The sequence below is a fragment of the Acinonyx jubatus genome, chromosome A1 (assembly GCF_027475565.1).
Source record: "Acinonyx jubatus isolate Ajub_Pintada_27869175 chromosome A1, VMU_Ajub_asm_v1.0, whole genome shotgun sequence".
NCBI classification, from domain to species: Eukaryota; Metazoa; Chordata; class Mammalia; order Carnivora; family Felidae; genus Acinonyx; species Acinonyx jubatus.
The window spans coordinates 214333877-214405965 of record NC_069380.1 but is presented as its reverse complement, the minus strand read 5'-3'; positions in this window follow the sequence as shown (position 1 = coordinate 214405965).

Below are 72089 nucleotides of genomic sequence, written 5' to 3'. Positions count from 1 at the left end.
TCTTTTTAATTTTTCTCATTGGTTTTGTCTGTTCACTTTTGCACTATGTACAAAAGCAATGTCGAGGCTCTATATGACTTTATCTTTTTCTAGAAAACAGTTTCCACATTTTCTGGTGACAAACATTTTCTCCTTGATCAAACTTTATTCAGGCTCCTCTGACCTCTCTACTTGACTAGTCTCAGCCTCGGGCTTCTATCTCCGTTCACCTAGAGTCCACGTTTAGCAAGAATCTCATCAAGTCAGTTTAACCAGAATCCTCCCTTACCTAGTTGTTTCTCTTACTAATTCTCCATCCAATGATTTCTTCTCATTCTGCCATTTGGTGATAAATTTCCATTTTTTTCCTTAGTGTACTCAGAGCTTCATTTCTCTTTCATACTATAAAAACCAATTGTTGTCTCTTTGAATAAAAATTGCCTTGTTATTCTTCAGCAAGTGCCTGAATAATTTTTTCTTAGCCTTGCCAGCAACTAGAGGAAAGCAGAACAAGGCATTTCTCTTTGGTCTAGTCATGGTTTGGGATGTCTTAGAGATGGATTTCGATCTTCGTGGAGGTGGTTCTAAGTCTAGTTTGTGTGTAGTTCACGGGTATATCCTTTTAGGCATCTCAACCGCAAGCCTAGAACACATACCATGGCCCTTATTCATTGCTGATTCTTGAATTTGCAATTTTTGTTTCCTGTACAATAAGACTGTTCAAGATCTGCTTTGGTCTTTGACTTCTCTTTCTATTTTCTGCTTGGCTTATTTGCCTTTTGTCCTATACACCATAAGATTTAGAAAATGCTTTGAATGGAAAATTAAGCAAAAGTCTCTGACACACATTTCTGATAATACTTTTCTTTCAGACTGGCTCATTCTACTGGCAGTCTTTAGAAAACTGAAGTCCAATTCCTCTCTTCCCTCACCCACAAGACCGCAGAGAGCTTTGAGCTGAGACTTCTTTCTCAGCTTCTAGGTCTCACACACCTATGAGTCAGTTAATGCAATGGGGAATAAAGTGATCACGTAAACTTTCTTCTCTTCTCCCTCAAATCAGATCCTAAAATCCTGCCTCCTTGATTGCTCTTCCATGACTTTAAGCAGCTGTTTCATGCATTTTATGCTGTTTATATAATCAGTTTGGAAGGTTGTTCTGACATAAGCTCATCTGTCATAACTATAAGTAGAAGTTAAAGAATTTTTTTAGACTAATGACCATTAAAGTTTATTCAGATCTTTATGCAGTCATCTCCTTTCATCCATAAAATTTTAGCTCAAATATCATGTCCTCAAACAAACTATTCCCTGACATTACTATCAAAAATTGCCACTTTGTCCAAGTCTTTATTATATTGTGTATTCTTATTTTATAGCTGGCATCTTACTACTATATTAAATAAGTAAATGTGTGTTTGTGTGTGTGTGTGTGTGCACGCCTATGTTGCAAAGTTTATTTCATTTCACACTGAGTATCTTGAAACAGAGTGGAACTGTTTGACTATCTCAGTATTCTCGGTGTATATAATATGCATAGAAAAAGCAGTAACTATTTGTGAATTAATGAAAGTATGAGTTAATTAAAGGATATATATATATATATATAGTTATTGTTTTATTTTCAGTATATATATGATATATTTATTACACTTATCCAAATAAAAAAATTCGTGAGTATACCAACTAAAGTTTATTTATTTATTTGAGAGAGAGAGAGAGAGAGAAAGAGCATGAGTAGGGAGGGGTAGAGAGAGAGGGAGAGAGGGAGAATCCCAAGCAGCCTCTGAGAAATCAGTGCACAAAATCTGATGTGGGGTTGGAACTCATGAGCTGAACTGTGAGATCATGACTTGAGCCAAAATCAAGAGTCAGATGCTCAACCGATGGAACCACCAAGATGCCCCAACCAACTAACAGTCTTAAACAACTGTTCCAACTCCAGAGTACAAGATGAATATTAAAGACAAATACAAAAGGGAAAATAATGGAGGAGATCTTGCCATACTAGATGGAAAATTAAAAAAAAAGACATACTAATTGAAATCTTGTGATTTTAAGACAGCTAGAATTATAAATTATGCAAATTTTTGGAAGACAAAAAGCATATTTAATATGAATGGAATTTTAACATATATCAAGGGTGATGTCTCAAATTTGCAGACTAAACAAATCAGATATGGAATAAACTTTGCTTAGAAAGTTGTCTACACATTCTGAAGAAGAATGTAGCTGGGTTTTCCTCTCATATGAAATAGCAATTGCCAGTTGAAAGCTTAACCAAAAAGCTTAAAAAGAGAAGCTTAACAAAACTATCACACATCAACTAAAAAGCCTTTGAATATTAGAAGAAATTTTAGCAGAAATGTTTACAATATAGAGAAAACATTGCTAAGAGAACATATTTTAAGTTAGATTGTTTAGAATAATTTTGTTTTATTATCATTTTTAAAAAATTTTTTGGAAGTTTTTTATTTATTTGTTTTGAGAGACAGAGAGAGTGAGCAGGGAAGGGGGGTAGAGAGAGAATCCTAAGCAGGCCTGCACTGTCATGAACAGTGGCTCGAACTCATAAATTGTGAGAATATGACCTGAGCTAGAGATTGAATCATTTGCCAATGGCAGTTAATCAACTATGCATATGTAATTGAAGCCTCCATAAAACTTAAAAGGGTGGGATTTAGAGAGCTTCTGGGCTGGTGAACACAATCTGGGAGACAGTGACATGTCTGAAGAAGGCATGAAAGTTCCACGTTCTTTCCCCATACCTTGCCCTATACATCTCTTTCCTCTGTATGTTTCCGGATTATATATTATTTTCTAATGAACCAGTGATCTAATAAGAAAATATTCCTCTGAGTTCTATACGCTGCTCTAGCAAATTAAACCCAAGACAGGGGTTGTAAGAACCTTGCTTCTATAGCCAGCTGGGTCAGAAGTACAAGGAATAACCTGGGCTTGTGACTGATATATGAAGTGGGTGGGGACAGTCTTGTGGGACTAAACCTTTAACATGTGGATTCCGATGCAGTCTCTGGGTAAATAGTGTCAGAACTGGGTTGATTCTCAGATACTCTGCTGGTGTCCCCAGAAATGTTTGTTGTGTGCAGAAGCCCCTCGGACCTCTGTCCCACCTAACACACTTTGGAATTCATTCCAGGAACCCAAAAGAGTATGATAATGTAAATATTAAAGATACAAACAAAAACACACACAATGAGATAAAAGGAAGTCATAAAACAGTAAAAGTAATTTTCTTTAGGGAGAAACTGAATTGATTAGATTTTCATGTTTTGTTTTTCATCATATTTCTGTAGTTTATTGAAGAACTATTAGGGATTTGTGAATATAGAGTTTTGATTATAATGTTACCTAGCCACTAAAGGATATTGAAATACAAATTCTTAACTATGGTGGAAAAAAGGTGTTAGGGCTAAGATGTGTGAGGGGGAAAGAATAATGGAGGTAGTAAGAGGATTAGTTTTCTTTTATAATTATATTATTTTTAAGCACTTGTGCATTATTTCTTATAATATTAAAAATAACACTTGCAACAGAAATGTTAATGTACCTAATGCTACCGAACCGTGCACATAACATAATTAAAATGGCAATATTTTATGTTATGCATGTATTCCCACAACAAAAGAGAAATTGGTAAAATAAGAAATACAGAAGAAATTAGCAAAATGAAAGATGACTTAGATAAAAACAAAAGTACTGAGAAGAAACCTAATGAAGAAATTAGCCCATCAGGTTTATAAATGTCAAAGTGGAGGGTGTTATAATTTGCAATGTCTATATCTGTTGTTCAATCCTCTTTCTCATTTCTGGGAGAAAGATTTCAAAGTTTCAAATTTTAAAATTTTTAAATTTCAAAAAATTTCAAAAAAATTTCAAAAATTTCAAAATTTCAAAAAAATTTCAAAAAAACTGGGAGATATTAAAAGAAAAAAAAACTTCACACTCATTACCCATTAGAATGTCTGCTATAGGAAAACAAAACAAAACAAGAATAGAAAATAAGTGTAGACAAGGATAAGGAGAAATAAGAATCCTGCTGAACTGGTGGGAATGTAAAATGGTGCAGCTGCTAAGGAAAACAGTATGGCTGTTCCTCCTCAGATTAAAAGTAGAATCACCATATAATCCGGCAAGTCTGCTTCTGAGTATATACTCCCCCAAATGGAAGCAAGATCTTGAAAAGCTATTTGTACACTTATGTTCCTAATAGCATTATTCACAATAGCCAAAAGCAACTCAAGTATTCCTCCATAGAGGAATGGATAAACAAATTGTAGTGCGTATATACAATGGCATATTATGAAACCTTACAAAGGAAGGAAATTCCAATTCATGCTACAACAAGGATGAAACTTGAAGATACTATGTCAAGTGAAATAAAAGTTGCAAAAGAACAAAGGCTATATGATTCATCTTATATGAGATACTTAGAGTAGTCATATTTATAGAAACAGAAAATAGAAAGGAGGTTGCTAACTCCTTAAAGGAGAGGGAGAATGAGGAGCTATTGTTTAATGTGTATGATTTTCAGTTTTGCAAGATGAAGAGTTCCGAGATGGATGCTAGTAATATTTGCACGATAATGTGAATGTACTTAATACCACTGAACTGTACACTTAAAAATGGTTAAATGGTAAATGTGATGTGCATTTTGCCACAATTTAAAACAAATAAAATCAATCAGTTAAAAGAATAACATGGATAGTATAATTCTGTTTCCGGATCATTTCCACTCATCCACCCATCCATCCATCCGTGTACATGCATCAAGAGAAATCTAGAAAAATGTCATCAAATTTTATGAGTTGTATATAAAAGGTATGATTTTAGATACTATTTTCACATTTGTTTTTGTTTAGTTGGGCTTTTCTTCTTTATGCTTTGCCTTATTGTTTGAAAACTTCCTTATAAGCATATGTAATTTTAAAAAAACTATAGAAACATTAGAAAAATAAAAAAAGTTATCCCAATAGGTGACATAGAAAATAGACTAACCACCAGACATTAAAATAAAAGAATGCTCAAGAAAACAATAACAATAACGTGTGTTTAAATGTTACTTTTTTTCTTAATCTGATCACCACTTCCAAACCCAGAATGGGCTTGTCTTGTCTCCCAAGATAACTAAAGATAAAATATGCCAACTTCCCGAAGCCTTGGCTGTAGGAACAATATGTTCAATGTAGTTTCAATATATGTACTTGAATATACTATATTTCATTAAACACTTTATATACATTCATTGTAAAATATCTTGTGTTATTATTTTTCCTGTCCATTATTATGATCCAGGATGGGTGTTTCTAACCAATATCTAACCATCCTCCAGCAGAGAAATAAATAAAAGTCACTGATGAAATTTCAAGTACTTCCATGCCTCTTGTATAAAATAAAGTGCTCTCTCTTCTTCATCAGCCAGACTCATTATGATAGTGCTCTTTCGTATTTGTCAAAACGTTTAAAATTTTTTTTAATGTTTGTTTTTGAGAGAGATAGAGATAGAGAGAGAGAGAGAGAGAGAGAGAGAGAGAGAGACAGAGCACAAGCGTGGGAGAGGCAGAGAGAGAGGGAGACACAAATCCAAAGCAGGCTCCAGGCTCAGAGCTGTCAGCGCAGAGCCCAATGTAGGGGCTGGAACCCACGAACCATGAGATCATGACCTCCGAAGTTGGATGCTCAACCGACTGAGCCATCCAGGCACCCCAAAGCATATTTTGATTCATGTCAAAAAGTCCATTTAATTCTAGTCAATATTGCTTTTAAAGAACACTTCAGGCAGCATGCTTATTTATTTACTTTTTTAATCCCCAGGCCACAATTTACTTCTTACCACCTTCCATTCTCCTGTTCCAATCTTGAAGGCCATGGCCAAGATAAGAAAATAAAGCCTCTACATCTACTATGAAAAGAAATTCTTCCATCTTTATATGTATTCCTGTGATTATCTATTTTTCACCAGACTAATATTTAATTTAGGATCTGCTTAATAGTTATCTTCTGTTTACTATTTTGTCCTTAATTTTGGTTCTCCAGATAGATTTCAAACTAATTGAGAGCAAAGGGTGTGATGTATTCATTTTTTCACAATAAATAGCACCGTTTTTGATACATAATAGACATTTATTACTTGATTCATCTAAAAATACTTCTTTTTAAAGGCAAATAATTATCTCTAATTTACCTTTGGTGGAAATTACTTCCATTTACCTCAGGTGCCAAATTGAAATAAGCTTTTACCATTAAAATATCTGTTGTACTTTAGGTCTTAAAAGTATTCCTTAAAAGGAAAGAAAAACTCATCTCTACTTCCAGACAGTATTTTGACTTTAAATGATGAACATTAAAGGCTATGAAATCAAATAGGAGAGTTGATAGGTTTATTAAGGGTAGGAGAGCAAAGGAGAACTTTATGAACACTACTCAACAAATATTCATTGTGAATCTGCTTTGTGCTAAGGGATCTATTAGGTGCTAGAGACACTAGAAGGAACAAATTTGACATGGCCACTGGCTCACCTATATAGAGCTTACTATAAAGTGGAGAGGTCTACAGGCAATGGTGATGAGGAGTGATTAGTGCTATCTTACAGTAAGCACAAGATATTATGGAAAAAGATAGTGCTTCCCAGAGGAAGTATGGTCTAAGTGGAGAGTTTTAAGTGTCCAAGTAAAGAAAAACTGTGAAGAGTGAAAGACTACTTCTGAGGACTGGAATAAAGTATATGACTGCAGGATAAATTGGGTGTTTAGAAAGTGAGGAGATGGCAAGAGATCAGGCTGTCCTGTCAAAAATACATGTAGAACATATGTGCCACTTCCGTAGTCTATGACACATGATCTCTTCCCTGTCTGGTCTACTGCAAAAGCTTCCTAACTGGCCTCCTGACTTCTCTTCTTTCTCTGACACAGCAGAAGTTAAGAGATTTTTAAAAATATATAAACTATCTGCTAATAGTTACCTTCTTAAAGGCACTCAGTACTTTATAGTTTTATCAATATGAAAGGCAATTTGAACCTTGTCTTCCTTGCAAACTTCTTCTCTTTTCACTACTCTACTTATGGTATTTCAGCCACAGCAATCTCTCATTTCTCAGAGTCAAGCATCTTTCCTATGCAAGAGACTTAATTTACTTGTATCCTAAATCCTCCCTCTATCCTCTGTCCTCATATTTTGCTGGGAACTTTAATTCTCAGCTTCAATATTTTGCTCTCAACCAGGTCTGACATGGCAGCTCAGTGTAACTCACCTTATTTATTTTGTTGATCACCATAGGATCAGCACATAGGAATGAGACTGGCATATAGTAGGGGCTCAGTAAATATTTGTTCAAATAAATGAGTAGAGGAAACCTAAATAATGGCTCAATAAAAAATGGCAAGTTGTAAGCTTATCTGGCTGCTGTATGTAAGTGTATTGGAGAACATTAATTTGAAAACAGAAAAAAGTAAGTGGGAGATAGAGCAATCTCATTCAGCAAGGAAGGGATAATGGTGATAAAGTCTAGGAACAGAATGGCGGAGATATACATAGTTTGAAAGGTATTAGAGGCATATAATTAGTGGCACTTTTTAAATGATTTGATGTGGTTAATAAGTAAGGTATAAACAAAAGAGTCACAGAAGAATCTAATTTTCTGCCTTAAAAAACAAGGTGATGGATATTTGGGCTCTTTCCATAACTTGGCTATTATCGATAGTGCTGCTATAAACATTGGGGTGCATGTGTCCCTTCGAATCAGCACTCCTGTATCGTTTGGATAAATTCGTAGTAGTACAATTGCTGGGTCATAGGGTAGTTCTATTTTTAATTTTTTTGAGGAACCTCCACATTGGTTTCCAGAATGGCTGCACCAGTTTGCATTCCCACCAACAGTACAATAGGGTTCCCCTTTCTCCACATCCTCACCAACATCTGTTGTTTCCTGAGTTAATTTCAGCCATTCTGACTGGTGTCAGGTGCTATCTCATTGGCTATCTCATTGTAGTTTTGATTTGTATTTCCCTGATGATGAGCGATACTGAGCATTGAGCATCTTTTCATCAAGAATATGTGCCATATATATATGTATATATACATATATATATGACCTTATGTACTTCTCAAAGAAATGAAAGACACTTGCCATATATATATATATATATATATATATACATGTATATATATATGTGAATATGTATGTATATATATATACACACATGTATATATATGTGTATATGTATGTATATATATATATGGCAAGTGTCTTTCATTTCTCTGAGAAGTATATATACATGTATATATATACATGTATATATATATATATATATATATATATATATATATATATATGGCAAATGTCTTTCATTTCTCTGAGAAGTACAAGTTAATGTCATCATTTCAGTGTAGGTCTAAGTTGGGTTTGTTAAGAGATAACAGAAGACTACAGTTTTGAGATGGCTACATGACACTACACTAGTTGAGTGGAATTATTAAATTGATGAATTTTATTTGCAATGTTTTTAACAAAATTCTACTTTAAATGCCCATCAACTTCAACATGTTTTAAATGCTTCTGTTGTGTAAATTTGCATGACTAGAATAACTAAACATTGTAGAATAAAAGAGATAATAATATCATGCACATATCTTATTCTTTACTCATATCCATTTGAAAAATCTGATGGGATTGTCTGAAAAATTTCTTAATTAAAAGGTTGCTGTAGTAGGCCATATTCAGATGGTCACCTTTTGTATTGGGATGAGGCTAACGTACACTTATAAACACTTACAGGTAACAATGATTCCCCCGGCATCTCCCCTATACAACTAATTGCTTAATATAAAGACACATGTTAAAATTACTGACCTAAGTAGTTCTAGATTATGTTAATATCACATTTATAATTTCCCACCTGTTTTAATAAAGAATTTAATATGTTTAATTTTGAAACATAAGAAAAGACTTTGAAAACATTTTCAACTTTATATATATAATGTTGCCTAGAGATAGCTTATTCCCTGCTATGTCAAGACGACAGAGATCTATTATTGTTAGAGAGCTATTCTTATCCTGAATGGATAAATGAGCAATTACTGTATTCAAAGAGAAAGTGGCTTCATTATAGAATACAAAAAATAAGCAAATAAATCCCAAATTCTTACATCTCAGCTTTTCATTGTCAGTGCAAGAAAGCCTAATGGGAAAAAAAAATACATCAAAATATGTTGTATTGCTTTTGCTATTATGGTTCTATATCAACCTCTAGAGAAAGTATTATTATTAATCGTAGTTATTGCTCTTGAAATTATATTGCCTTTCCAATAAAATATAATCCAGAAGGCTTAAATTTTATAAAACTAGCCTGGAAACACATGTTATAATAGTAAAGGTACTTCTGATTTTCTATCCCAAAACCATATAAGTAATTATAGGAGTTGCTGCCCATGTTAACTCCCCCTGTTGATTTTACTGAATGATATGTTTTTTTTTTCTTTCTTAACTTGCTGAATGGTTTTACCTTTTACCATTTGATAACAAGTTGTTAACTAGCCCTTGATTTTAACAGAACAGGGCCAATTTCTTGAAATGCTATTAAGAGTGGGAACCTCTATACATGATAATGGCTAATAGCATATATTTTCATGACTAATAGTATATATTCTCATTATTACATGCAAATGCAAATATGCACTCTAGATTTTCTCAGTTTTTCAGTTATGCCCAAATTACATTGAAAATCACATAAAACACTTTATTCAACAATTATGTGAATTAGTGAAATGCAGCTTAAATAAATATATATTAGCTTGAAGAAACAAGATTTTTGTGAAGCTCATGAATTTTCCAATTTTGACTAACTTGCTTACTGTGGTAACCAGTTAATTCCTTGGGATTGGAATTCTGTAACTTGTGCATTTAGATTAAAATGTGTGAAGTATCTGAAGTTATTTGATGATATAAGAAATATTTAAGACTCTCATATATTTATATACAAATAACAATTGTAAATAATACATGGCGAGGGGAACCTGGGTGGCTCAGTCTATTGACCATGGGACTTCGGCTCAGGTCATGATCTGATGGTTTGTGGGTTCGAGCCCCGCGTCAGGCTCTATACTGACAGCTCAGAGTCTGGAGCCTGCTTTGGGTTATGTGTCTCCCTCTTGCATTCTGTCTCTCAAAAATAAATTTTAAAAAGTTAAAAAAAAATACATGGTAATAGTCACTTACAAATGTTTGCATTTCCTATAAAGAAAAAACAATGGAGTAATTAAGAAAAAAAGGCCAAGGAGTTTCCATTTTAGCCCAAGATAAATTTCCTTCTTTCTTGCAAGTAAATTTGAGCATATATTTTCATGTTCTAAGTCATTCTTAACTCCACTGTATTCTGTACAGAGACCGTCATGTTCTTAAATCGGGAAATATATTATTGTTTTTCAGATTAACCTAAATCAACTAGTCAAATTAGCCCAGTAAAATCCTATCAATGTCTTCTGTGGAGGCGGGTAGACTTCTTTTCTTTGTTTGTTGCTGTTTGCTTACCTCATGGCATTATCTTTCCCTGTATCTGGGCTTGAAGCCTATTTCTTCTCTCCCATTATGTGCTCTACAATAGAAAGGCAGAAGAAGAGATTCTCATCATCTTTGCCCGGAAAGAATCTTCTACTAATTACAGCTGAAGATATAAAGGTTTCCTTAGAAATGAAGATATAATGACATTTCATGGTGTAAAGAGTGCATTTCCTTCCTCACAATAGCAGCTAATAAAGCATCTTCTGTTTAACCCAAGAGAACCAAGAAGTTGGAATAGTGGTTAGGAAGAAATATGGAATGTATGTGTGTGGAAGAGGTGATTTAAATTGTGAGAAAATTGCTCTTTTTTAATTTATAATTTTGTTTTACTGGTCTTTTGCATTTTCCCCAATATTTATAATATTTCAGGGATGTGGAACAAGGTTTATATTTAAAAATGATAAATTTAACACTTGCAAAAATTAGGCCAAAAGAAATAAGCTAAAGTTTCAAAGTGATTCATTCATTTAAGTGTAGGGGGAGGAGGGCATGGGTGGGTCAGTCAGTTAAGTGTCCAACTCTGGTTTTCTGGTCAAGTCATGATCTCGAGGTTCATGAGTTCAAGCCCTGCATCAGGTTCCATGTTGGCAGTATGGAGCCGGCTTGGGACTCTCTCTCTCTCTCTCTCTCTCTCTCTCTCTCTCTGTACCTCCCCTCATTTCTGTCAGTTTCTCTCAGTCTCAAAGTATATAAATAAACTTTTTATAAAACATTTATTTTATCCATTTTGAGAGAGAGAGACAGAAAGAGAGAGAGCAGGGTGGGGGAGGTAGAGGGACAGAGGAAGAGAGAGAATCCCAAGCAGGCCTCACACTGTGGAGGGCTGGACATGGGGCTTGAACCCACGATCTACAAGATCATGACCTGAGCAGAAATCCAAGAGTCGAATGCTTAACTGAGTGAGCCACCTAGGTGCCCTAAGTAAATAGATAAACTTAAAAAAATAAAAAAGTGTCTTAAAAAAAAAAAAAGAGAGTAGGGGACAGGGATGGGTAGCTTTTGTATTCTTTCATACTTGCATAGCCTAAAAAGGATGGTAAATTGCACATTGACAGTTGTAAATATTAGTAGAACTATTGCACTTTCTGTGGCAAGTATATATTTTATATAATTGGTAAAAAATTATTTAGTTTACTAGATTTCAAGCCCTTTTATCAATATTTTGTATATAATCAATTTACATGTTTCAGGATTGACAGGCTAGAATACAATTTTTAACTAATTTTTTAAAAGATGTATATCAAGCATCTACTATTTCTAGGCTGTTTACTATGCACTGAATTTAAAGTTGTGAATGTATCTTTATTTTTAACTATCTACATCTGTATCATTGATACCTATCTATGTACCCTCCTGACCTCACAGAGCTCTCAGTCTAGCAGAAGGAAGAAAGGGGAAAAATTCATACTGAGATATTCCAAATGCTACAGCTACGTAAGGGAACAACTGGGATTGAATGTGAAGGAATATTTAGGCATTTCGTATAATTTCATTTGAAGTTATAAACTGGAAAACTGGCTTAAAATTATTTGAAATTTGAACAAATTCTCAAAATTTAAAAACTGATATTAGAGGGAAAGTCTGTATTCTCAGCCTACTTTGCAAAGCTGGAAGATGTGACAATATTGAGCAAATATCCATGTAGCACTGGTCCACGGGGCCAAAGGTCACCCCTCATAGACAAGAGACACAACAGCCTGGATTTATAAATCTATTACCCCATATTTGAATATTGACACTAAGGTTGATAGTTGACATTTTCCAGCCAGTTAAAATATACTCTATACATTAAAAAGCAAAAACTACACAAAACGAGAAAAGAACAAAATACTGGGTTTTCTCTTTCTTTCTTTCTTCTTTCTTTCTTTCTTTCCTTCTTTCTTTCTTTCCTTCTTTCTTTCTTTCTCCTTTCTTTCTTTCTTTCTTTCTTTCTTTCTTTCTTTCTTTTTTCCTTCTCCTTTCTTTCTTTCTTTCTTTCTTTCTTTCTTTCTTTCTTTCTTTCTTTTCATTTTATGTTTTTAATTCACACCCAAGTTAGTGAGCATATAGTGCAACAATGATTTCAGGAGTAGATTCCTTAATGCCCCCTACACATTTAGCCCATCCCCCCTCCCACAACCCCTCCAGCAACACTCTGTTTGTTCTCCATATTTAAGTCTTTTGTGTTTTGTCCTCCTCCCTGTTTTTATATTATTTTTGCTTCCCTTCCCTTATGTTCATCTGTTCTGTGTCTTAAAGTCCTCATATGAGTGAAGTCATATGATATTTGTCTTTGACTGACTAATTTCACTTAGCATAATACCCTCAAGTTCCATCCACATAGTTGCAAATGGCAAGATTTCATTCTTTTTCATTGCCAACTAATACTCCATTGTATGTATATACCACATCTTCTTTATCCATTCATCCATTGATGGACATTTGGGCTCTTTCCATACTTTAGCTATTATTGATAGTGCTGCTATAAACATGGGGGTGTATGTGTCCCTTCTACACAGCATACCTGAAATACTTGGTTTTCTGGAATACAAAAGGCCCTTGTAGGTATGTGCCTACAAGGTAAGTTCAGGGCAAGAGATTTAAAGCTTTCTGGAGTAAGTGACAGATAAGCTCAAACCTGAAGAATCAATAAAGGAATAACAAGGGAGAGTTTAGCTGTTAGGCATTTATTCTCTTGGGTAATAAATACCCACACATACCTAATATGTGTCAGGCATTGTGGTGTCTTGTTTTAGAAATATACCTAGTCCTTGTTCTGATAAGGTTCACGGTCCACCAAAGGAAAAATATGTGCCCAAACCCAGGATTTGACAAAGGATGAAACAGAATTTGAATAAGTTTATCCAAAAGGTAGAATCTGAGAGTAAGAATGTTGATACATTACTTTAGAGAGACACTGGATTTATATGGAAGGCCTTATGAATGTTGTTAAGAAAATCTGACTTTGTTTTAAAGACAAACGTAAATGAGAAGGCATTGCATCATTTCAGGGGACTAATGTAATTGTGTATGTATTGCTTTGATAAAGATATCTTTGCAGGTAGGAGAATTAATTGAAAGGTGGACCAATGGAAGCATGTGGTCCAGTTAGCTTACTTTATCAGTAAAATAAAAGACAGATGACAGCGGGATGAGGTAGTGATGGTGGCAGTTGTCAGGAGTGAATTGAATAAAGAGTAACATAATTCCTAAGGGAACATGAATGCAGAGGCATTCACCCCATCTTTCTCAGTGCCTAATATATTTCCTGGTACCTAGGAGGCATCAGCAATTGTCTCATAAATTATTTCATAATAAATTATCTTATCTGTTACAAATTGTGCCTGGAACACAATAAGCCTTCAATAAAGTCACCAATATGATAACAGGGAAAGATATTGAAATGGTAATGAACATAAGCTTTGGAATCACACTGTATCTGAATGCAGAATTCAGACCATGTTGCTCAATTCAAGGATCCACTTTTCATTTGCTATGTGACATGGAGTCACATTATTTAACTTTATTGTGCCTCAGTTTCCTCATGTGTAAGTGAAGATTATATTATTAGTTGGTGAAAGGATTATGCATACAAAGGACTTAGAGCAGTGTTTAGCAAACACAGAGAGATAAAAAAATCCCAGGTCTATCCTAATTAGTGGGACGGGCACTTGTGCCCCTCTGACCCTTTTTCTGCAATAATTCTTTCTTCCAAATGAGTGCAACCTTGCTTAGCAACTTCAGAGAAATTCTAGTTGCCAAAAAGTAGCTAAATGTGAAAATAGGAAGAACGATAGTAAAATCACAGTAGAATATGGAAGATGTAGTTTCCATGAACAAACAGATCTTGCAGTTCTAAGCCTATTAGCAATGACAACAACAAAAAAGATGGTTCCATACATCGGCTAAACTGTAGTTTCTCCTGAACCATAGTAATCATAGTATCAGAGAAATGTTACAAGGCTAGAAGGTAGGATTACTTTAAATAAAGCACAATTACAAAGGAGAAAAACTTGCAGAGAGGAGGAATAAGAAGACAGTGCTCACATGCTCAATGCCTGCCCTCTTAGATTTGAAGGACCATTCCACCAGCAAGCCAATTCATTTTGTTTGTAATTAATCATTGGTCTAAACAGATGTTGTCTGGGGTACCTGAGTGGCTCAGCTGGTTATTGGTTAAGCTTCTGACTCTTGATTTCTAGGTCATGATCTTACGGTTGTGCCATTGAGCCAAGTGTAGGGCTCTGCGAATGGTGCGAAGCCTGCTTAAGATTCTCTGTCTCCCCTTCCCTCTCCCCCTGCCCCTCCCCCATTGCATGCATGCTCTCTCTCTCTCTCAAAAAAAAAAAAAAAGGTAAACATGTTGCCTTTTGTAACAATGACTAAAATTTATCTAGACAAACTAAACAAGGGTGGTAAAGGAATGTCCAAATCAATGGAAAAGAAACATTCATCAAATATAAGTGATCAAAATTTCTTAGGGGAAATTTTTGGTGTTTTTGAATTTAAAATGGTCTTCTAGGAGTGCCTGGGTGGCTCAGTTGATTAAGTGTCTGACTTCAGCTCAGGTCATGATTTCACAGTTTGTGGGTTCGAGCCCCATGTCAGGCTATGTGCTGACAACTCAGAACCTGGAGTCTGCTTCGGATTCTGTGTCTCTCCCTCTCTCTGCCCCACCCCTGCTAGTGCTCTGTCTCTGTCTGCCTCTCAAAAATAAATAATAAGTAAATAGCAAATGACAAAAACAAAATGTTTAACTGCTTTTCTAAAGTGAGAACTTATCTTGGCCAATGCCTGCCCCTCCTTCCCTCAAGGCAGAACCTGAATCAAAGGCTCGCATGCAGTTAACTTATTTCCCAATGGTATTCTGGAGCAGGGATGAGAGATACAGAAGTGGGACAGGGAGAGAGCAAAAATAAAAAGATTAATTCAAGAATTAGGTACGGAGGATGACTTAAGAAGTTGGTCTCCAATTTGACAACTGAAGTTTAATCCTGCGTGACACGCTGTGGAGCCTTTGGAAGTGAATCATAGAACTTCGAGCAGTGGTGGGCCTATTAAAAGGGAACCCTTGCCCATAGTCCAGCATCCCTTATTGGTCAAGCGTGGCATTTATAGGGTTCACACGTACATGACTGTTGTGCCACATGGAAAGGCCTTAAGTCAGGAAGCAAGATGCACTAAGGCCAGATGCTGCGGGGTGACCTTTTGAAATAAGTGAAATCTGTTCTGAATCAATTTAACATTGGTTATTGGTGCTGAGAGGATTTAAGTGGTATCTAAAAGGAGTCTCATATAGTCTGAACAGGATAAAGTGTTCAACTATAAGAATAAGGAATATATCCTGTAAGTTTTCAGTGAAGGAAGAGATTTTCTTTAGTCAGTTCAGAATTTGTTGGCCTCAGATTTTTATATCATCTATCTATCTATCTATCTATCATCTATCTATCTAGAGAGCCTTATATAGAGCTCCATGCCCAACACAGAGCCTGATCCAGAGCTCAATCCGACAACCATGGAATCATGATCTGAGTGGAAATCAAGAGTCGTTGCTCAATAGACTGAGCCACCCAGACGCCCCTGGCCTCAGACTCTTAAACAATAATAAATACCACAATAACGCGAAGAGTTCCCATTCTCCTTTATTGTAAAATGTTTTTTCCCAATAATTTTATTCTGAGCAAATGAGTAAAACTTATGTTTGCTGTAGTTGTTGTTTTTGTTGCTGTTCTTGCAATGAAGATAGACATTCTTGCATATGAAAGTGTTAAGATATCATTAGGATCTCTATACATTTCTGGATAAAAAATAATTAAAGTGATTTTCTAGGCAAGGAGAGTAGAATATAAAAAGCAACTAAAACAATGTAGAAGAGAAGTTATAAAAGAACAGGAAGTCAACACCGTAGAGTGTGATAGGAAACCCTATAAAGTTTACCCACTCATTTTATCTACATGGAGAACTACACTCCCCTCCTTACTTTCTATCACAGTTCCCGCATCCATTTTTTTTCTTAAAGCTTACAATTTTAAAATATTTATGTGTATAATAAATAAATTATTCTTTGTCTCCCCTAAATTACAAGGACCATTAGCATCAAAAGTATGCATTTTGTGTACCATTGGATAGTCAAGACCATGTTCATTGTGTCAAATTATATGTACTCAGTATGTATTTATTGAATCAACTAATGTATTGATTACAGCTAATGGAAGGGGAAGGTGAAATTGTACTCCCAAAAAGCATAAATACATGCTCTATAAACTCAACGAGTCTTTAAAGTTGTTTGATTTGTTTTAGAAATTCAAACATGTTTTAAGTTTTACTGCCTACTATATCCATGTTGTACTAATTAATAAAAATAATGGTTTAATTTTCTTATCTGGAGTTATGTTCTTGCTCTAGAGAGATGGAAAATGTTTTTTAGTCAAGAATTCAGCCTGTCTAATACTGAATATTTCTATTTAGGGGAAAATATAAACATAATGTATACTTAATATTTTACTAGACAAATTCACACTTTTGAATAACAGGTTTTTAGCAAGACTTTTAAATGGCTTTTTATAATTAGATAAATAGAGTTGAGGATCCACCTTCCCCTTTCCTGGAGAGTTTAAGGTTTTCTCTCTTGTACTTGACTGTCACTAGGCTCTAATTTCTTGATTGACCATAAGACAGTTTAAAAAATACATTTTAGCTTTTACCAACATGTAAAAAACTGCCATTTTGAATTTTTCTAGTTAGGACATGAAATGTGAGAGTCATCTAGCTTCTGGCTGGTAAGCATTTTTTCCTTCCTTTCTGGGTATCATAGAGGAACAGACTCATGGCAATATCTAATTAAAATTCTGAATCTTAACATACTCCTACATACTACTACTCAAAGTGTGCAGCAATTAATACACACATACACACCTGAGAGGCTCAATATTTATTAACCAAATATTAAGTTAATAATTATAGTGTAACCTATGGCATAACTTCAGCCAAAGATGTACTTCCCACTCGTATGTAACATAGCAGCCTTTCAAACACACCCACATGTGCTCTTATAATGGACTTAAACAAGGTCTCTTTCCTGCCTCACAATAACGGTCTTCCATCTTCTTAAATGACTTTCCTTATTCCTGCTGTCTCCTTACTCCCTGAAAAACAGTACATTCTTCCTATTTTTTCTTCTTTCTCAAAGTCAACTGATCAGGAATAAGATTTGTTTTCCTTCAACTCATTTCATTTGGTGATTTTTTAGAGAATATTACGTATCTAATAATTATATCCTCAAGGTTATTATCTTCATTAAGAATATTGTTATTATGATAATCAACATGCACCCAACTATATCTTGTTGAGCAATACATTTTTTCTTGTAATTCAGTTATCCAAAATAATATCATTCAACAAAATTTATTTAACTTTTTTGTTTTATTGTAAAACAACATTTTATTGTAAGAAAAAAAAACAACACATAGATCAATGGAATGGAATAGAGAGCCCAGAAATAAACCCATGCCTCTAGAGTCAAGTAATTAATGGTAAAGAAGGCAGGAATATACAAGCTCCTTGACGTCGGTCTTGATGATAATTTCTTGGACTTGACACCAAATGCAAAGGCAACAAAAATAAAATAAATAAGTGAGACCACATCAAAATAAAAATTTTCAGTACAGCAAAGGAAATCATCAACAAAATGAAAGGCAACCTACTGAATGGGAGAAGATATTTGCAAATCATTTATCTGATAAGTAGTTAATACACAAACTATATTTAAAACCACAAAACGGAATAGCAAAACAAACAAATAAAGATAGAACTACCATATGACCTAGAAATTCTACTTGTGGGTATTAGCCCAAGAAAATGAAAACAGTAATTCAAAACGATATATATATACCTTCACATTCCTTGCAGCATTATTTATAATAAGCAAGATATGCAAACAAGTTAAGTTCCTATCAATGGATGAATTAATATAGATATGTATAGATATATATGTTTACTAATGTATATATTACACACACACACACAATGGAATACTATTCAACCATAAAAAGAACAGAATTTTGCCATTTAAGACAATGTGGATGGACCTTGAGGGCATGATGCTAAGTAAAGTAAGTCAGACCTGAAAGACAAATACTGTATGATCTCCCTTCTATATGAAATCTAAAACAAAACAAAGCAAACAAACAAAAAAGCAAGCTCATAGACGTAGAGAACAGATTGGTAGTAGTTGGAGGATAGTAAAATGGGTGAAAGGGGTCAAAAAGTATGAACTTCTCGTTTATAAAATAAATCAGTCATGGGGATATAATGTACGGTGTGGTAACTGTAGTTAATAATACTCTATCACATTTTTGGAAATTGCTGAGAGTAAATCTAAAAAAAGAAAGAACGAAAAGGAAAAGCCTGAGGGTGGGGGGAGCACTATCTTCCTTGATGATTATATTTTGAAGGGAGACCCTCCCCCAAGTCGTTAAAAAGGGCAGTTCTGGATTGCAAAACTGGCAAGAAGCTTTCAAAAAGATTTACATCTAAAAGGGGCAAAGAATGAATTTTCAACTTGTTTTTAAAAGTAAACGTTCTAAGAAAAACTAGGTCAGGGGTCTACAGTCTGAAAGAAGCTTATCTAATGTTAAATCAAGAAATTTTGTTTAGTAATTCAATTTATCATCTCACTCCTATATGGTAAGTTATAGCTTATGAGAAGATATTATCCTGAACTTTTTATTCTCTTATAATTTACGTATTCTGTATCTTTAGGTAATTTATGTAGAGGAAAAAAATGGTTCTCTTAAATCCAATTACAAACCAATTTTCACACAGACAAAATGCTGCACGTTTGAATAAAATGGTCTTAGATTACACCACTAGAAAGTGTGCCCATGATAGATTTTCATTTTCGTTATCTAAAAAAAGAAGCAAATATTCACATTTGACAATTTAAATATTGGACTTCTGTGACCGTGTACAGTGTTATTTCAAGACAGATACACATGGCGCCCCCAGGCCATTAAGTAATGATTATTAGCCTTAGGTAACCTACGTATAAGTAATTATATGGTGATTGGTCTTCATGCATCTTTATACTCAGATGTTTACAGAGCAGAGCTGAAATGCATATTGTTATGATTCCATAACGCATATTCTCTTTTTAACACATGACGGGGGTGCCTGAGTGGCTCAGTGGTTCAGTGTCTGCCTTCCGCTCAGGTCATGATCTCATGTTCACAAGTTTGAGCCCCGTGTCAGGCTCTGTGCTGACAACTCAGAGCCTGGAGACTGCTTTCGATTCTGTGTCTCCCTCTCTCTCTCTGCCCCTCCCTGCAGGCTCGCTTTCTTTCTCTCAAAAATAAATAAATATTTTAAAAATTAAAGAAAAAACCCACATGATGAATTTCCTGTGATAATTGTATAACACCATCAATTGAAATCTGTATGTGAAATCTATATGTAGTGCATATAAGTACTATAGTACAAATTTTGCTACTATGCAAAACAGTTAGCAGACACAATTTTTCAATATTACTTTCTAAAATGAGAAAAAAATGCAGATTTAATAATTTTAGAGCAATTATCAAAAATGCGCAATATATAAGTTTGAGAGGAAAATCTATACATACCCTGTGGGAAAATAAGTATGAAGCTCTGTAGTGGAGATTAAATTACGAGGTATTTAGAAATCAGGTGGAGGTGTTCAGTTCTACACCAGGTACAATGTTAAAGAAGCAAAAGCAATTTACTGAAGAAGAAAGTAATTTACTGAAAAATTACAAAGTGGTAATACCATTTTGAAAACACAAAAAAGCAGCTTTTAATTTGTTATTTAATTAATTTCTATACCGTAGGAGGTCCAGGGGAACCTAATTAATTATTACTCCTCCCTAATGAATTCTAATTAATTAGAAGTTCATTTAATCAATATATTCTTCAAGTGGGTATAAAAATACCATCATATTCCTTCCATAGCTGGACAGGAAAACCTTGTTTCCTATGTATGGAAGAAAATTGTATTGAAAAAAGAAATCTCTGTAATGAATTAAAATAGTCCTTATTCTCTATTCTGTTACACGTAAGGAGAGCTGGAGAGTAAGTCCCCGCATCGGGTGGGTACATGAAGGTGTTCATGGCCGAAGTGAGAAGGGAGGCACTGGAGAATTCCTGTCTCAGGTATCCTAAATATCAGGAAAGGAGAGGGGAAAAAGCATGGTTTGTATCTACCCCAGATATTCGCAGCAAACCCAGATATAACTAGGGCTGTACATTTTCAAAGTGTTATTTTATTAGATCTTCTCCTCAAATATCTGCCTCACAGAATTATTTCAAATGGGTCCTTGGAGGGTCCTGAGCTGGGAAATGTGGCCAAGGTAAAAAAAATCTGTTGTGGGAAATCTGGTAAGTATCAATTGAATTAGCAGAATTCACTCGAAGAAAAAAAAATCCTTGTGTTTTGAGAGGTCTTAGAATAAGGGGCTTAAATTTCATCAGTCATTTGCCTTTTTAATTTAAGAAAAAATACTGCAAACAGCAGACTGCTTATAAGGGACAGGAATATTTATTTCTTACACCAGCTCTATAAGCTAGTTTTCACTAGGGTCACCTTTTTCATGATTGAAAATCAAAAGTTTGAAAACGTTAAATACCTTGGCTAAAGTCTTTAGAGTAATTAAGATTGATGGAGCTTTTATTGTAACACAAACCAACTAAATTTACAAATCATGATTTCATCACTCCTGAGTTTGCAATCACATTTAAATACCTTGAGAGAATTCTTCTAATACATTATGGAAAATAATAAGGTTTTATACATATTCCATTTTGTGCTAAAAATCTAAAAGATATAGTATTAGACTTTCCCAAAGTATCAAACTTGGTACCAACAGAATATCCCCTAAGACCAAGTTGCTTAAATTATTAACATTTTGAGAATCATTTCATTAATATATGATACTTGAAATATAGTATCATTATGTTTTTTCACCTACTGCTAGGAGCTATAGAATTGCCTGTAAATTTGTTTCATACTACATTTAGTTTCTCCAAAGCAAGAAACACAAAATACAAGTTTCATTTAATATCCTAATTGTGCTTATCACATGACCACAACATAACACTAGTGAAGAGTGTATAGAATTAAGGTAAGCATACCTGAGTAAATGAATGAAATGAAGGACTTAATTATAAATAACTTAGGGAAAAAGACATTAATTTAAATATATTATGCATGTAAATAGATAGGCATATTTTAAAAATAACGTAAAATGTACTTTGCATGCAATTTCAAAATTACTTAAATAACACTTAACAAGAAATCATGCAAAAGTACTTAATATTTCCAAAGTGGCCATTTTGAAGAAAATTATACTTAAAAAGGTATACAAATATGATCAGTTCATTACACACTGAATCATAGGATTTTACATTCTCGTATTATTAATTTCATCATATGTTTTAGTTACTGTGTTCCAGAACTCACATAAATATTAGTTGTGTCCAAATTAACTCTGTATTACAAACACCTTTAAAAAGCTATTAATCCAATATTATTTTATCTATTTCTAGAGACAAAGAAAGAAAACTTCCAAATTAGTTTTATGAAAGGATAAAAATGTTCCCCAGGTTGTCAAAAACTCCAAAAAGATCCATATACCCATGATGATTTACGAATATAAATTCAGGAAAATTAAATAAAAACACACAGAATTTTATAGCATATTGAAAGAGTAAGAACATTAAACATCATGACTAAATGGAGCATCCACCACCTAACAGACCCAAGGGTTTCAAAAGCATTAACTGTTATAATATAATCGATATAATAATGTAAGAAGAATCATATGATAATCTTCATAAATTACAAAAATAAAAAAAATGCCCCTTTATGGCAAAAGTACTAAATGAAATAACAATTGATAGAATGATATGCTTTCAGCTAAAGATCTCTGTCTATTTAATGGGGAAACATAAAAACCTTTTCTATTGAAGTCAAAGATATAATGCCCTCTGTTTTATTGCTCTTTAAAACAATATGGCAAAAGTGTCAATGCAATTAGACAAGAGAAAAAAATAAACTATAGAATTTGAGAGAAAAGAATAAAAATAATAGATGATGTGATAGGCTGAACAAATCAAGAAAAAACTACCATGAATAATAGGAAAACGTCCTAAAGTAATGGTAATGAAATATACATCATAAAACCAATAGTTTACATATATGCAAACAAAATCCTACTAAAATATAGAATTACAGAGAAAACCCCCATGTACAATAAAAAACAATTTAAAAATATGATTAGAAAGAACTGTAAGTAAACCTAGAAAAAAATCAATTTAAAGTAAATGCTAGGGGCGCCTGGGTAGCTCAGTCGGTTAAGCGGCCCACTTAGGCTCAGGTCATGATCTCACCGTCAATGAGTTCGAGCCCCGCATCGGGCTCTGTGCTGACAGCTCAGAGCCTGGAGCCTGCTTCAGATTCTGTGTCTCCCTCTCTCTGACCCTCCCCCTTTCATGCTCTGTCTCTCTCTGTCTCAAAAATAAAGGTTAAAAAAAAATTAAAGTAAATGTTAACATCTATAAAATTCTTCAGAATCACACAAAAGTTAACTTGAAAAAAATAAGAAAAATACTGCATTTGGATAATCACAATAGGAATTGGTTAGGGGTAAGAATGAAAGAGAAAAAAATGAAATGTCCAAAAAAAGAGACACATGAGAGTAATATGATCTAAATATATGCACAGATCTCACTTAGATTTGTCTTCGAATTGTTTAAATTTTTTTTTTAAGTTTATTTATTTTTGACAGAGACAGAGTGCGAGCATGAGCTGGGGAGGGGCAGAGAGAGAGAGGGAGACACAGAATCCGAAGCAGGCTCCAGGCTCCGAGCTGTCAGCACAGAGCCCCACGCGGGGCTCCAACCTACCAACTGTGAGATCATGAGCTGGGCCGATGTCAGACACTTAAGCGACTGAGCGCTCCAGTCTTCAAATTGTTTTTAAAAAAAAGCAACTAAAAATGGATTTATAAACAATCTGTCATTTGAACAATGGCTGTGTAATTGCTTATACTGAAGTGTTTATTTTTTTGATGCAATAATTTTATTGAGGTTACATTTTGTTTTTAGATATATATGAATAAAATAAAATAGTTCTCTAACTTGAAAATGTTTTACATTAATTTGGGGGTGGGGAAGGAGAGTTGGGTAGGAATGTAGATGAAGCAAAATGGACATGCATTAGTAATTGTTGGTGAATTATAATACTCTTTCTACATTTTATTTGTTTAATTATTGTTCTCAAAAGAACTAAAAAAATTTAAAAAGTTTGACATATAAATCATACTGTCAACATACACTTAATAATTTACATTTACCCATTTTATACCCCAACAAGTAGCTAAGAAAATATAATGCATTACTTACATCCTTTGTCTTGAACATTTATAATCATTGCAACTACACTTATTATTTTCCTCTACCTTTACCCCCACCAAACCTAAGGCCCAAACTGTCTTTAAGTAAGTTTGAAAATCTGTAGAAATCTGGCAAGATATATATGGACATGATAGTTTATCAATGAAGAAACTGTGGTATAAAGCCCTGCAAGTTCCTACATTTATCAATTTGGGGGGACATTACATTAGAGTATATAGGGCTACCTGTATATAAAGACATTTAATATTCAAAACTTCAAAAGAATAGTGTATTCTTTGTGGCCCATCATATTTTTACTGTATTTTTTCAATTCTCTAGTAACTAGACCCTTGCTTTATTACTTAATAGTCAAACAGTAATGCATTTATTACTTAATATCTTCATTTTAATTCCTGCATGTGATCCATTTCACTGTGTTGTTCAATTAATCAGACTTCCACATCTCCCAGTTAATCGTTTTTTAATGGGTGCCTACAAACTGAGGGGTGCTGACCATGTATTGGGTGGGGGAATGGGCCAAATGGGGGATGGCCATTAAGGAGGACACTTGTTGGAATGAGCACTGGGTGTTATATGTAAGCAATGAATCCCTAAATTCTATTCTTGAAATCATTATTACACTATATGTTAACTAATTTGTATTTAAATAAAATTTAAAAAAATTAAAAATTAATCAAAATGTGTGCTATTTGACTTTTTTCTCAATTGCATATAATATTAATGTCCTAACTTCTCAATGTTAAGCCAAGTTAAGATTCCACATATCAATAAGCCAATGACTTTCTTTCCTGTTTGCATTTTTAGCATTTGTCTTTCCAACTCAATACTTTCTATGTGATTTGTTTTGGAACATACAGATATAGATCTCTGATTCAGACCAATTTTATGGTTAATAAAGCCTTATTAAAAATACAGGTACAATACTCTTGTTGGCATCGTAATAAATGTTGTTTCCACCCGCCATTTTATTTTGAGGAAAACAAAGGAAACATCATTTTAATCATAATGTTAATATAAATGTAAGCCACGTTTCTTGTGGGAGATATAAACGTAGCTGTTTTCATTTAATTAGATATGGCAAAAGACCTTTAGAATGAAGTATCTATATTTAGAAGGATAATTATCAGTTCATAAAATGACCTTGAGAAAGATGTGCCTGCCTCTAGACTACAAACAGATGGACTTTTATGGATTGAAAAGAGCAGTTTAATTGTGCCAATAAAATCTAATATGAAACAAAATGGGCTAGGTGAAATTCTTTACCATCACTAATTAGGCATATGCTAGAGATATTAAGATTACCATCAGACCAAGAAAATTTCACATATTTTCCCAAATTCTGATAATAATTCTAAGCTATTTTGCACTATTGCCTTCATTTAGAGTTAGTGTCATTATAATATTCATAATTTATTAATATCAAAATCAAAGACACATACTGAGCTCCAAGAGGCAGTATACAATGCTGGTTAATAGCATAAGACGTGAAGTTAGGGAGATTAGATGGATAGTTCTCAAAACGGGGCAAATCTTTCCTCCCGGCAGGACTTTTGACAATATTTACAGACACTTTTAGTTGTCACAAATGAGTGGGAGGGGTAGCTGCTACTAGCATGTAATGAGGAAAAGCCAGGAATTCTACAATGCACAGGACAGGCCCACACAAGGATTATCTGCCAACCCACATTTAACATGATATGTGAATAACAAACAAACAAACAAACAAACAAAAATTCTGTTACATAAATCCATTGAGAATTTTGTTGTCATTGTTGGTATTTCTGCAGCATAATTTAGCCCATGCTTGCAAAGTCAGAATATTGGTATCAGAAACAGGTCCTATGTTATTATTACAAATCATCTAAATATGTAGCAACAGTTTAGAAAGTGAGTTTCAGTGAATGGGTTGGAAAACCAAACATAGTATTCACAGTCATTGTAAACTTTTATTAAGATGATACAAAAAAGAGAGCACAGAAAAATTACTGGTCCATTTCCAGAAAAATGAAAGGGAATAAAAAAAGCTTCAGAAATTCAGGTAATGTTGCATAAGGCAATTGTTTTAGATTCGTTTTGTTAAGAGCAAGAAAACCGATGCTATGACTTCCTTGGTTTACTTACCTTCAAATATGATTGGCCAATATTGTCATCCACACTAATGCCTAAACCCAAGAAATGGAAGACATTCTTATACATAGGGAAGAAGTCAGCCATTCTGCAGTCCACGATTTCACAGTCTGTTGACTGGAACAAAATTGAATTCAGGGAGAACAAAAGGTTAGAGTGGATAGATAGGTAGGAAAAAAAAAAGAGTTTCCTATATATGGCATACAAAAAACTTAATGATGCCTACATTTTCACTTTGTCTCCCACAATTAACATCCCTCTCAAACCTATACTCTTTTGCACAACTTAGGACTCTCAAACATAATGTGTTTTTTAAAGGCTCTGTATTTTCTTATATTGCTGTTTTTCTGAACGCCTATATTCAGATGCTTGGTCTACCAGACCCGTGAGAGTTTATTCTCATCAACTCCACACACATACATTTGCCTCTCAGGGAGTCTTACTCAACCTCTCTTAATCTCTTTTCCAAGACTAGTAGAGTTTACCTGTTTATTTTTACATCACGATGATGTCTGGGAATGGCACCATCTATAACACTTTATCTGCACTTTTCTGGTAAATGTTTTAAATGCAAGTACCCCCCGCTTTCCATAAAGTTCCCATTACACCATTTTCACTTTTACAGAAGACCCACCTTGGTACTTGTGTTTGACACTGAAAGAAATCCAAAGAAGGTTTTTGCTTTTGTGAAAAAAAACTACTGTAGGTCTCCAACAAAAGTGATGTAGTGTAGCAATGAACTTCCGAACCTGGGGGATACTCTTCACTTTACTCCATTTCTGTTTAGGCAAATTTTCATAGAACACTCCACTTTTGGACAGTGGGGGCAAACCTGTGTAACTTTGCTTCACCAAATTTTAAAGTGCCCTTGAAGTCAGGTCCTGTGTTTCATACATTGTTATAACTTCTGTACCCAGCATTCAGTAGACACTAAATTAATACTTGTGAAATGGTTGAATAAAAATAAACTAAACAGATTTATTTATTAACTTTTTTGCAATGATGGATGTTCAGGTGAGTTTCAGATTTAACTTGTGACAGTTTGAAATAAAAACTTAAGCAGCATATGGCAATCAAATATATTTTTAAAAAAACATTTTACTTCCTTTGGATTTTTTCTTTTCTGCTGATAGTTTTCTTTGTTTATGAAAGCTCATTAGTGAAGTGCCTGATTTTCTCCACTAGTCAAGTATCTCTTAGATCTTCAAAACAACTTTAATATTTCAATAGTAAGAGAACATTATTATCTTCCTCATTATTCTGTTGATAGAATTCAATTACTCTCACTGTCTTTCTATAAATTGCTGCCTTTACAAAAAATTATTTGCTCTTTGCATTTTGTGTTTTCTAGTTGTTCTTCTAAGTATTATTGTGCTATAACAGTGTATTAGGCAGGATTCTCCGGAGAAACAGAATAGAATGTGTGCATGCATGTGTGTGTGTGTGCATGTGCATGTATGAAGAAAGAGGGAGAGATATATTATAAGGAATTGGCTCATATGTGTATGGAAGCCAGCAAGTCCTGAGATCTGCGGGGTGAGTTAGCAAGCTGAAGATCTAGGAAAGCTGGTGGTATAGTCCTTGGCCAAGTCTGAAGCCTGAGAACCAGGAAAACCAATAATGTATTTTAAGTCCAAAGTCCAGCAGACCTGAGATGCAGGAAAGTCAATATTTCAGTTCAGATTTGAAGTCAATAAAAAAAAGCTGCTGTTCTAGTTTGAAGGTTATTTGGCAGGAAAAAATGATCCCTTACTTAGGGAAAAGTCAGCTTTTTTGTTTTTTTCCTCCTATTCAGGCCTTCAACTGATTAGATGAGGCCATGCATATTATGGAGAGCAGTCCGCTTTAATATGCCAATTTTAATGTTAATCATGTCCAAAACACCTTCACAGACATACCTAGAGTAATATTTAACCAAATATCTGGCTACTCTGTGGTCCACTCAGTTGGATACATAAAATTAGCCAGCACAAACAATGTGCTTGTTATTACACTTACATGGTATAGGTAAGATTTCTGCCCAATATAAAATGGCTGTAATTATTTCAATTATAATATTTAGGTCACATTTAAAATCTAAAGGAAGACTCTCAAGATCACTTAAGAATTTAGTATGACATGGCTGAAATCAGTCGTGAAGAAGGTCAGAAAATAATTCAGCAAAGAATGTTAGTGGCTGAATAGAAATACAGCTCAACCATGAGCCAGTAGAGAAATCAGTAATGTCCTTATGGTCAGAGAAAAGGCAAGAAATGAAGTTCTTGGCCAGCCTGAAAATTATACAAAAAACCCCCCCAAAAACAAAAACAAAAAAAAAAACACAAAAAAATAGTGTTACTTGTCTTAATTTGAGCATGACTGGATGACATTGTTACATAGACTTAACCATCCGTGTTACATAGAATTACCCATACGATTGGCAAGTTATACCAGCTGAGGAGTCTATGGCTAGACTATAAATATCATATTTTTAAGTTTTATAAAGTAACATAGTTTTAAATATTCAATTTTAAACTTATTTTAGGTTTGTTGTTTCTTCAGTTTCCTGTTAGAGTCCCTATTGAATGAGTCTAAACTGGACCAGCTTACTTCTATGCCATATGTTTAGTGAGCTCCAAGTAACAACAGGACGATTGAAGGGACACATAATTCTGTGACGTTGAAAAATTTTAAAAGGCAATGCTTTTTTTTTTAATAAGTTAACCCCCAAATCCATTGATTTAATGCAAGAGGAGTTTCTTTCTTACTCATGTGAAGTTCAAAATGGGTTTTCCTGGTAAGTGGATGGCTTTGCAAATGGCTATTCGGGGATCCAGATCTCTTCTCCACTTGGTCCACCCTGCTTTAGAACTCTGAATCCTCTAAATTCAGCCAGCATGGTGGATAAAAAAAAGGTAGACAATCATGTATTGGAAATATTTGGGCCCAAGCCTAGAAGTGGCCTGTGTAGATTCTGATGACTTTCTATTTGCTGCAACCCAGTCGTGGACCACAGGTAACTGGCGGGACAGTGGGAGATAAAATCTGGCTCTGTCCTGAAGGTTTTTTTAAAAGTGGGTTGGAGAACAAATAGGCAGTCTCTGCCACACCCGAGGGATGAACCACTGCTGATTTTGAAGCCATACACTTAAAAACTGAAGTAAAAAGTACCAGAGGGTCTCCTCTGAAATCGGTGGGCATGGTATACTGAATTAACTAAAGATAATGCAGTAGAAAATTGAATCTTTAAATTAAAATGTCTCACTTGTAAAATGAAGATTATCATTCACCTTCTTCTATGAAGTACATATTTTATGTGGCAGCTGGGTGGCTCAGTTGGTTGAGTATCGAACTCTGGATCTTGGCTCAGGTCATGATCTCCCAGTTTGTGGATTCGAGCCCCTGTCGGGCTCTGCACTGTGTCAATGCAGACCCTGCTTAGGATTCTTCTTTCACTCTCTCTCTGCTTCTCCCCCACTCTCTCTCTGTCCACCTCTCTCAAAAATAGATAAGCTTTTAAAAATTTTAAAAATAAAGTATATATTTCTCTAGGATATATTCATTCAAATAAAGACATGTTTTACCAAAAAATTGCCAATACACACACATATATAGATAAACTACCATAAAAAACCCCAATATTCTCATAAAAACATATAATAAATAGTCATCACAATTACCTGATTGTATATGTCTAAATTTTGGAGATAGTATTTTTAACCCAAGTCAACAGAAAGCAAAAAGAAAAGCCATGAGTTAGATTCTGATTAAAAAAGAAAATCTTCCCAAAAACCCATGGAAATCAATAGGGATTTAAAAAACAATAATAAAAACATACACAAAACTTGTCAGAGGGGGGTCACTAAAATTGGGAAAAGGAAAATCAAACTACCCAAAATATTTGATGTTGTTATTAGAATTAGGAAAGATAATTATGAGAATAAACATTGGGTCTTAAGGGCAATTTTTAAGGGTAAATATTAATTCTAAAAATTAAAGAACAAAGACACAGGTAGAAAATTGCAGCAAAAAACTCTCAGCTTCTTCAACCAAACCTTTACCACAATGAGTTTTAAAATATGCATTTATGTGTGTGTGTGTGTGTGCGTGTGTGTGTGTTTTGTGCAAGTGTGTGTTTTATATATTGTGTATAGTAATACAAATATGTGACTTTAAGCCTAAGTAACTATTAGTAATGTCATTTACAGTCTGGACTATTGCCAAAATGAATAGCATAAGTGCTTAATAAGCTTATGAGACTATCATATATATTATCCAGCACAAAATATCATTGATTTAAAGAAATATCCATAATAAAAATATATTTGGTTTATGTAGATACAAGTATTAAAAATATATCATTTTAAAGTAAAATATGTGGATAATGAGAGAAAAGAAAATGGTTGTTTTTTTTAAAAAAACTTAATATAGTCTAAATTTTCTGAATCACTTTTTAAGTCAAAGTGATAGATAAGACATATTTTTTCCTCACAGTATTATCTCTGTCCAATGAAGAGTTCTGAGAATACAGCATTTCTTTAAAAACAAAAAAGGGGGTGTTTCCTGTTTAAGGATTTCCTTCCAAAAATCTTCAATAGTTTTCCAAGCTGCCGACATCCATTTGTACGTTTTGATACTGGTTCTTCTTAATCCATGTATCCTGCAGGTGAACATTTTCACACAACAACTAGGACTCATGTATGTGCTTTCACTGTTTCTTAGTTTGTTGACTAAATTGTTGGGAGTTCACAGTTGGGCAGCCACACCACCAAGAAAAACAGCCAACTTGGCAGACACTGGGCTGATAGCAGTTTCAAATGCCGTTGACTGTTAGACAATTTCAGTAATATTAAGGTGAAAAAATAAAGGCGTGCCCGGGTGGCTCAGTCAGTTAAGTGACCGACATTGGCTTACGTCATGATCTCAGGGTGAGTTTGAACCCCGCATCGGGCTCTGTGCTGACAGCTCAGAGCCTGGGGCCTGCTTCGGATTCTGTGTCTCCCTCTCTCTCTCTGCCCCTCCCCTGCTCATGCTCTGTCTCTCTCTATCTCAAAACTAAATAAAAACATTAAAAAATTTTTTTAAGTTAAAAAGTAAAGATTTAACATAGTAATATTAACTTCTTGAAAATGAAGATATACAGTCACATGGGTGATTAATTTCTTTCTGCCAATCAGTTTATAGTTTATTAGTACAGTTTAATGATAGAAGAGGAATTGATAGAAATATTGTATACAGAATCAGGAGGTAAGAGCTCTTTCCATCTTGCTGTGAAATAAGAAGCCCTTATTAAAAAGTATAAGTAAAATGATATACTTTATGTCAACTACACTGTTAGTTAAAAAGCATTACATTCCAGAAGGGTCATCATATGTGGTTATGTGAAATAATTTGTATATGAATGCATTCTTGTTCAATTATGGTCAAGTTTTTAAACTCAGGAAAACACATATTTGAGTGTTTAAGATACAAGAAGTGTCCAGGGTGTGCACCAGTAATGATGAATTAAACTTAACTACCAACTCTAAAGTATCTCATAAAATGGAGGCAACAAGAAATTAGCAAGTAAAATAAGGAATGACATAATTGGGAATAGATCACAGTACAGTGGATGTCCAGAAGATCTAGTACTGAATTTCGTCAAGATATTCAAATATTTTCACAGTTTGAATTTATAGGATCTTGTTCAAGAGGAAACACCATGGATAAGGCTGCCCCAGCCACATGAAATAGCATAAGTTTCACACAGAAGTGTGAAACTACATAGCACATTAAAAATAGAAGTAATTTGCCCCTGCTGAAATTGTTCACTGGATTTAGATAAATGTTTTATTAGCAAAATAGATAAATGATGTGACTAAAGCATAAGATGTGAAATTAAGGAAATATATAAAATCATACTGAATAGGTAGATTAAATGGGAAAACATGCTATATATCCATGTAAGCATGCTAAGTGTTTTAAGTTTTCTCATTGACACATGATATAAAAATAAACCTTTGTTGGTAATGTGAAAGATAGATTAAAGGTAAAAGTATTTCTTTAAGTTTATTTATTTATTTTGAAAGAGAGAGAGAGAGAGAGCACAAGTGGGGGAGGGACAGAGAAAGAGGGAGAGAGACAGAATCCCAAGCAAGCTCACACTGTCTGCACAGAGCCCAATGCAGGGCTGGAACTCACCAACCATGAGAACCTGAGCCGAAATCAAGAGTTGGATGCTTAACCAACTGAGCCAACCAGGAACTCCTAAAGGTAAAAGTATTGCAGCTTAACTGGTTAGCAGATTATAAAATGAGCCTAAACTCAAGATGATGAGATTTAATTAAGATGGTAAACTTGGCAATACATGTTAGAGAACAAAATGGAGAGGCATAGAGAAGGTAAAATTGACAATTAACTAGGAAAATTATTAAGAAAGAGAAAAAGGTGGATTAATATATTCAATTAATGAATAAATCTCATGATCAATGCTGAGATTATTTTTAAGAGCTCCATTTAGGACTTTCCTCTCTATAGATAGATGATGAGACATAAATTAATGGAGAGTAGATGATAAACACATAAGCAGAAATATAGAAAGAGATATCACATAGGTACGATATTTATCATACGTATGATAAAATAGAGATGACAGTGGAGTGTGTTACTGTAAATAACCAGTTTTTAGCAATTGGGGAAAATAAAACCCATTTCAAGCTTAAGTCAAACAATGTCCACAAGCCCTTTGACCAACCCTATACACATGTAACACACACCTAAGCAGATCTGTGTGTCACATTTCTCTGGGCTTACAGCAAAAGAATACTCGATAATGCCTTCCCATCAACATGCCTTAAATATTAGATACTATTAAAAGACCTATTTTATTTAACTGTGTTAAAGTTAAATATAATCAGTTAATGATTTTTAAAATCATTTTCACCTTAACACTATCATTCTCTAGGACATCACTTCAAGCTATCAAATCCAAACAGTCAATTTATCTGTTTATTGTTTCACACTTGAAGACCTAACAATTACTGCCCAAAGAACGGTTTGGCACATACTAAGTATTAGACATAGTAAAAATAACAATATTATATAATAATTGTTCACAAATAAATAACGATGCTAAGTATTATTCCCGAATTATTTACTACTACAGAATTAACAGAAACAGGAAGGGCAGACAAAAGGGTGCTACAGTACCAGAATATTTGAAGGTACATAGTAATGAATATACAAAATTTGCTAAAATTATAAAGTATAAAAACATTAAAAGGACAACGAAATGACATTTTTATTGCTGCACTATACTACATTACTACACTAAGAAAACTTCCTACTTACAACTATTACTATGATTGTGTTTGGTTTCCGAAATGCAAAAAAACCCACAAAAAAAACAAAAAAAGAAAACAAAATTAAATTCCAAATATGTCATGTAACAACTGCCTGCAAAAATTTTCTCTCTGAAGGTCTCCAGTATTTTTAAGTCTGTCAAATTATGTAATCAACTAATGCAGACATTATTTTTAAAATTATCAGTTTTCCTTAAAGACACCAAATGCTTTGAAGACACAAAGACAATGATTTTTATGTGCTTAGATGGCATACAAAAAATCTATTTCCAAAGACAATTGCACATTCTTAACAATATTCTCTTAGGTAATTTATGATTATCTCAAAATTAACATAAAAAATGAGATTTTGATGTGAAATTTTTTTATAATTTGTCTATCTACTTAGATTTTTATCCTTAGTGGTAGTTGGACAATAATACAGTAGAAAATCATATAAGGCAGTGCTGGGAATCTACGTTGCTTGAGCTGAAGATTTATTAATATGAAGATTTATTAAGATTAATATTAATATGACATCCACGATTTCTTAAAGACAAAGTATCACATTGTAGTGAATAGTATTTGTCCTCTCCCTTGTTGAAATAATCAGTGAGGTTTGCCAGAAATGGGATGAGGAAAATTTCCAATCAACACATCAGATACTAGTCATGATATGTGACTGTCCAGATAACTGAAGATCAGATATGAATTCAGCCTCCTCATTTTTATAAATTTCTTTTTATCATCCAGTAACCAAAATACTGCTCCAAGAGTACTGGAGAATTTTTAGGAATTCTTCAGTTGTTTCATGAGTTAACAGACAAGCTTAAGATGTTCAAACTTCAGCTCTCTACCAAGCTTCAGGCAAACATATTTTGGGATATAAATATTTTTTTAAAATCAAGCAAAAATTATATGACCCATTGATGGGTATAGTATTACCATGAAAAAGCAAATTTAACAAAATGTTCACTAGATTTGTTGACTTTTAAACATTGTGAAATTATAACCACCGATTTTTCTTATATTTCATTTTTTTCTATGGTATTTATGTGTAACAAATCCATGGCCTGCTGTAGTCAGAAATCATTGATAGGTCTCCTCCAATAGGGTAATTTATAAGTCACAATAATGGACCTTTGGCAAATAAATAGGGGTCACTCATAAGGATTGTTTGTGCTGTACTTTCTCTTGAGAATTACTTTTTTTTTTTTAATTTTTTAAATTTATTTTTGAAGGAGGGAGATAGAGCATGAGCGGGGGAGGAATAGAGAGAAAGGAAGACACAGAATCCGAAGCAGGTTCCAGGCTCTGAGCTGTCAGCACAGAGCCCGATGTGGGGCTTGAACCCACGAACTGTGAGATCATGACCTGAGCTGAAGTCGGACGCTTCACCGACTGAGCCACCCAGGCACCCCAAGAGTTACTTGGTTTTGATCACAGACTTTGTTTTGGTTGCAAAATAGGTGTGTCCTTGGTTTCCCTTTGTTGATGAACTCAATAATAGTACTCACATGTAAGACTCTGTTATCTTTGGCTGTTAGAGACCACCTCACTTTTAACTAAAGTCTTATGCTGAATACAAGCTAGAAAATTTTTCTTAGACACTGTGTTGCTGTTTATTTTTATTCCTAAGATTAAGTGTATAATTTAGGAATCTAATCAGATTCCTATGTATTCTTATATCCTATGTCCCTTAATGAAATCTGGCCTATATCTTTATTTTCTATCATTGTTTCCCTTTTATATTTGTGAATTTTATATTGTTGCTAAAATGGGAAAGTGACTATTCATAGAGAATATGCTTAATAAGCTTAAGAATGTGAAATAGCCCCAAAGACCAGTATGTAGATTATCTCAATACACCAGTGTGCCTCGGAAAATTTTGCTTTGGGTCACTACTCAAGACCTTATATCGACTCTTTTCTTTTTTCTTGTTTCCCTGAGAAATGGTTTTGATTATTCCATCTACAAAGAAGCAGCAGCAAGTAAGGCTTGCTGATGGTGGCAGCTGGCATTTGGTTAGGATAGAAACACATGAGATCTAAAAGCAACATATTTTTTCCAACTGTCTCAGCTCTCACAGGGTTTTCTCAGTTGAGTCCTCACCCCTACCCAGGCAAAATCATGCTTTATACATATACTCTCATCATCATCCTAAATAGGTCTTCTATCTTTTGAAATTGCACACTTTTACCAACAATAACTTAGCACTCTGATGCCATTTTGAGGAACTTCTGATAAAACTTAGACTAATAGATGCCTTAGAACAAAAAGGCAACAAAATATCTAACATTTAACAGTCAGCCTTTTTTGATTGGTATGAAGAAAAATCAAAACCTAATTTAGACTGCAAAATGACTTTTCTAAATGATTTTTTTTCTGGTGCAGACTAGTGAAACATATGAAAACAAACAAAACACTTCAGACAGCTCTATTCTTAGAAACTGCCATCTCCAAGGACCAGCTTTCCCCCCACATTTACTCCTACCTCCAAGATGGAATTTCAGTTCAAACTAATAATCCTTTTTCTATTCCCCAGCATACCTTTTTAAGGTCAATAATCTATGGTGTGCTAACTGTAACACATCATCATGGGAAGATTTGAAATATATTGTCAAAGATTTTTTTCCAAACTCATGAGAATAAAGGGGAAAAATCAGAGGAATGCAGAATTCCGCTGGGAGCTTGTAATCCTGGTCTTCTGAATTTATAAAATTGACTACATCATTTAGATGATCATTAAATAGCCAAAACTTGGAAAAAGACAATAATTGGGGAAAGAAATGTCTCAGGAAGGATCCAAACTTACATGGATATCTCAGGTCTGAGAATGGACTTTAAATAACCAGGTGATAGGACAAAACATTTTCAAAGAGATTTCATACTACTTGCCATAAAAACTGATTGGACCTAAGTTAAGTCTTATAAACAGTGAAGTCAGGGAGTCATTGGAGACTTTCAGAAACTACTTGAAAAATACTTTCAGACAATTGTTGGTTCAAAACCTCAGGATTTTCCCAGGTGAAATCTGAGACTGGTCCCTGGACATGGAGGGCAAGGAGAGAAAAAGGTAGAGGCAGGCCATTCCAGATTGGTTGGTGGCCCGTCCAAAATGCAACAGAACTTACATATGAGACTTGTCTTGGACAGCTGCATGAGGAGTTGATCTCCTCACCTGCCCTCCAGAACTTTAAGTTCATATAGAGACTTTAATGGGCTTCAGTCACACATACCATCCAGATGCTCTCAACAATATGTTTGCTCCCTTAAGGCTGCATTCGTTAAACAGCTCCCACTGTGGGAACAAGGACGAGGAAGGGGCTGAGGGGACTTCCATTGCCTGGGTCCTACTCTGGGGTCAACTAGTGGTCATGTCCTTCCCATGACCTTGTCCAACAACATTGTTAATGTATAGCACTTGACAAAGTCAAACCTCACTCAAGAGATTATTGCAATAAGAAAGAAAGATTGAACTCAACTGCACTGCAACAAAAGACTGGAGAATTTTAAGAGCTGGGATGGGGGAAATTGTAGACAACCTGTGTTTGCTAATTGACCTTTACCCAGCAGAAAAGTAAATTTTCCATATCTTCAGAACAAGAGGTTTACAACTGGGAGCAAGTCGCACACTGAAGTTAGGCTCCTGCCCTCCTAAGGAGACTGAAAGATAGGGAAGTTATTTCCTACAATGTTTATCTTTCAAACAGATGTTTCCCAGGTTCTTGAGAAAGACGTTCCCTGGACTTAAAACTGGCTCCTTGCACCAGCTCTTGTAATACTCCTGTGCAGTATGTTAAACAGTAAAATGATAGGATTTAGGCTCTTGCAGGTCCTGAGGGTTCCCAGCAAAATTGGGATCTTTCACAACTTGATTGCTTTTTGGTGGGCTTTGACAATAGCGTCAAGGGGCGCCTGGGTGGCTCGGTAGGTGAAGCGTCCGACTTCGGCTCAGGTCATGATCTCGCGGTCCGTGAGTTCGAGCCCTGCGTTGGGCTCTGTGCTCAGAGTCTGGAGCCTGTTTCGGATTCTGTGTCTCCCTCTCTCTGACCCTCCCCTGCTCATGCTCTCTGTCTCCCTGTCTCAAAAATAAATAAACGTTAAAAAAAATTAAAAAAAAAGACAATAGTGTCAAATAAAACTAATCCCGCAAGATTAAAATACTAATGAGAAAGTACAGTAATTTTTCATGCAGATGGTCAGAGGCCTTCCACCGGTATAATGTAACAAAAACATTAAGTTTGACTTATTTATTGGGTATGCCATGTTGATCACTTACTATTATTAATGTGTTGAATTTAAAAGTAAATAACAAGTGTTAATAACATCCTCAACATTTCAAATCTAGAATAATTAGACAATGTTTGATTGTAATGTGGACTATTATTTCACTCAGTTTATGATCACAAGGTTATATGCTGCTTTATTTATTTGATAACTTTATTTATTTTTGATTAGATACCATGTTTTGAAAGAAATATTTGAAAAAAATATTGCACCTGCCCCTTCATGACCCTGACAGTGCAAGCCTCCTTAAATTATGTGCCCTATGTGTCTCATTTGCCTCATTCTAGCCCTGCCCAAGGTAAATAAAGGCAAGAACAAGTTTGAGCCCATGAACATGAGCTGAAGCCTAGGAACAAACTGAGACTGATGTCAGTTCATTGTATCTTGCCTTGATTTTATGGGTGCCTTGTGTAAACCAGGGCCCTTATCACAGAGCTGAGCACATGTCTGGACCAAGAGTCAGAGAAGCTGAAGGCAGATCCTAGGACAGTTGGTGTTTTTGCAGGGCCAGCTAATGTGTCATGTTAATAAGATAAACAAGTAGATACGTAGCAATATATCTGACAAAACGGCTGTCGCTTCACTTCTGTCTTTTTTTTTAAAGTTTATTTGTTTATTTTGAAAGAGAGAGAGTTCAAGCAAGAGAGGGAGAGAGAGAATCCCAAGCAGGCTCCATGCTCTCAGTGCAGAGCCCAATGCAGGGCTGGATTTCACGAACGGTGAGATACTAGCCTGGGCTGAAATCCATTAAACCACCCAGGTGCCCCTCACTTCTGTCTTTCAAATATCACACCCAAGAATCTTTCCTGTGATCCATGTGAACGGGAAATTAGCAGGAAAGAGATTTCTGGGAAATGCTCTTTGGTCTAGCCAAGTGGACATATAACAAAGGCACCCAAATATATTTGATTGTTATTAAGATATTAAAATGTTTATATTTATTAAATGATTTCTAATGATTTAAAATTTTTTAACATTATATAAAAATATATGTTTGGCAAAACAAATTACTAGAGATTATTCCCTGAAAGTAATATGAAGATATTCAGAGATAAAATACATTTTTTAATAAATATTGACATTTTCCAATTGTTATAATATTTCATGGAATAATTATGGTGACGGAAGACACAAATTTTAGGGTTTTGAGATGCTTTATTGATTATGGTTCAACTATTTTAATTTACATACAAGTATCATTTTAGTATTCTGTTGCTTTTTCTTCAAACATTGTCACTAGTTTTTGGCAGTTGATATTTTCTGGAAATATAATAAATCAAATTATTTTTAAATTTCTTTCATCTGTGAAAAATACTCTGTCACTTGCAAAGATTAACTAACAAAAGCAATTTCTTTGCACAATTATCTCTGATAGTCAACTATCAGAATTATGATGTTTTCATGGTCATATTAACAAGGTAACATTTATTCTTTAGACCATGATAAATATATTTCAACACTACAGTAATATTAAGGCTTATATATGTTACTTGGTGAAAGAGCAAGTATAAATGCATAAGTTTTAGATTAATTTATTCTGGGCTCATTTATCTTTCCACAGTAGCTTCCATTTAATTTGCATTATGTTCTTCCATGTTGATATCTAAACTAGAGCCTATATATCCCTGAAAAATTAAATATTTTGCTGCTGTAACAATATTAAGTAGAGTTAGACTCTGTTGTTAATACCTATTATTATGTAGGCAATCACTAAGCATAAAACAATTTCATAATGCTATCATGAGTTTCTATGGTGATAAAGAGCTTGTACTGATAGATAAAAATAGTTGAGTAAGTGATGGTGTTTCTTGCATTATATAATGTGTTGCCGTTATCTGTATAACTCCTTAATCTCATACATGCTTTCTAAGTCTTCTCAAAGTATATGAAAACTTAAAATAGACTTTTTTGTGAAACTCCATAGGATCTGCAGCTGGTTAATTTGTTCATTTCTAACAGTGCTGAAATAGCCCAGTGACACATAAATGCACTCTCTGGCACACTGTGAGACTGCTAACACATCAATTATAGATGCCTCTGTTAAACTTTCCTGGAACTATGTGTCCCAGGGAACTAATTTATAGGCCTAAAGGATTTTATATAGGTGTTGAGTACGCTGAATTTGGATTTCCCATAATCGGCAAATGTTAATTGAAACGTACTCTCTCATTTGTCAGTACAGATAATCAGTTCCAGTCTTTAGTATATTCATTCCTCAGTTTTCCCCATTTATTTTCAACATTTTACTAATAACCTTAATATAAATATGAATGTGGTATGGTCCAATGCGATTTTCTCTGATAGAAGAATACTCTGATACACGGTGTATATAAGGATTCTTCTGAAAAGGGAAGAGTTGAGTCATTATGGCATTGGAGTGCCATGTTCCAACCACCTTTTCTCCTATGAATTTCCTGGGGAACATTATTGTGCACTGGGCCAGGGTCTCAAATCACAAATGCATAGTTTTCTGGTTACCTGGACTGGAGCACATAGCTGAAATGCAGAGTTAAGTAGAGGCTTTGTATTCCTAGGAAACCCTAATTTATTTATATATCAAATAAATAAATATATATATGATTATATATATATGAATTTCTTAGGAATAGAAAGGCTCTACTTAACTTTGAGTTTGTAATATGCGACTGTAATTATTATATTATATATTTATTAAAATATATAAATGCATATTATATTATATAATAATATATAAACCTAGCTTTATGTGAACATTTAATGATATTTTTCACTCTATTAGGAAAATATTAAAATTTCATGAGATATTTCTTTTTTGGGATAAATATTAAAAGTGATCAATGTCTTTTGAGGACTTATATGGGAGGAAATTAAGTGAATCTTATAAATCAATTAATTCAAACATTATAACAACCATATGCTATTGGTAGTATTAGTATTCTCATTTTATGGAGAAGGAAAGTGAAATAAAATAGCTTATTTTGAATGTGGGCCTTTACCAATTCTCTCTATTCCTTTACAGAAAGTACAAAGTGTGAATTTTAATAATTTTAGTTATTAACTAAAAATTCCTAGGAAATGCTGTGCAATGCTGACTCCCTAAAAAGGTCACCAGAAAGTTTTTTGATAAAGAAACTAATTGTTAATCCAATGCAGGTATGATGAACAAAGACCTTGACAGAATCTTAGTGGATCTCAGAAGGAGAAGTCAGCATAAGATATTTCCAGAATTTTTATGGTCTGTATCCTGTCCAGTGGGTTTAAAACAAGTCTTTCAATGTGAGGTACTGATTGGGGCTAGAAATATTTTGATATAATAGTTATAGGATTATAAGCAAAGACAGGAAATGGTTTTAAGTAAAGTATTCTGATAACCAAACTTCTTGCTCAGGTGAGCAGAATTTTTCCTCTTAGGAGAGCTTTTTGCCTAAAAGAGCAAATGATAATAGCTTACAGGATTTCCCTGAATCAAATACAAAATTTAATTATTCATCTTTAGCCTTGTTTCTCTTTCTTTCTTTCTTTCTTTCTTTCTTTCTTTCTTTCTTTCTTTCTTTCTTTCTTTCTTTCTTTCTTTCTTTCTTCTTTCTTTCTTTCTTTCTTTCTTTCTTTCTTTCTTTCTTTCTTTCTTTCTTTTTAGAGAAAGAGAGAGAGAGAGAGAGAGAAATAAGGGGGAGAGGGATCTCAAGGAGGCTCTGTGCTGTCAGTGCAGAGCCCAATGTAGGGCTCAATCACACAAATGTGAGATCATGACCTGAACTGGAATCAAGAGTTGGATGCTTAACCGACTGAGCCATCCATGAACTCCAAGCCTTAAATTTTTGACCAAGAATGTCTAGAGAAAAAGTCAAGTCTAGTTGAAATGGTAGGAGGGTTTGCTGAGTTTTCAGTTAAGACTCTTAGGCATTTAGAGGGTGCCTGGGTGCCCCAGTTGGTTCTGATCTCACCATTTGCGAGTTTGAGCCCGCTTTGGGCTCTGTGCTGAAGTTCAGAGCCTGGAGCCTGCTTTGGATTCTGTGTCTCCCTGTCTCTCTGCCCCTCCCCAGCTCACACTTTGTGTGTGTGTCTCTCTCAAAAATAAATAAACATTTTAAAAATGTTAAAAAAAAAGACTGCTAGGCATTTATATTAAGGCAAGTAATTTCAATTCTCAATATCATTCTCAAAAAGTAAAACTTCTCATCATATTATATGAACAAGTTATACTTATAAAGACTTGTGAGAAACCTTTGTATAATATGTGCCAACTGTCTCTTGGGTGCTTAAGTTAAGAGGAATCAGATCACTGATCTGGTGTCACATGAAAAATACTATTAATTTGGTTCTCATCATAGTTACTAATCCCTGCTATGGATAATTTTCCAGTGTGGAAATTACTCCTATTATCAGTGTAAGACTATTCTGTCCAATACAATTGTCACTAGCCACATATAACTACTTAAAGTTGAACTTTACTTAATTCATATTTAAAAGCCAACTCCTCAGTGTTGATAATCACACTTCAAGTGCTCAATAGCCACCTGTAACTAGTGACTATCATGTTAGACATTGAGGATTATAGAACATTTCTATCATCAAAGGAATTTCCATGGCACAACATTGACCTAAAATAATTCTTCATGTTCTGAGAGTTGATTGAGAATGTACTCATCTTTTACAAAGCATTAACTGTCATCTCTGTTATTACTTTTTTCATGTGAATTGCCAATGTATTGTGCTTTCCAATGTTGTATCAAACTCCCATTGGACTGTCAATTTTTCATTTCATTATTTTTTTTGATAAAAAGCTATTAGGGGCAGTAGGAAATAAATACTTTTCTGTTAATGGTTCATTAAACGTTCATTCGATATTTATGGGCACACTAAAAATAATACAACTGAGTCATTTCTGGGAATATAAAAATGCATAAGAAGAATGCCATCATGCTATAAAACTTTAATGTATATTAAAATTAAATACCTATGACTTCATAGCTTTGATGTATTACATGATAGGAAAACAAAAGAAATTCATAAATGAAAGCAGGATTTACAAGTAGTTGATTCTACATAATTAATTTCTTTCAGGACAGAATAATTTAAATGGAATTATAAGGGCACAATTAGCAATTTGATCCCTTGCTATGAAATTGTCTATTATTGATATTTAACTAAACTTGAGCATTTTGAAGTTCCCATGTAATGTGTATACCATCATAGATAGACCATCTGATGAAGGGATTAAAGGCACTTTTTGGTCTGAGTCCAGACCAATGAATTATCATAAATTCTTTTTTTTAAAGAAATACTTTGATATAATAAATAAGCAACCTTTGTCTATTAAACATCAATGAGTCAAGTGAAATAAATTAAGAAACCAATGCAATAAATTATGAATTAGGTCATATATACAGATGTGCTTTCTTTAGCTCTTCATTGGTTCTTAAGGCTAATCTCACATGGTTATGTGCTTAGAATTTTAATAACATCTCCATAAATTGAGCCTCTGAAATTTAATGATAATGTTTTCCTTGGTCTTTAATAATTGCAAAATTTTACTTTCGTGCAGCTTTTTTTTTTAATAATCTCAGTAGAAACACCCGACTCCTACCATCTTTCCATGTTGATGAAAGCAGAGATACAACCCCCTCCCATTCCAAAGTGTGCACCAAAATGACAGATGTTCCAAGATCACGCAGATGCATTTATCTTGCTCTTTTTAAAGGAAATCTTCTAATCTCCTATTTAAAAAAGTGTCTTCCATAAAGAAAGCAATAAGAAAGAATCAGTGAACAACCCGGGAGAGGGGTACCAGAATGTTTAGCATGAGCATCAGAGCTCCTTCGTGACTTTCCAAGCCTCTACAAAATACAGAAACTCCTGCAGACCCAGAACTTTACTAGGTTCCTGCCAGACATGTTGGATGACCTGCTGACCAATGACATCTCCGGGCTGATGGTGATGGTGTTCTCAGATGCCCAACCACGCTGTGAAGGGCAGTGCCTTGAATGGCACATTAACAGACTTTTTGGCATGAATACAGTGAAGGGACAGGCAAGGACATTGATGACACAGAGTAGGTGGTGGACAAGGACAAGTCACTACTTCCAAACACTGTCAACAGTAAGATAATAACTAAACAATGACGATCAAGGCCAAGAGAGATATGGCGAAGTCCAAGCTGCCCAATACTGTGCTGGAGAAGATCTGGAGAGTCTGACTGGACCAGAGCAGGTTACTAGATCAGGCATTTGCAATGGACAACAGCCTCATTCAAATCAAGCTGGAGGGGCCACAAACTGCCTGCTGATCCACTCCCAGGCTTGATCCCATCCTCCAAAAGGAGGCAGGGAGTGACTGGCCTTATTTCACCTGGACAGGCAGAGGTTGAGGAGGGAAAACGTCACCAGTTCTCGAGGCCCATTAAAGACTGAGCAGAAGTTTCCTTAGCTGTTAAAAAGGTAAAACAAAAACAAAAACAAACAAACAAAAAAACCCAAAAACAAAACACATAAGAGTAGTGAAATAATATCTTAATATCTAACTACTACACACTTGAAATTAGTTCACTATGAGCCAGTTACTTCCTTAAACACTAAAATATCTCATGCCACTCCATAGTTACGAAAGCTCAGTGAGAAAAATTATGTCAACGTTTGTTTATAGGATTCTGAATCTCAGCAATATACAACTTTCTAAGAAGTTTATGGCTAATACTAGTAGAACCAAATTTCAAATCTGAATTTCAAGTATCTTGATTTCCAAAGCAATGTTTTTTATTTCTGATTCTAATATCTAAGTCCAGGAACTTTATTTATTTATGTATGTATGTATGTATGTATGTATGTATGTATGTATGTATGTATTGTACCAGTCCAGGAAATTTAAAATTCCAAATCTATTTACCAAAAAACCTATCCTTGCCTCCAAAATTAAAGCTTTTTTTGCCCAGCCATCTAAACAATTTCCTTACATTAGCAGTCTTGCATTCTTACAACTCTATTTTCCATAATCACTTTTGATGTTTGGGAATTTCATGTAAATGTGCTTTCTTTTGCCTGGTCTCTTTCATGCAACATGTTCAATGTTCTTGAGATTCTTCTTTATTGTGTCATGCATCATGGTTGATTCTTTTTTGTGGCTAAAAATATCCCATTGCATAATATACTACAGTTTGTTTATCCAATATCCTCTCCATGGATTGCTTTCAAGTTTTGGTTACTAAAAATAATTGATTATTTGGTCCTAAAGTTGGGTAAGTTTGGTTGCAAAGGGACATGAGGGAACATTTAGGGTTATGGAATTAGTTACACAAGTGCCTACATTCAGATGCATTTTAATGTGTATAAATTATACCTCAGTAAATAAAATATCTGTTTTTCATATGGTGATCAGAATGTGCTATAAATAGCACAGATATGACTATTCCACTCCTTTTCTTCAAGCACTTCAGTTATTTCCTATGTTTTTTAGGAAGATATCAAACTTCTTTGAATTTATACTGCAGTCTTCTCTGCTCTCACGACCAAAGATTGCCTACCTTACATCCTAACTACCAAAATTTATAACTTGATCTTACAATACCCTCATGTTCAAATAAAAAAATATGCTTACATTCTCGCACATACTACAATTTATCTTTATAAATTTCTTTTTTAATTTCCTGAAATTTATTTTGTTCTATATGTGCTATCTTTACTGCACCTACACATGCACTGTTCAACATCACCATCGGCACAAGCAAGAGAACCAACAATTCTACCAGTCTCCACACTAAGTATCATTCATACCTCAGATTTGGATCAGATTATAGATCTCTATAATCTCTGTGGTTGGAGATTTAAAATCCCTGCTCCGCTACCCACAAGCTGTGAAACCATGGAAAATATATCCAATCACCAAATCTTCCTATCCCTTGCTACAAAATAAGGATATTACAAAATAGCAATAATACTAGTAATAGCAATGGATTCACATGAAGATTCACTTTGAACAAGAAAGGAATATACATAGTACATCTAAGCATATGGCACAGGAAAACCATCTACTTATGTTAGCTATTAAAAATAATGGTTGCTTAGTCACTGTACTGTACTAAGTACCTGAAACTAATATAATACTGTATGTTAACCATACTGGGATTAAAATTTAAAAAATAATAAACATAAAATAAAAATACAGCAAGTGGAAGGAATTACCTCTCATTTAGCTGTTTTATTCCCTTCACTTTATCTCATAATTTTCTCAATTATATTTTTCTCTAGGTTTAAGAGTCTTAAATAGGTATAATCTTTTATTCACTAAGTAACTCACAACTTTTGGTAAATAGTAATAAATAAAGTTTATTGAATTAAATTCAACTGAAATAAGAAATATGTGTTTTAAATACAATACCCTCCTCATTGCTAAAACAATTTGAATGATATTCTGGCTTCATTACACAAACATATGGTTGAAGATATTTTCTGTGTATGCCTAGACTCTTTTAAGCATCAATCTGTTATTTTATCACATTTTCATGGCATAAATACTTTAACTTTTTCTTCTCAAATAAATCGATTTCTTTGACACAAATTTAGCATTTGCTTTTAAGAAAAACCAATCCTATGTAAGATAATTTGCCTTTGAGATCAACAAAACTCATGTTACTACAATTTTCCTTAGTTTGATTTGACCTATCAACAAAAATATTATAATGGACTCCTAACATAGATAACCAATCCATGTTTCTTTTCCAGAATAGATAAAATTAGTGGATTAGAATCTAAGGTACATTGTATATATCTTCATAAGGAATTCCTACAATTCTGATAAAAGAGAAAGAACCAAAATTGAGAAAATTGTATCTCTCATAGCCTCTTATTTCAGAGAAAAAAACCCAATAGCCCTGCTGTTAATAGTTGTGATTTTTATATTACACAATAAATGGCATCTATATACGCACACTATGAAAATTAATATAAATATCTATAAATAAGATAGAGTATTACGAGTAATTAGAAAAGATATAAACTTCTCAAGTTGCATATAATCTGCATGGAAGTAGTTAAATTGGTATAAAATTTTAATATACCTTCTCACCCACTTTTCATACAGAATGACGACAAAGTAGTCCAAAAGCCCCAAACAAAAACAGTTCCATGTACCATAGGTGTTTAGGAACTATTTATTAAATAAATGGGTGAAGCTATGTCTTCTCTGGATGATAATGCTGATGATGTGAGTAATACATGGTAATTGATCCATATCCTTCAAGAGATCACATAAAAGCATATGTAGGATGGGGCCTCAGTCTTTTCCCTGTAAAATAATCATAATGATGATTTTCATCTCACTGATTCTGATTACCAGAACAGATTATCTGTTATTGGGTAACTGAGTGAAATTATAAAAACAATGCTTGGCACATAAGTACTATATCATTGTCAGCAGTTGCCACAATTGGGACTACTAGTAATCTCACCATGACCAATACTTCCTTCTACTTCACTCTGCACCTCGGTTTTGTCCTCTATAATTGAGGTTAATAATAGCATGCCTATTTTACAGGTTCCTTGTGAGGATTCTTTGCACTGATATACGTAAAGGTATTGTAAGCCCTTAGAGAATATAAGTCATTGAGTGAGTACAATAAAAATGTTAGCTCTTAGTTTTTATTTTTGAATATATATTTACTTATTTTTAAATACTCATTTATTTATTTTGAGAGAGAGAGAGAAAAAAAGAGTGCGAACGAGCAGGGGAGGGGCAGAGAGAGAAGTAGAGAGAGAATCCAGAGCGGGCTATGCACTGTCAGTCCAGACCCCGACATGGGGTTCTATCTCTGGAACTGTCAGATCATGACCTGAGCTGATATAAAGAGTAGGATACTTAAACAACTGAGCCACCCAGGGGCTCCTATTTTTATTTTTATCCTATCTTTCTAAAGTCTTATATTGACATCCCTGGTTTCTCCACTTATAGAGTACACAGTAAAATAATTATTAGAAATGTGTTCACATTTAAATTCCATAATTTTGCATTAATTTGAGTCTCTATTCAATGAAAAGTTTTATGCATTTGTAATGTGTAAATGAAGCCAAATATACAGAGATGTATTTATCAATATTTACTCTGTAACATTTATGGAAAAGAACAGTTCAACCCCAATGCTTACTAAAAAAGGATTAGTTACATTAATTTGTATATGTTAATAATAGAATACTGAATACAGTGTGTGACCTTCACGAATATTGATATCTGTATGTACTGATTTACAGAAATAGCCAAACTATATTACTGTTTTGAAAAATGCAAAGATTATATATAATACTATATATAATATACATATATATGTCATTTAAATAAAAGGGAAAAAAGAAAATAAGTAATTATGAAGGCTTATAAATTCTTGTATCTAAGGATTGGATTTAGAGGAATATGTAGTATATATGTAATATATATATAATTTATATAATTTATATGTATAATATATGTATATACATTTTGGAGGAGATGCATATTTATAATATGATATATGTATATTTCAGTGATAATTCCTAAATGCTCAAATGATAATTTATTTTTGAATAGCAATGTAATTATCAAAATGATAATTGTGATTTTAATGAATTACAGTGCAGAAGAGTTAAGAAATAATCTTGTTTTTAGAAAAATATCTTGTTTTTGTTTAATCATATTTCTTAAAAAATTATTTTTTAATGTTTATTTATTTATTTTGAGAGAGACACCAAGCCGAAGTTGGATGCTCAACCAACTGAGCCACCCAGGCACTCCTATTTAATCATATTTCTAGCTCACCAATTTTATGAAATTGTTGCTTAATATTTTCAATTTTGGTGTAATAATATCTTCAATGGATAAAATACTATAAAAATTTAATTGTCTTGAACTATTTTTAAGGATGTTATCAGCTCGTTCATGATACACTGCAACTAATAGGAAATTATCTTTGGTGAAAGGACTTCCACTGATGAAGTATTGATGTGCTGTATTACCCTAAATTCCCTCTAGTATTTGGTTTCAGATTAAAATTTGTCAATGAGAGGAACTTTCAAGTGAATAAGATGTCACAGTTGAAGGCAAAGCCATTATCCTTAGGAGTTTGTGGGATCAGATACAGTACCTTCAGAAGGTTTAGTGGTTTCAACTGAGACAACTTTCTGGATGTGCTAAGTTTTGCAGACACCCAAGCAAACTTCTTGTGTTATTCATTGTACATGAACGTGACTATGTTTCTAAAAATGACAGTCATTTAAATTTATTGATAATTTTTTCCTTAAATTTGAAAAATGAAAGAGCACCACATTAAATTTGAGTTAATTAAAATTTGGAGAATGCTGAACAAACATAATTACTTTTTCAATTCTTCCTTTCAAAAAGTGAAGAAATCAGGGGTGCCTGGGTGGCTCAGTTGGTTAAGCATCCAACTCTTGATTTCAGCTCAGGTTATGATCTATGGTTCGTGATTTTGAGCCCTTTGTAGGGCTCTGCACTGACAAATATGGAACCTGCTTGGGGTTCTCTCTTTCTCCCTGTCTCTCTGCCCTTCCCATTCCCCCACTGGTTCTCTCTCTCTCTCTCTCTCTCTCTCTCTCTCCCCCTCTCTCTCAACATAAATAAATAAAGTTAAAAATAAAGAAGCCTGTCTTTGTATAGACTGATGACAATTCCAGGATATCCAAACATGATTTAAGTTTAAAAATAAAAAAAGAAGAAGAAGAAGAAGAAGAAGAAGAAGAAGAAGAAGAAGAAGGAGGAGATGATGATGATTCTCCCTAAACTGTTCAGAGCACAGGGGCACTTTTCATAGTTCTCTGGCCAAAATGAATGTTTCCATTGGGTTTTACTGTGCAGCATAGCTCTTTTAGGATCTCACCTCAAGGTATGGGAAAATAAGTAACAAAACAAACCTCAAAACCAAAACCAGGTAGCTCACCTCTGCATGAGTTATTTCTTCAAGGTTTTTTTTTTTCAAAGTTTATTTATTTATTTTGTGAGAGAGAGACTGTGGAGGAGGGGCAGAGAGAGATGGAGACAGAATCCCAAGTAGGCTCTGTTGATAGTGCAGAGCCCAAAGCAGGGCTTGATCTCACCAACTATGAGATTACGATTTGAGCCGAAATCAAGAGGCAGACGCTTAACTGATTGAGCCACCCCGATGTCCCAACTTCCTCAAGTTTTCGTCGTCCTCCCTATCTGCCAATTTTTGCTTGATTTTCTAAGTTTTAAGGGAGTTCTTTAGATTTCCTCCAGAGAGTTTAGTTATAATCAGCAAGAAAGATAGGCTATAGAGGGCTTATTCTATCTAGAGTAGAGTCAGTAGTCAATAAATATTTAATTATTCAAAATCTAGGGAATTCATTTGTCATAGGCAAAATCAAGGACTGTGAGGAGACAAGATAAGAACAACTATCATAGTACCTGTTGACCTAAACTGAACAAGCCTTTTAGAATTTCTAAAAGAAAGGGAGTTTCATTCCAGCTCAGGTTAGGAAGGCTGCCCAGAGCACACAATCTTCACACAGAAGAAAGTGCTCAAGGAAAGGAGCATTTGGTGTAGGATTATATACATTTTTTACATAAAAGGTCACAAATCATTAGGACATTTCAGAAAGTTGCAGACCTTATCTTTAGCTTCTAGTATAGACAAGGTTGTCTGATTTTAATCTTATGGGAACCAAGGAGGTTTTTTTCTTTTTTCTTATCTTAATGTTTGGAACGCTCTTTTTTGGTTATTTTTTTCAAGGAAGCAGTTGTACAATGTGTGCTCGGGGCAAAAACAGAACCTATACTTACAGGTTTTCCTGAGTCGTTTTGACCTTGGTATACGTTAACATATAGCTTCCCCGGGGAGTCCAGGAGCAGGATCTACCAACATTAAGAGGTGAAAATTTTCTTTATTTTATCATACTTAAGAGCAAGACAATAGTTCCTGGAAAAATTAAATATAAACAGAAACTAGCAACAATAATAATTAGCAAGGTTTTTTAATAAGGAATTTTTGGTCTAAATAAATTGGGAGCATGCCAGGTGTTTGAAGCCCTAGCAGAATAATTTTGTGATTAAAATAAATTGTTGTTTTTGGGCACAAAAACCTTTATCACTGTATAGAAACAATACAAATTTTAAATTTACTTTTTTATTCTTCCATGTAAGAATGTGTAACATTCATATATTCTGTACGCATAAACCCATTAACATTAAACTAACTTTATTTTTAAAATGATGATTAACTACTTCTTTTGAATACATTATTTTAAAGCAAGATAAACCTAGGCGGGGATAAACGATTTTACCTAACATTTGACATTTGGATTGTGGCCTCAAATTGTATTTTTAAACGATTTTTTACCGTTTATTACCTTTGTTTTAATCTTAACTTGCTATTTAACCTTAATATGCCAGTGTGCTGGGTGTGTGGTATGTGAGTTTAGATGTGCACAAATCTATAACAATGATTGTAATAGCTAGAATACAATTAAAATATTTGCTTTTGTTTTATAAAAAATATATGTGTACAATATAATTAACTAAAATAATGTATTAACATAATTCTAGATGACAAAACAATTTATTAGACGACATGAAATATTTTAAAACTAAAATGAAATTATTCAATTTTTTTTGAAAATATTGTCTATTTATGAGAAATACTAACTGGACCCTTAATAAAATAAAACTATTCTTATATCAAAAGTTGTTAAAATTCTACAATTCATACCAAAGGATCTAAGTGTCTCCTTTTTTTTCTTACCTAGCAAGGAAGGCCACTACTAATCCTTTATTAAATTTTTCTTGTAAGGTATGGGTCCAATAAGGGAAAAAATGGAAGAATTACTCTTTAAACTTTTTAGAAAATATAGATTATTTGTACTCGATATTCCCAGAATATACATATAATGATAGAAAACTATTTTACGTTATCTAATCTCCAAGGTTTCTCCAAGAAGGCAAAATAAGAAGAAAAGAATTGCAACAATATAAGAAGTACCTGGAATTTACTCTAGACATATATAAAATTACCACTGTGAAAAGCTACTTCCTGCGTAATCAAGGGAGAGGGCTTTGTTGTAGAAAGATGCATTTTGACAACACATAAAAAGAGAAATCGATTTTTCACTTCCTAAGTTACATTTATTCCCAAGTATTATGGTTTTTTATGTTATCATCAATGAATTTTTCTTTTTCTGATGTTTTGGTGTTAGTATATGGAAAACAACAGTTTTCTGTATGTTGATTTTGTATTCCACAACTTTACTGAATTTGTTGATTTGTTTTAGCAGCTTTTTCTGCGGTTTTTAGTATTTTCTCTATATAAATCACATCATCTGTAAACAAAAAATTTTACTACTTTATTTTCTACTTGGATGCTTTTTATTATTTCATTTTCTTGCTTTATTATTCTGGCTAGGACTTCCAGTGTTATGTTGAATAGGAGCGGTGAGAGTGGTTACCCTTGTCTTGTTTCTGACATCAGAAGAAAAGCTTTTAATCTTTCACTATTGACTATGATTTTTGCTGTGGGTTTGTCATCTATGGCCTTCATTGTGTCGAGGTATGTTCCTTCTATACTCAATTTGTTAAGTGTTTTTTTTTAATCATAAAAAGGCATTGTATTTTGTTAGATGTTTTTTCTATCTCTATTGAAATGACTATATGATTATCTTTCATTCAAATAATGTGCATCACATTTATTGATTTATGGATAAATCCCACTGATCATGATGTATGATCCTTGTAATGTGATGTTCAATTCAGGTTGCTAATATTCTGTTGATAATTTTTGCATCTATATTTATCAGTGATGTTGATCTGTAATTTTCTTTTCTTGTAGTGTCCTCATCAGGCTTTGGAGTCAAGGTAATGCTGGCCTTGTAAACTGAGTTTGGGAGTATTCCCTCATCTTCATGTTTTTGGAGGAGTTTGAGAAGAATTGGCATTAATTCTCTAGATGTTTGATAGAATTCACTAGTGAAATCTGGACTCTTCTTTGTTGGATAATTGTTGATTACTGACTCTATCTTCTTACTTGTTATTGGTCTGTTAGGATTTTCTATTTCTTCATGGTCCTGATTGGTAGGTTTATGTCCTTCAAATTTATTCATTTCTTCTAGGTTATCCAGTTTGTCAGAATATAATTGTTCGTAATACTCTGTCAGGATCCTTTGTATGTTTGTGGTATCAGGCATAATGTCTCCTCATCCCTCTTCATTTATGATATTATTTATTTGAGTCCTCTCCCTTTTTTTTCTCATTCTAATTAAAGGTTTATAAATTTTGTTCATCTTTTCCAAAATTTAGCTCTTTGTGTCATTGATCTTTCCTGTTGTGTCTCTGATTTCTATTTCATTCGTTTCTGCTCTGATCTTTGTTATTGCCTTCCTTTTACTAACATTGGGCTTAGTTTGTTTTTCTTCTTTGAGTTCCTTGAAGTATAAAGTGTGTTTGGAAGTGGAAAATTTATACTGAAAACTACATGACCTTGGTGAACGAAACTGAAGAAGATACAAACAAATGGAAAGGTACTTTATGTTCATGGATCAGAAGACTCAGTCTTGTTAGAACAGCCATATTACCCAAAACCATCCATACATTCAATGAAATCCTTATCAAAATTCCAATGGAATCTTTCATAGAAATGGAAAAATAATCCAATTTTTTTATGGAGCCACAATACACCTCAAAGCCAAGATAATTGTAATGAAGAAGAACAAGCCTGGAGACACCATACTTCCTGATTTCAAACTACACTACAAAACTACAATAATCAAAATCATATAGCATTAGCTTAAAAATAGACACATAGACTAATAGACCAGAATCAAGAGCTCAGAAACCCTTGCATATACAGTCAACTGATATTTCACAATGGGAGCCAAGTATACTAAACGGGGGAAACTATCATCTCTTCAATAAATGGTGCTGGGAAAAATGGAGAAGTGTATGCAGAATTAAACTGTACTTTGATCTTACACTACTCATGAAAATAAAATTGAAATGGGTTAAAGTCTTAAATATAAGACCTGAAACTATAAAACTCATAGAAGCAAACAGGAGAAAAGCTCCTTGACATTGGTCTCGGTATTGATTTCCTGGATATGGTATCAAAAGCATAAGCAAAATCAAGGCAAAAATAAAGAAGTTGTACTACATGAAACTAAAAAACTTCTGTACATCAAAAGAAACCATCAACAAAATGAAAAGGCAACCTATGGGATGGGATAAAATATTTGTACATCACGTATCTGATAGGGAATTAATATCTAAAATATATACAGAACTCATACAACTCAATAGAAAAAACCCAGACAACCTGGTTAAAAATGGGCGATGGAACTTAACAGACATTTCTCCAGAGAAGATGTATAAAATATACATGAAAATATGCTCAACATCACTAATCATCAGGGAGATGCAAATCAAAACCACAACAAGAGATCACCTCACTTTTGTTAGAATGGCTATCATCAAAAAGACAAGAGCTAACAAGTGTTGACGAGGGTGTAGAGAAAAGGGGAACTTGTGCCCTTTTGGTGGGAATGTAAATCACTGCATCTACTGTGGAAAAAATTAGGGAGATTCCTCAAAAAATTAAACATAGAACTACCATATGACCCAGCAATCCCATTTCTTGGTATATCCAAAGGAAATAAAAACAGGATCTCAGAAAGATATCTGCGTCCCCATATTCATTGCAGCATTATTGATAATAGCCAATGGCAACAACCTCAGTGTCTGCCAATGGATGAATTAATAAAGAAGATGTCAAACACACACACACACACACACACACACACACACACACACACAAATATTATTTAGCCATGAGAAAGAAGGAAGTCCTGTCATTTGCAAGAACTTGAATAAAACTTGAAGGCATTATGCTGAGTGAAATAAATCACGAAGACAAATAAATATAAAGATATATGATACTCTCTGATATCACTTATATGTGGAAGCTAAAAATATCAAGATCAGTGAAACAGAGAGTAGAGTAATGGTTAGTGGGGACTGAGGGAGAGGGGGGAGACATGGGGAGATACTGGTCAAAAGATACCAATGTCCAGTTATAATATTAACAAATCTAATATGTAGCATGGTAATTATAGCTAACAATACTGTATATATACTTGAATGTTGCTATGAGAGTAGATTTAAATGTTCTCATCCAAAAAAGGAATTAGTAATTATATGCAGAGACAAAGGAATTAGTTCATGCTATGGTGGTAATCATTTTGCAGTACATAAATATACAAAATCTACATATTGCACACCTTAAAGTTACATCATGTTATGTGTCAGTTAATTCTCAATAAGCTAGCAAAAATAAAATTGACAAACAATTAAAAAAAGAGAGATAAAGACTTTACAGCTAGTTTAAACAATAACATGTGCCTTTACAAATTTATCAACTATATGATTCACAGAAAAAAAATGTATATAAATGTATCCCAATGTACATAAATGAAAAAAGGAGGACATTTCTTACATTGATCAATGTGGTGTCTCTTTTAGAGTGGGTAAAGAGAATCTTCCTCTGAGATTTCTATCCCATTTTCTCTTCCAAATCATCTCTCAAATGAACAAATCTCCCCCAAATATCTTGGGCATTTTCAGATTTTTGCCTGTTGGAATTATGCCTATCAGAAAGGTTTGCCTACCATAACTGCAATAACATTAAACAGAAGTGTGTTGTGTAAATCTAATGTTTTCAGAACCTGGCTAAAAATAAGTCATTATACACTGAGTGTCCAATGAACTCAGGAGCTGGACAGGTGAAACTACATAAAGCAGTTCTCATGGAAATAATTGATACAACTAAAGAAAGTGCCTATATGTTTATATAAAGTTAACTCAAGGCAAAGTCTGTATAAAGAATACTGATCCGAAGAGATCTTAGGATCCCATCAGTCCTTTGGGATGGTAGAACGATGGACCATCAGCCCTCTGCGGATCTTCTTCCTATCTATTTCCCCCTAAACTTATAACAGACAATGATTAGGATAGACAGAAAGACAGATGGTAGTATTGTTAGAAACAGATTTTTTCCCAGCATAAAATTTTTGAAATATAGTCATTTAATCAAATACTTTTTTTAAAAAGTTTCTATTTCTTAGGAGATAAAATGAACTAAGTATTTTGGAATTCCTTATTGTAACTTAAACTCAGTGTGTGACTTTCATTCGCAGGAGTGACAAGTCCTTTTGAAATGATGGCAGAAGGAAGTCTTGACTGAATCTCACTGCGACCTCCACAGAATGTCATGCATTGACTCTTGAAAACTCCACCAGAAAATACAATGTGCAAGTAAAAGTAAATTTATTATGCATACTATACTAAGAGAGAATACATAGTACCTTGACAGGGTTGTAATAGTTTCTCAGGAAAGGAAAGTTGGGGAGATTCTTTATAAGGTTTCAATGAAATTAATGCATTAATATGCATCGCCATGATGACTATAGTTTTGAAATCTATTCCAACAATAAGCAGACACAGCACTGGTTCTGTATGATATAAAAATACATTTTCTTCAATAGTTCCTACAGATCCTATTATTAGGCACAAAGACCTCTCCATCGGGTGCGTTTCAGCCTTTGACAACATTTCACTTGAGGAATGAAAAAGGCAAGTAAATTAATTTTTAAACTTCAGCCCTCCTGTTGCCCCACTGTGAATTTGTAACGTATCAATGAAGATTGAAACACTACATTTTAAGCGATAATTTCACCCTTATTCAAATTATGTATAAAAATGAAACAGACAAGACTTTTAATTGGGTTCATAGTGCCTTAACTAATGGAAGATTTGTTATATTAAGATCTAATTTTCAAAATTTAAAATCACGAGTCTTATAAAAATAAAAATAGAATGAGCATATGTCAAAAATTGACTCATTTATTAGAGAATCGGTATGCTAGTGAAGCTCGTCCAAAGGAGAAGTTGAGCATGCAGCTTTTATCAGTCAGTCAAAGGCATGCTGAAATGAACTTGCTCATGGATGCAAACCTTGTTAATGCATGTTTGTAATTCACTGTAACATTTCAGGTTATATTTTCGATTAGACGATTTAAAAATTATCAAGTGATTTCAGTGTCTGAAATATTATTTAATAACAAATTCAAAGAAACATTTTCCCAGAGAGCAAATTATCCTTGCCTGTATCTGTGTGTACTCCAGTGTGATTTCCTGAGTTCATCCAGTTATCCTCTTGTTTTATGTCTAAAGTTTTGGATAGTCAACATCAATGTTTTAATGCTTTACTTAAAAATGATTTAGGTTCATGACCATTACAAATTTGTACATCACTTCTATTCCTCAACTTCCTTCATCGAATGTTAATATTTTACATTGTTTTTTGAGCACCTTTATCCAATAAAAGGAACCGGGCGCCTTGTTGACGTAGTTGATTCGAGGGCTGTGGCAGACATGATACAAGATGTCTGGAACATCTCTTGGTTCCAGAAAGTAAGAACACGATTAGAAGGAAGGAGGAGGAAGGAGAGTGGTAGAGGTAAAAGGGAGGGGAGGGGAAGTGGGAAGAAAGGAGAAGAGGGGGAAAGAGGAAGAAGGAAGAAGACAACATTTGAAAAAACCTAGGAGCCAACCTGAAGGATTTCCGAATGACCACCGCTGGAACAATTTAAGCAATAAAATGTCAGTATTTTTATACAACAAGGGGTATTTTTAAGTGAAGGGAAATAGGCCATGGTACTAATTGGGATAGGAAAAATAAAGACCTTATTTGCGTAAAATGGAAATTAAAAAAAATGCCAAGTCATCTTAGGCAGGTTTTTTTTTTTTTTGTAACGTGGAATAGTTACTATTGTTGGCTGTCTGACAATTCATTCTCTATGTTATCCATGCCTACTTACACACAGCTGGGAGAGTCTGAGTGTAAATGCAGACTTGCAGCTTTCCCAGTTTGAAGACCACTAGTACAAAATGTGAGGTTCCTATTTTACGTGTGTTATTTTAAAACCGATAAGAAGAAAAATAATTGATAAACTCAAAATGTTCTCAATTAACAAATTTTTACTGAGTGTCTAGTATCTGTCAGGTATTCTCAGGAGTCTCTTCCTTCACAGAACTTGCATTATAGTGAAAAATGTTTACACAGTACTGAAATACACGCAAAGCACATTTATAAATACTGTACATGTATAAACACATGCAATTCTTACAACAACTTTAGAAAGTGGTTTACAGTTAATATTTTCATGTTGCCAAGTAGTAGTGAACCAAATTAAACAAAGGAAAAGAAAAAAAAAAAAGAAAAGAGAAGAAAAAAGAAAAAAATCCCATCAGAGTTGGAGTGATTTCCACCTGAGCATTTAAATCAAACATGGAATTGTTTTTGTTGGTTTTTGCAAGTATAGGCTTGAGATATGTTTGTTGACTGTATAAATAGGCAAAGGGCTATTAATTTTATAACACAGTTAATTTAAGAGTTAATTGTCACAGGTTTTTAAAAAACAGCCCTATAAATAACACTATTTGATTCCAGTAAAAGAAGATAAATAAAAATCAGCTCAGTGATTACTCAATTGTCATGGAAACTAGAAACATATATCTCTAGAAAGCTTGATACTTTATAAATATCAAATCATACCATTATCTGCAGCTGTGACAGGCCTGTCAAACTTTGCCAAAGTTATAGAACTATTTCTAAAACAAATGACTTTATGATGAAAATGGCACGAAGTGAAAAATGCAACGTCTCTCTCCACAAAAAAGATTATATAATATAGTACAATACAATACAATGTAATACAATATAATCATACTTTGTTATTAGACTCCAACTATTAAATTTTGATAGTATTCCTTGCTATTTTAAAGGGAAATCTTGCACTAATCAAACCTGAGAAGGAAGAGTTTTTCTCTCAGATTTGCTTGCCACTTCCTCTTTTTTTTCGCAGACACATCTTTATGTTACTTGATGCTGTAAAGAAAAAAAACAATAGTACATCATTCAAGCAATAGTTCAATGGTTCAAAAAGATGATTGTGATACGTTTACAAACCTTTTATAAGCATAAAATACTTGGGTGAGACATATGCAATATTAATCATATTTGCCCCTCACACCACCAATTAATATCACATCATTCAAAGATGCTTCTATGTCTCATCGACAACTTGCATGAGAAATTATTAATTAGGATTTATTAATATCTAACAAAATTATCTACTATTTACTTTATTTTATGTAACTAGCATCATGTAAAAAATAACTTGAGCCTTGCTATGAATTCTTTAAACACACACGTCATCAGTTCCCTTACCACTGTTTGCTCCTGGGATCATGGACACAAATTCACTTTGTCTATTTTTATACTTTAACTTTGGAATTATGTGTGCAGACTAATCTGCTGCAAATTATTTAGCAATTATGCAACAATTCTCCTTTAATATACAAACATTTTACCAATTATCTCTCAAGGAAACCTTACCATTGAGTTATTTGTAAAACTCCCTCTGTCCTTTTCGTTTGTGTATGCGTGTTTATATCAGTTCCAACCTGTGTTGATACCATTTTGGCAGCAAAAGTCCAGGTTATCAGCCTTTCTGAACTGATGAAAGTGGTCTCCTTAGCAACGGAAGCACTGTAGAATCTCTCAGAACACCTGTCCTTCCCACTCATAATTCCTGCAGCTGAGATGTCTGCTGAAAAGTGCATTTTCATTTTGATTTTTGCTTCCATGTGTTCGGATAGGTTAAGACAGTGGGAGTTTGAGGAGCTTGGCTGCTCGTGCAGTTCAAAAAACTAACTTGTCTACACATTTTAAGCTCATTATCATGGTTAGCAATTAGTATTTCATCTTCCCCACCCCCGAAGTACTCGTCATGTATTTCCCAACGTCCTTAGCAGCCAGTGATAATGGTAAGATTCCAAAATCCAGCTAGGGCAGTGGACGTTCTGTAAGTGCAAATGACAAAACGTGGCTCCTGTTGTCACCCTCAGGCTTTTTATTCAGCCAACATTCATAATTCATTGGGCCCGGTAATATAAGAGGGCAATGTGCCTGACTGCTTGAGAAAATTACTGTCATATTTTAGCTTATAAATTTTTAAAATTATTCATTTTCTTGATTGTGTAAGGTCATTCTTTTCTTTTTCTGGGAAATTTATCTGAACTTACTCAGATACACTGTCTGTATTAGGGCTCATAAAAGCAATTCAAACAAAAAGTTCACTCAGTGATTTCTCTTTCTTAGAACAAGTTCCTGAGAAACCTAAACTTAAGTAGTATTTTAATGTTTCCTTTCATTTTTTTTTAAGTAGGCTTCATGCCCAGTGTAGACTCCAGAGCAGGGCTTAAACTCATGACCCTGAGATCAAGAGTATACAGCTTAACTGACTGAGCCACTCAAGCACCCTAATGTTTCACTTTAACAATTCCATGAATAACTTAAGGATTCCCATTTTTAAAGGATCTATTAAGAGATGAAGTAAAATAAAGAATGCAATAAAAAAACTCTTTATTCACAGACAACCTTTCTTATACAGTGACACGTGTCATGAAAAAAGCTAATGTAGGGTAGAAGTTAAAGTTAATTTTTCACATGTTGATTAATCATCCTATCATATTTCAGTTTCTATACGCACTAATATATGCTATTTGATTTAGTTTTCTTCAACTTTAAAAAGTTTGTTTATTTATTTATTTTTAGAGAGAAAGTGCATGTGTGGGCACGAGCCAGGGAGGAGCAGAGAGAGAGAGAGGGAGAGAGAGAATCCCAAGCAGGCTCCACACTGTCAGAGCAGAGCCTGACGCAGGGCTCAAACACATGAACCTTGAGATCATGACCTGAGCAGAAATCAAGAGTCGTCTGCTTAAAGGACTGAATCACCTAGGCACCCCAAATTTTCAACTTATTTTTTGTCACAATGGGATTTTCTAAATAAGTTGGCAAGTCACTTCCTTAAATAAACTAACTTTTACCAATGAATTAGATATTATAGGCAAATTGTTTTACATGTTTGCTTAATATGAAATATGGCTCTAGGTAGAGGAAATCATTTTTTTCCCATTAGCAGGAAAAAAAACCCAGAGCTGTGTAAAAATGATATATATTTTATTTCCTAGATATGTGCCTATTTAAAATGATTTTAAAAACATGTCAAATCCTTCATGGTAGGTATTTCAATATTTGACTAATGAAATGTGGGTATTAAAAGCCTATGTTATGAGAGACCCACATATGTAGGTTAAAGATGAACTATTTTTTTTCTCCCTTATCCCTTGTATACTACCATTCAACATTTATTTTCCTTCTAGAAGTTGCAGATATGCCAACATGTGCTAAACATCTTAAGGAAGTAAATATTTAAATATTCCTTGATATTGTTTAAAGCTCTTTCATTTCAGAACATCAACGCTTTTGCATTTTGAAAGTGACACAAGAAATCTGAGGAAGAAACACCCTGAAAAAAGTCTTTAGATTTGACTTTTGTATTGTCTCCTTTTCAAGAATTACTCACGATAAAATTCCTCCGGGGCCCTTGTTCTCTTTTCTAACATCATTTCTTTCCTCCTTTTCCTCTTTTCCTTTCTCTCTAGCTCCACATTCTTTTTTCCAGATGACTTTGCTATCCTAACGGTTAAGAGAAGTTATTTTCTGTGTTCATCACTATATCCCCAGTGACTAATACACGGTGCCTACCTAACTTATAAAACTGGCTCAATTTTATTTTTTGAAACATCAAATAAATACCAAATATATGTTTTTTTAATCTTTTACATCCCGATACATTTACTCAGTTATTGGATATATTCTTACCTTTTAGTATCTGCAATCTGAAACCAGATACCATATATTAAAGTGAACATCATAGTAAGATTGTATCTCATAGAGTGACTTTAGCTGCTAGAACAAATAAATTCCATGATTTTCATGGCATAACACAATAGACATTTACTTCATGCTGACGTGATAATGCACGTTTGCAAGCAGGATTCCTGCGGGATGCCTGCATGGTGATTCAGGTGAGGTTCCTTTCATTCTGTGGTTTCATAGACCTTCAAAAGATCTCTGTTAACTAACAAGGTTAACAGCATTAGACACATTGTTGTTGTTGTTGTTGTTGTTGTTGTTGTTTTAAATACATTTATCTTTAGAACTGTTTTAGATTTAGAGAAAAATTAAGAAGATACTTCAGCAAGTTCCCATATACCTTGCACCCTTGTATCTGTACTGTTACTTCTACTAACTTCTTACTGTTACTTCTACTTACTTACTTCTATTAACTTACCTTTGCTTCTACTAACACTTCACTTTAGTATAGAATTTGTTACAACTACTGGGCTGGTATCGATACATTATTATAAGCCAAAATCATACTTTATTCAGGTTATCTAATATCTTTTTTCCTGTTCATTATCCCATCCAGAATGCCACATTACATTTATTTGCATGTTTTCTTGAGGCTGTTCTTGGCTGTGACCATGTCTCAGAATCTCTTGTTTTTGATAACCTTGACTGCTCAGGTATTTCATAGACTACTACTCTATTGTAATTTAGATGATGTTTTTCTTCTGATTAGACTGGAGTTACGGATTTTAAGGTGGAAGAGGACAGAGGTAAAAGTCTATCTCATTATGTTATGTCAAGAGTATCTACTATCAACATGATTTATCACTGCTTATATCGACTTTAATCACCTGTCTGAGGTAGTGTTTGTTAGGTTTCTACACTAAAAGTTACTTTTTTTCCTTTTCCATTTTTACTCTTTTGGAGGGAAGTAACTTGGTACAGCTCACACTTATGTAATGGAGGCTTATACTCTCTCTTCTTGAGAGAATATGTATAATTCTTCTCCATGATAGATTTGTCTGTTCTGTCACGCATATTTGTCCAATTACTTATTTATCAACATGACCTAATAGATATTTATTTTATCCTTTGGGTTATAACCCATTACTTCTTTATTAATTTTCCCACTCAAATTTTCTAGCTTTGGCCATTGAGTGTTCTTTTAGTTGGTTCCTACTGTGTCCCTTTGATATATTTCCATCAGTTAATTTTATTTATTTATACTTAATCTAATATATAATATCTAATAAATATAAATGCAACACTTACTTATTTATTTATAATTATTTATGTATTTACTTACTTACTTATTACTTATAATATCAGTCATTTCTCCAATGAGCAGTGGTTTTCTTTATTGCAGAATAGCATTAGAAACCAAGATTTTGATTCGAGTGTGTTCATTGCTGCTAGAATCTTGTTGCTTCCTGACTCTGTAAGCTGACAAAGCAAGCGAAGTGTGAATGCATATTAGCCTCTGTATAAACACATACATAAAAATGTTTCTACATCTGTGTCTAATGAAGGTAAGAATGAGCTTATACCAGTCTCTCAGTTTCATCCCCTTAATAGATGGATCTTTCAAGCCTCCTTCTTATGTTTACCTGTGAACGTTCACATCAACAGTAAGAAATCTGGCTCCCACGTATTTATTTAACTGTTCAATATCAGTACACGTATAGCAGTACTTGATCTGCACACTGATGAGAAATAACCCCATCAACAAAATGACAGGACTTACGTACTTTTAAATTAATTAGTTAGTCAATTAATTAATTTTTAAATTTATTTTTAGAGAGAGAAAGAGAGAGCACATGCGAGTGTGGGAGAAGGTCAGAGGGAGAGAGAGAGAGAGAGAGAGAGAGAGAGAGAGAATCCTAAGCAGGCTCCACGCTCAGCCAGGTGCAGGGCTGGATCCCATGACTCTGGGATCATGATCGGAGCCGAAATCAACAGTCCTAAGCTTGGCGTGCCATTAAGCATTGGCTTTTTGCTTTTCGGCTCAGGTCATGATCTCATGGTTCATGGGGTCCAGCCTAGCACTGACAGCAAAGAGCCTCTTGGGATTCCCTCTCTCCCTCTATGCCCCTCCCCCAGCCAAAATAAATAAATAAACATTTAAAAAAAGGAGACAGACACTCAACCAACTGAACTGCCCAGGTGCCCCTATTTACTTTTCTTTCAGTCTTACAGAATTCATTCTTTTTAAAAGTTTCTTGGGTCAATCGGTCAGCACGTCCCTGTCTCCTCCCCACTTTGTTCAGGAGATCATTTTATGTATTTGTAAGACAGATTATTTTGCTTTCTATTCTGAGATCATACAACATCTTAAATGATTTTTATGTTCACTTATTACGGCTTATACTTTGTGTTATAAAAATCTAGGGCTTTGACAAACATAGTATAATTTATTTGCAATTACATTATCACACAGAATAGTTTCACCATCCTAAAAATCCCCTGCGTTTCACATATTCAACCCCTCCTTCTCTTTCCTCAAACCCCTGGCAGCCACTGACTTTTTACTGTCTGTATAGTTTTGCCTTTGCCAGGCATTATATCATTGGAATAATGCAATATATTGTATTTTTAGACTGGCTTCTTTCAGCTGACAATATATATTTAAGGCCCACCCATGTCTTTAAGTGACTTCGCAAATCAATTCTTTCTATTACTGAAAATTTTTCTACTGTATGGATGTAACCATAGTTTGCAATCCCATTCATCTATTAAAGCACATCTTGATTGGGTCAAGTTTTGGGCAATTGTGAAAAACTTCCATAAAATAGTGACATGTGGGTTTTTGTATAGACATAAGTTTTAAAATCAGTTGGGCAAAAGACAAGCAGTTTGGTTGATGTATCCTATGGCAAGACTATATACTTAGTGAGAAGTCACTGAATTACTTTCCAAAGTGGCTGTGCCATTTTGTATTCCTGCCACCAGGACATGAGAGTTACCATCGCCCTGAATACTTAACTTGCATTTGGTGTTGTCAGTTTTTCTATTTCAGCCTTTCTGGTGGGTGTGTCATTGTATCCCTGTTGCTCTAATTTGTATTTCGCTAATGAAAAATATCGTACATCTTTTAGTATGTTTGTTTGCATTTGTATCTCTACTTGGTTCACATCTCTTTAAATTTTTGTCCTCTTCAGATCTTTAAGTTGTTGTTTTGTTTTTCTTCTATTGTTGAGTTTTAAGAGTTCTCTGTGAGTTACGACATGTGGGTAAGTCTCTGTGAGTTATGGATACAAGTACTTTATTATATATCAATGTTTTACAATGATTTTTCTCCTAGTCTTTGATTTTTTTTCATTCTCTTTTTTTTAAAATTTTTTTTAAGTTTATTTTTGAGACAGAGAATGAACGGGGAAGGGTCAGAGAGAGAGGGAGACACAGAATCAGAAGCAGGCTCCAGGTTCCGAACCATCAGCCCAGAGCCCAACGCGGGCCTCGAACTCACGATCGTGACCTGAGCTGAAATCGGACGCTCAACCGACTGAGCCACCCAGGCACCCCTTGATTTTTTTTTTCATTCTCTTAACAGTGGTTACATTATCCACTCTAACATGTTATATACTTTTTCCATTAGAATCCTTAACATATTCTATAACTTATCTAAAATTTCCTGTCCAATAACCCCAAAATATATGCCACATAGGAATATGGTTTTGGTGATTTCCTTTTCTCTTCAGGCTTTTTTTTTGTCTTTTGGAATGTCTTATAAATTTGTGTTTAAATTTGAACATAATGAATTTTGGTAATAGCAATTTAGGTTAAAGTCTTTATAACAGAAGGTTTTAAGTTTCGCTGGCTAGGAACGTGCCTGTAGTTAATGTTCGTTGTAGCTATAGATGCCAAAGGCTTCAAAATTCCTGTAACATCCTGTGTTTGTATGCCTTCTTGTCTTCTACTTCACCAAGAACTCCTCTTTAAATAAAGTCAGTGCTTTGTATCTCTTTCATCTGCAATTGCCATCATTAAACTTGAACTTTGTTGATTTGGTACTAAGCTATGGGGGACATGGAAGGATTTTATAATGTTATGATTAAACTGCAGTATTTCAGAGGACCTTTGTTCCTGTGTGTGACCTTTAGAAGCATCTTACCTTGACAGAAAGTTTAGAGGGAACACAATTAAGTAATAAGGCTTTGGTAAAGTATTTTGCCCCAGTGAGTAGGCCTTTTTTTTTTTTCCACAGAATGCTCTAGGCAGTTCAAAAATAGCTACTCTGTGAGGAGTTATAGGGTTATTCTTGGGGATTCCGCTTGAGAACCTCGTTGGGTTCCTGGCGATAAACCTGCAGAAGTATAAGAATCTTTAGAACTGTGAGCCCCAGAGCTTCTCAGTTTCCTGATAGCCTACATTCCACTTCTAGAATCCATCAGTGTTGCTGTTCAAGTGTTCATACTAGTTTGTGGCTCCAGCATCTTCTGCTCTTGGCAAGAACATTCTGGCTGCGATTATCTGCATTCATTTCTCTCTCTCTCTCTCTCTCTCTCTCTCTCTCTCCAGATTTTGGAGTTGTCATGTGCCCTGTGACCACAATTTTCCAGTGGATCCAAAAAAAGCCACTGATGTTAGTTTGTTCCTCTTTTTCTTTGTTGTGAGTCCAGGAATGACAACTTCCAAGAACCAACACATTGGGGCTACACTGGAAGTCAAGTGTACTGATTTTTAACATTCCTATTCAGAATAGAATTCCTGTGTGGTGATATGTCTATCTACAAGAACCACTGTGAAGGTTAAAAAGACTCCAACTAGATAGAAAATCTGGGGAATGTAGTTCCTGGCTGAGTAATTACATTCTAGAGACAGGTCTGTGAGGGAAAGCACAGGCTTTGGTAGGCAGTTGGGTCTCTCATTCATGAAGCATGTGAAGAAAAAGACAGAATCAACATATAGAAAGCACTTCCTGAGTTTCTAACATTATACTAGATAGTGTATATATGTGATCTCATTTACACTTTACATTTCTAATCACCCCAAAAGGTTATTTTACCATGTAAGAGATTGGATCAGAGAATTTAGTCAAATGCTCAAGGGCAAATAGCTCATTGCATATTTCAACCTAAATCAATATAACTATGGAACGTGATTGAGCGGGATTAGAGATTTTGATCTAAATCTGATTACACTTACAGAATTATTTGGGAAGAATTAATCATTTTTACTGGAAAATCTTCTAATCAAAGACCTTTTTCATTTTGTCAAGTTGGTTCTCATTTTTATGCCATCATCTCTAAGTAAAACATAAAATGTCTCCTGCTTTTCCTAAGCAAGCACACAGAGTTCAGACCATGGCTGTTTCTGTCAAGCCTTCAGCCTCACCCAGCCCTCCTCACAGTGCACAGCTCCCTTTCCTTTGTATTGCAGCCGTCTTTGCTGTGGTGAATAGTATATTCTAACTGTAGTACCTTTTTTGTTTTCCATAAAAAGGAAAGTTATTCAGATAGCAACTGACTTCCTTACTGAATTCAATTTTAACATTGTCTTTGTTGAATCTCCTGGGGATAACACATAGCCAAGCATATCACTAAATATAAGAACTCTGTCTCATTTTCAATATTTATACACCTATTACCTTATTGCACTTGCCAGGACATTGTAAAGCAATACCAATATTAGCAAGTATGCTTGTGTTTTTATACATCAGTTCTTGCTGGGACTGTTGTAGTGACCTCATCACTAGATCTATAGACTCCATTTTTATTCTAGGTAATCAGCTCCTTACACAGCATGGTTGAGACTTGTTTAAAGTTTGTCTTGTGCATTAACTGGTCAATGATGGCAGAAACTATGGCAATTATGTCACTGATGGCCACCATAAGGATTTCCATAGTATCTGAAATAAGATATAGCTAGCTGCACAATTTATATTAAAATATCCCTTTTATTTATTTACTTAAAAGTTTTTTTTCTTGCTCTTTGACCTATCTTGTATAACTGAAGGGTACTGAGAAAATATCAAAAACAGAATCCTGTTAGCTCTAATCAGGGAAGAGAGAAATTATAAGAATTTGGAAATACTACAAAATTGTGTCTCCCAATGCATAATGATCTGGCATAGAGAGGATTGTAGGAATAGTTATAACAGTCTGACTTTCTTCTTACTTTCTGATCTGCCAATAATTCTATTAGGCAAACTCACCTGAAAGCTAGGGGTCATGGTAACTCATTGATGAAGTCCAGAAAAGTTACCTTTACTGGACATAGCAGGTGAGAGGAAAGAAAACTGGAGCATCGTGATAGAAGATTCAAATGGCAGTAATCCAGCATAGGCGATTCCTACCAACTGTTGTGCTGTGCCGAGGTAAACAATTTTTTTTTCCTAACATGCATCACGTACAGAGTCAGATGTTGCATGGTAATATCAGTTAATTCATATTCTGTCTTCAATCTTAAAATGTTAATCACCAGTGACTTTCATATAAGCTATTGGAAACAAAAGAGGAAAAGGAAATAATTAAATGAAATAGAGCTGTCTTGGTACCTGTTTCTGTATCTGGACACAAAGTCTAAATTGATAATGATAACTTCCTTCTTTTCTAATTATCCTTAAATTCTGCTAGCACCTTAGCAGAATGGAGTAGGTGAAGACATGACTTAATCCTGTACGTTTGTAAGATCTGAAACTTTAGCATCCTGTGTTTGTTGGATTAGCTGCACTTTAATCAGGACTGTTAGAATAGTGACTCTGGCTTTCTGAGGTAGTCTCCACAGTGGAGACCTTTGGTTGGTATTCTGTAATTCCAAAAATGATGATTATGATGATAGAGACACTGCAGGCAAGGAAGGCAAATCTGCAACCGAAGTCGTGTGTGTTTTGGCCAACAAACCGCTGCCCTGTCCATGATCCAACGTGAAACATGTAATGTCTGAACCCTCTAAGAATAGTGTCATATGAAGGGCTAAATATTGGCAATTTTTTAGGGAAACGGGACACTCACCAACATCTTGATCAGCCCGTGCATAGCTCCATTTCTGCCACTATGACAAATTTGTCCATAACCTTTGATCAAGACTGAGGTGGCAGGATTAAAAGGCTGAATAGCATCTACAAAACTTTAAAACAGTTTTGTTTTGTTTTGTTTTTAGCCTACTTTGGGAATTAGCAAATCTTTTCTGTAAAGGGTAGATAGTATTTTAGGCTCTGCGGTTCGTATGGTCTCTATTGCAACTACTTATCTCTGTGGGTCTGAGCACAAAAACAGCCATAGAAAATATATAAACAAATGTGCCTGTGTTCCAATAAAACTTAATTTACACAAACAGATGGTAGAGCAGATTTAATCCACAAGCCATCGTTTCCCAACCCCTGATATATTTGGTTATTGAACACTCCATCAATCTGTAAGCTAGTCCTAGGTTAACTGAGAATGGGAAACTACCAGGAGGCCAAATTTAGCATGTATCATAGGAGTCTAACCCAGAGGTGTGCTCAGGATGCCTTGCGTAGGCTCCCATGAGCCAATTACGTACATCTCTTCCTATCTCTGGGTATTGACCAAGATGAAAGTATTATATTACAGAAATTAACAAATGCTACTAGTTAGGGCTTCCTACCACCTCCAGCTGAGAAGCTAGTTGTTGAACACTAACCAGCACACCACTCGTCTGAACCTTGGCTCATGCAGTTTGTCTTCAAGTCTGGTTTAATCTTTGCCGGTTCTATTTTGTAATGGAACATGCCTTACATGTTCAACTTTATGATTGGAAAGGTCAACTTACATCCAATGCGTGATGTCCTGTTAGATTTCTGCTCTACAGACTGAGACTTTCTGATTAGGTATACCAGACAGGATTGCAGTTGCCCATCCATTTCATTCATACAGATTCCATTATTAAGAAGCCATTATCCGATCCCTGCTAGTGAAAACACTGTGACAACTACTTTTGTTCTCCCATTTGCTATAAAGTTCCCTTGGATAAGCATAAAACCTAGCTTCTACCCCAGTCCCAACATTTCCATGAATATTGGGAATACAATCTCATCGTGGCTTCATCCACCTTCATCTCTGCCTATTGGACTTCTCCCACCATAGATCATTCTAGTAAAATGAGTGGCCACCTCTTCAATGCATTCCTTAACAAAAAGTAGAAGGTATAATCACCAGGCTATCTAGAGGTTATATTAGGAGGTAGCTGGATAGGAACTGTATCATAGCACTATATCATAGTTCCATTGTAACATTTTCATCTAGGTCTTTTATCTTGTTTCTCTAAGAAAAAGCAAAATAATTTCAGCATTCACCCTCCCTTCCTCCAGACAGCCATGAATTTAGGCATGAAATCTGCCAACTAGTAGATTATAAATGGCACTCCCAGATGACTGATCCGACACCTCCTCGGAAGGTCTATTTTTGTGTGCCACTCCGATACCAATTTCCCTATGTTGCAAAGTTCCGGTTGGAAATAGCACTTTCAAATAGGTAACATGATTGCTTAAGAAAGGAGCTATTTATGAAGCACCTGCGTGGCTCAGTCGATTTAACATCAGACTCTTGATTTTGGCTCAGGTCATGATCTCACAGTTTGTGAGTTCAAACCCTGCCATGGGTTCTGAGCTGACAGCACTGAGCTTGCTTGGGATTCTCTCTGTCTCCCGCTGTGTCTCTTAAATGTGTAGGGAGAACTATGAAAACTGCAAGAAATAGTACGGTCCCCAGGGACACTGATAGTGGGGAACTCTGTTACCATAGATCTGAAAAGAAAAAGGAAGAAGTGTCTTTGGGAATAGGACTGCCTCTAAAGCTGTGGCCTTAGGTAGAGGGACACAGTAAACATAGTGATCTGACTGGGGTAGGGGGAGTAAAGGAATTCATACCCAACCTTATTAAACCCGACTAATAGCCACAGTGCCAGGGAGACCATTAAGGCTATCAAGTCAGAGCTCCAGGCCATGGAGCTGCTTCCAAAATAGTTGACAGGGAATCTGGAAAGATCACAACAAAATATCTAGCACAGATGTAGTGTGATAGGCATACAGGTGTTGTGAAAAAACTATAAATTAAAAGAAGAGTTGGGGGGGGGAATTAGCATCACAAAAACCAAAGGGAAAATTTCAAAGGTAAACGATATGGTCAATAATAACATAAACAAAAACTACAATAGTTATAATGGCTTCAATTTATTAAGCATTTGATGTTTTCTAGGCACTGGAAAAATTTCATTATTTCTTAAAATATCTGTATGTATGGGGCACCTGGGTGGTTCAGTCGGTTAAGCGTCTGACTTTGACTTAGGTCGTGATCTTGCAGTTCGTGAGTTCAGGCCCCACGTTGGGCTCTGTGCTGACAGCTCAGAGCCTGGGGACAATTTTGGATTCTGTGTCTTCCTCTTTCCCTGCCTCTCCCCCACTCACACACACTCTCTCTCTCTCAAAAATAAATAAACATTAAATATCTGTATGGGGTATGAATTATCTCTTTCCTTAATAATGAGGGATGTATATCTTGAGAGGTTGTGTAACATTCCTAAGAGTAAGATAAAGGCTGTTGTGTGACAAAGTCTGCTTCTTAAATACTGAATTCTAAATAATCGAGTAAGGTGCTATGAGCAGTTAAGGAAGGAAAGACACATAAATATTGTTGGATTTGATAAAGTTGCTGATTAGTGATCACAGATTCCTGGTGCTAAACTGACAGGCTCTTAAGAGGTTAGGGCAGCAGTTATAGATCACACGTGCTCAGGAATTTGATTTTAAATGTTGAAAAACAAGTAGGATGGTAACTAAAGACTATGAGCTTTGGATGAATATATATATTTAAACACGTACACACACATATTGATTTTTTAAAACCACACACCTATACATATTTGAAAAGAAATAGTGTGGAACGTTTTGCAGGGAAAAAATGGAATATATCACTGAGTGTGATGATATATAGGCAAAAGAAATCCCAGGTTATATATGAGAGGATTAGTTTCAGAGTATAGTGTTGTGCTTTCTGGAATTCTTGTTAAACACAATGAGCATTACCATGAAATTCTTTTTATTTCGTTGGACAGCTTGTATTTTTTTATAGAAGGTGTTGGTAAAACATGTCAAATTCATACACACACAAGACATATAGTTTAGACAGGAATATTAAAAAGTTATGCTTTCATCTTTTATCTTCTTTTGTTTCCAATCTTGGGACTTTTAGGGAATATTCTATATTATAACGATAGAGAAAATATTTTGAAATTGACCTTTATTTTGCCTGTGCTGTTAACTTGTAAGCTATTTGAATTTTCTACCTATTTGAGATTAAAAAATAAATAAAATTTGGTGACGTAGGATACCTTTTCAAACAGTCTACATAGCTTTCAAAAAGTAAAGTGAAGCAACTTTTGTATGACTTTGTAACACCAAGTTTCAACTTGTTTTATTCTCTTCTGAATGAATTTACCGATTTCCTCTAATCTAACTGATGAGTTCACTTCAGCCTCCTGTGAATATGGGTACAGTTAACTAAAAATGGTAGTTCTAAAATCATATGCGATTCTGATTCACGTTGAGGTCTGACAGTGGTACTTTACTTTCTACATCAAACTAGCTAATTAAGAAAATAATAATCACTCACTGTCAGCAACTGCTTCTTATATGTCAGGTACTGTTATAAATAACATATAAATTGTTTCATCCTCATATCA